Consider the following 72,089-nt stretch of genomic DNA (forward strand, 5'->3'; position numbering starts at 1 on the left):
CTGGCGGCCTGGGGTACAACTGGAAGCATCCGAAGGTCCCGGCAAAGCATGAGTCGACTGGTAACAACGAAACAACTTGTTTATTTTAACATCGCAAAGAGTTGGCGGTCAGGTTTGACCGTAGTAGAGAGACGGGAGAGCACTTCACTCAACAGAAGAAATCGGAGCCCTCCTTTTGGCGTCCGGGGGCAGCTGTTTTTATACTCTCGCAGTTGAGGGCAAGAAGGAACCCCTCAAAAGACGAGCACGTGAATGTACAATGGGCTAATGGTGACGCACACTGTCGTAGCGATGCCGTAGCACCATGTCGAGCACGATCTCGTAGCACCCTGTCGTGGCGCTGCCGGTCGGACACAATGACTGTAATGAGAGGATGGTCCCTGCTTTGGCATCGCCTGTTTCGGGCACAATGACTGGAACGAGATCCCTGCTTTGGCATCGCCTGTTTCGGGCACAATGACTGGAATGAGATCCCTGCTTTGGCATCGCCTGTTTCGGGCACAATGACTGGAATGCGAGGATGATCCCTAGGCGGTCGCATCGCCGCAGTCGCGCCTGGAAACACCTGGCGATGAGTGTTGCGGCGACGACGATCGGGCCAAAATGTCTGCCGCCCCGCCGCAGTCGCGCCGGCAAAACCACGTGTCGCAGGCGAAACGCAACAGACCGCCCCGCCGGGGGAAGGAGATCCCGATGGACAGGGGACTGCATCCGCTGTCCGGAGGGATGTCGCTCGATGATGCTCATAACCGAAGTCGGGCGTCCCTCGACGTTTCTTGAGCGCAGCGCACAGAGAAGGCCTCGTTCTCTCGTTCAGGTTCGCACGGGACACTGCAAAGTGACTTCGGGAGAGTTCACATTTTTGTTCTCGTTCCCGGCAAGCGTTAGAACTACGCTGAAACTCAACCGCTCAGTCAGCAAGCACGGCACAACCCTCACTAAGCCCTGCCAGGCTCTTTTCCCTTGTTATACCACTGCCTAGTTCCTTACAGTAGTCTAGCATCACTCAGAACGCGTCCACAAATTGAAAAATTGCACTAGAAAGCATATCATCACTTTGAAACACTAAACAAAAGCAATATGTTAAAAAAAAATCCTGCCTCAGGAAGAAAACATCAGTAACAAACAATTTTGAGGCTGATTCCTACGTTAGGGGCTTCGACTTAAGCCATCGGCGTTACCGTTGAGACTCCCCTTTTTGTAACGCACCTCAAAGGAATATTGTTGTAAAGCGAGGCTCCAGCGCAGGAGGCGGCCATTTTTGGGAGAGATGGTCTGCAGCCATTGGAGAGGGCAGTGATCCGTCTCAATGATAAACCTCGAGCCGGCTAGATAGCATGACAATTTCTGAACGGCCCACACGAGACATGCACACTCTTTCTCGGTGGCGCTATACGCCTGCTCACGACTGGTCAGCTTACGACTAGCATACAGGACGGGGTGTTCTACTTCTCCATTTTCCCGTTGGCACAGTACAACGCCCATGCCTCGCTCACTAGCATCGCACTGAACAATGAACCCTTTTGTATAGTCTGGCGATCGTAGCACAGGCTGGCTTGTTAGGGCACTCTTTAGGGCGCTAAAAGCTCTTTCCTTGGTCTCGTCCCAGACGACTGTTTGAGGCTCTGTCTTTCTTAGAGCATCCGTCAGGGGAGCCGCGATATCAGAGTACCTAGGGATGTACCTCTGATAGTAGCCGGCGACACCTAAGAACGACCGAATATCGGTCTTTGTGCGCGGTTGCGGAAAGTCTCGCACAGCGGCCACTTTTATTTCAGAGGGGCGGCGACGACCCTGACCAATCACGTGACCGAGGTAGACAACCTCGGCCTGTGCTAACTGGCACTTAGGAGCCTTTACTGTCAAGCCTGCTTCGCGCAGGCGGGTTAGCACTGCCCGCAAGTGTGTCATATGCTCAGACCAGGATGCGGAGAATATCGCTACGTCGTCTAGATACGGTAAAGCGAATTCTTGCTGTCCCCGCAACACTTTATCCATGAGGCTTGAAAAACAGTATGGCGCGTTCTTCAAACCAAAACTCAACACTTTAGGACGGAATGTTCCCATTGGTGAAATGAACGCCGCATACCTACTAGCCTCTTCTGTAAGTGGAACCTGCCAATAACCCCTGACAAGATCTAGGGTGGAAATAAACTGAGCGCTACTAACTTTCTCAAGGCGCTCCTCGATGTTAGGGATCGGATAAATTTGATCCTTAGTGATGGAATTAAGCCTGCGGTAGTCGACGCAAGGACGAGGTTCCTTGCCCGGTACCTCAACTAAAATCAAAGGGGAGGTATAATCACTCTCACCTGCCTCAATAACACCGAGCTGTAGCATTTTCTTTACCTCAGCCTCCATAATATCGCTCTGGCGGGGTGACACCCGATACGCCTTGGATCGTACTGGCTCTGTGGAGGTAAGTTCTATATCATGAGTAAGTACAGAAGTCCTACCAGGCCTCTCAGAGAACAGACCTTGAAACTCTTGTAATAGCTGGTGTAGTTCGGTTTTCTGCTCGGGCGACAGCGGTGCTTTACTGATAAGGTCACTAATGACTTGACCGGTGTCTTCCCTGTTCGTCACTGAGCCTAGTCCCGGAAGCTCGACTGGAAGCTCTTCAGGAACGTTTATCATCATGCACACCACTGCTTCCCGTTGTCTATAAGGTTTGAGCAGATTACAGTGGTAAACTTGCTGTGCTTTCCGCTTTCCTGGCAGACTTACCGCGTAGTTAACGTCCGACAGTTTCTGAACAATTCGTGCTGGGCCCTCCCACTGCACGTCTAGTTTGTTGTTTAGCGACGTGCGCAATATCATGACCTCATCGCCAACCTCAAAACGACGGGCCCTGGCTGTCCGATCATAATAAACCTTGGCCCTCTGCTGGGCCTTTGTCATTGCTTCACCTGACAACTCCTGTGCCCTTCTTAAGCGTTCGAGGAGCTTAAGTACGTACTCCACCACGACTGGGTCGTCGCCCCTACCTTCCCATGATTCTCGAAGCATGCGAAGCGGAGATCGAAGCGAGCGACCGTACACCAGTTCAGCTGGCGAAAACCCCGTAGCCGCATGCGGCGCGGACCTTAAAGAAAACATCACCCCAGGCAGACACAGCTCCCAGTCAGTTCGATGTTCAAAACACAACGCTCTCAACACGCGCTTCATGACGGAGTGGAGCTTCTCAACGGAATTCGACTGTGGGTGGTACACTGAGCTGTGTAGCAGCTTTACCCCACACCTTTCGAGAAAAGTTGTCGTCAAAGCGCTAGTAAACACTGTGCCCTGATCTGATTGGATTTCCGCAGGAAAACCAACTCGCGCAAATATGGACAGTAGTGCATTGACTATCTCAACTGAGCTGAGTTCTTTAAGCGGCACTGCTTCAGGGAACTTTGTCGCTGGGCAGATCACAGTCAAAATGTGTCTGTACCCCGTGGCTGTTACCGGCAGAGGTCCCACTGTATCAATAACGAGCCGTCTAAAAGGCTCCGTTATGATAGGTACCAATTTCAACGGCGCCCTTGATTTGTCCCCTGGTTTGCCCACCCGCTGACAAGTGTCACATGTCCTCACGAAATGGTCTGCGTCCCGAAAACACCCTGGCCAATAGTACTCTTGCAAGAGACGGTCCTTAGTTTTCTTAACTCCTAGGTGTCCGGACCACGAACCCCCATGTGACAAGCGCAACAGATCCTGACGATAGCATTGAGGCACGACCAGCTGATCGAACTCCACTCCTCTGCGGTCTAGATACTTCCGGTACAGGACTCCACCTCTTTCCACAAAACGCGCAGTTTTCCTGGCGATACCTTCTTTGACATTGCAGCGCACGTTTTCCAGGCTGCCATCCTTTTTTTGCTCGGCTATCAAAGCCGTCCGGCTGACTTTTAGCAACCTATCAAGTCCGTCTGACGTAGGCGCGATGAGCAAATCAGTAGATAGCTCTTCTAACTTTCCCGCGTCGGGCGTTTCCTCTCCAGTATCTGGCGCCTTTAACGTTACAGACTCAAGTTTATTCAGTTCGGGCGTGCTCGGAATATCAGCTTGCTGCGCCTCTGACCCTTTTTCGTTGTTTGATAACGTCGGCCCCGCAACTACCGCCTTTGCAGCGAGCTCCCGAACCTTCGATCTGGTTAAGGCCTGAACACTAGCTTCACCAAACAAAAGCCCCTTCTCGCGCAGGAGGTGATCGGACCTGTTTGAAAATAGGTACGGGTACTGGGGTGGCAGCATAGATGACACTGCCGCCTCTGTCTCAAGCGCTCCGAAAGGTCCTTCAATAAGCACTTTTGCTACCGGCAGACACACGCTATGAGCTTCCACGGCTTGCTTGATCCATGCGCACTCGCCCGTGAACATATGGGGTTCTACGTAAGACGGGTGAACTACATCCATCGTAGCTGCGGAATCGCGAAGCACTCGGCACTCTTTCCCGTTCACGAGGAGGTCTCGCATGTAAGGCTCGAGAAGCTTCATGTTCTCGTCAGTGCTGCCTATTGAAAAAAACACAACTTTTGGTGTTGTTTCCGGACACTGCGCCGAAAAGTGACCCGGCTTCTGGCACGTATAACACAAGCGCGCTCGCCTCATCTCGAACCGCTTTCTGCGTTTGGCTGCCGCCGTCTCTTTACGTTTGGTCGGACTGCTTTCGCTCGCATCCTCACTACGCGTGTCCCTCTTTAATCTCATGGGCGTGAACTTCGGCCTCTCAAACTTCGAGCCAAATTCACCCTTTTGACCGTCCTTAGCTCCGCGAGCTCGACGCGTCACAAACTCCTCGGCTAGCTCAGCGGCTTTAGCCACCGTACAAACGTCTGGCCGATCCAAGACCCAGTATCGCACGTTCTCCGGTAACCGACTATAAAACTGTTCTAGCCCGAAGCACTGCAGAACTTTATCGTGGTCACCAAACGCTTTCTCTTCTTTGAGCCACTCCTGCATGTTCGACATAAGCCTATACGCAAACTCTGTATATGACTCACTTCTGCCTTTCTCATTTTCCCGAAACTTCCGACGGAACGCCTCCGCAGACAGCCGGTACTTTTTTAGAAGACTCGATTTCACTGTGTCGAAATCCTCTGCCTCCTCTCTATCCAAGCGAGCGACTACGTCGGCCGCCTCGCCGGGTAACAAAGTGAGCAAGCGCTGTGGCCACGTTTCCCGAGAGAACCCCTGCTTCTCGCACGTTCGCTCAAAGTTAACCAGGAACAAACCAATGTCCTCTCCAAGCTTAAACGGCCGCATCAGGTCAGTCATTTTGAACAATACTCGTTCTCCTGCACCGTGTGCCTGACTTCCATTACGAGCGCGTTCCATCTCTACCTCGAGACGCTTCATTTCCAAAGCGTGTTGACGGTCACGCTCTTGTTGCTCTCGCTCTTTCTGTTCTTTACGTTCACGCTCTTCTTTTTCTTTCTGTTCTTTACGTTCACGCTCTTCTTTTTCTTTCTGTTCTTTAAGTTCGCGCTCTTCTTTTTCTTTTTGCTCTTTAAGTTCGCGCTCCTGTCTTTTTGCAGTCTCTCTCTCTTCAATGGTCTCAAGGCATTCCGACAGCTCGTCATCCTCAGCCTCTAACTCAAGAATAGCCTTTATCAGTTCCGGTTTTCTTAGTTTGTCTGAGACATCCAGACCCAACTCTCTTGCAAGCTCCAACAATTTCGGTTTGCGCAACGACTTCAAATCCATGGCTGCTCTGAATGCTGCTTTCTCTACTGCCTACTATTGTCTTGCCGCAACTAACCCGGCAGCAACGACAACCACAATTACCAGCTCTGTTTCTAACACTAACAAAAGCCTGGCAAAGCTCAGAAGAAGAAAGTACCGCACTCACCAAACCTCGCAGGCAGGAATTCCGCGCAGTCGTTCCGCTGCAGGCAACCAGTCGTCACACAGGGCTCGTTGCACTGCTCCCGGATCGTCGTTGAGCTGCTCAGCATACCGTCAACTGCATCTCTTCGCTGCTGGCCTCCGTTGTCGCGATCTCACCGCTGGCAGACAGTTGTTTGAAGTCGGAGGCGATCTCACCGCTGCCAACCAGATGTTTGGAATCGGACCGCTGGTACGATCGGTTGGGAACTCGGCGCTGACGCCCGTGGTTGTACCTGGGTCGCAAGCCCCAAGGGTAGCGTTGGCCTGGCGGCCTGGGGTACAACTGGAAGCATCCGAAGGTCCCGGCAAAGCATGAGTCGACTGGTAACAACGAAACAACTTGTTTATTTTAACATCGCAAAGAGTTGGCGGTCAGGTTTGACCGTAGTAGAGAGACGGGAGAGCACTTCACTCAACAGAAGAAATCGGAGCCCTCCTTTTGGCGTCCGGGGGCAGCTGTTTTTATACTCTCGCAGTTGAGGGCAAGAAGGAACCCCTCAAAAGACGAGCACGTGAATGTACAATGGGCTAATGGTGACGCACACTGTCGTAGCGATGCCGTAGCACCATGTCGAGCACGATCTCGTAGCACCCTGTCGTGGCGCTGCCGGTCGGACACAATGACTGTAATGAGAGGATGGTCCCTGCTTTGGCATCGCCTGTTTCGGGCACAATGACTGGAACGAGATCCCTGCTTTGGCATCGCCTGTTTCGGGCACAATGACTGGAATGAGATCCCTGCTTTGGCATCGCCTGTTTCGGGCACAATGACTGGAATGCGAGGATGATCCCTAGGCGGTCGCATCGCCGCAGTCGCGCCTGGAAACACCTGGCGATGAGTGTTGCGGCGACGACGATCGGGCCAAAATGTCTGCCGCCCCGCCGCAGTCGCGCCGGCAAAACCACGTGTCGCAGGCGAAACGCAACAGCACAAAGACTGGGAGGAGAAGGTAACCTCGGCTCTCGTAGCGCCTCTGGTCGGGCACAATGACTGGAAGGAGAGGGTGACCCCCTGCTGTCGCATCGCCGCCGGTCGGGCACAATGGCACATACACTCACACACGCACATGAAGACACGTGGCATCGGAACATGCCTGGAAACGCCTGGAAACGCCTGGCGGGGAGCGTTGCGGCGACGCCGAACGGGCCAAAATGTCTGCCGCCCCGCCGCAGTCGCGCCGGCAAAACCGCGCGTGGCAGGCGAAACGCAACAGACCGCCCCGCCGGGGGAAGGAGATCCCGATGGACAGGGGACTGCATCCGCTGTCCGGAGGGATGTCGCTCGATGATGCTCATAACCGAAGTCGGGCGTCCCTCGACGTTTCTTGAGCGCAGCGCACAGAGAAGACCTCGTTCTCTCGTTCAGGTTCGCACAGGACACTGCAAAGTGACTTCGGGAGAGTTCACATTTTTGTTCTCGTTCCCGGCAAGCGTTAGAACTACGCTGAAACTCAACCGCTCAGTCAGCAAGCACGGCACAACCCTCACTAAGCCCTGCCAGGCTCTTTCCCCTTTTATACCACTGCCTAGTTCCTTACAGTAGTCTAGCATCACTCAGAACGCGTCCACAAATTGGAAAATTGCACTAGAAAGCATATCATCACTTTGAAACACTAAACAAAAGCAATATGTTAAAAAAAATCCTGCCTCAGGAAGAAAAACATCAGTAACAAACAATTTTGAGGCTGATTCCTACGTTAGGGGCTTCGACTTAAGCCATCGGCGTTACCGTTGAGACTCCCCTTTTTGTAACGCACCTCAAAGGAATATTGTTGCAAAGCGAGGCTCCAGCACAGGAGGCGGCCATTTTTGGGAGAGATGGTCTGCAGCCATTGGAGAGGGCAGTGATCCGTCTCAATGATAAACCTTGAGCCGGCTAGATAGCATGACAATTTCTGAACGGCCCACACGAGACATGCACACTCTTTCTCGGTGGCGCTATACGCCTGCTCACGACTGGTCAGCTTACGACTAGCATACAGGACGGGGTGTTCTACTTCTCCATTTTCCCGTTGGCACAGTACAACGCCCATGCCTCGCTCACTAGCATCGCATTGAACAACGAACCCTTTTGTAAGTCTGGCGATCGTAGCACCGGCTGGCTTGTTAGGGCACTCTTTAGGGCGCTAAACGCTCTTTCCTTTGTTCTCATGGGTGTGAACTTCGGCCTCTCAAACTTCGAGCCAAATTCACCCTTTTGACCGTCCTTAGCTCCGCGAGCCCGACGCGTCACAAACTCCTCGGCTAGCTCAGCGGCTTTAGCCACCGTACAAACGTCTGGCCTATCCAAGACCCAGTATCGCACGTTCTCCGGTAACCGACTATAAAACTGTTCTAGCCCGAAGCACTGCAGAACTTTATCGTGGTCACCAAACGCTTTCTCTTCTTTGAGCCACTCCTGCATGTTTGACATAAGCCTATACGCAAACTCTGTATATGACTCACTTCTGCCTTTCTCATTTTCCCGAAACTTCCGACGGAACGCCTCCGCAGACAGCCGGTACTTTTTTAGCAGACTCGATTTTACTTTGTCGAAATCCTCTGCCTCCTCTCTATCCAAGCGAGCGACTACGTGGGCCGCCTCGCCGGGTAACAAAGTGAGCAAGCGCTGTGGCCACGTTTCCCGAGAGAACCCCTGCTTCTCGCACGTTCGCTCAAAGTTAACCAGGAACAAACCAATGTCCTCTCCAAGCTTAAACGGCCGCATCAGGTCAGTCATTTTGAACAATACGCGTTCTCCTGCACCGTGTGCCTGACTTCCATTACGAGCGCGTTCCATCTCTATCTCGAGACGCTTCATTTCCAACGCGTGTTGACGGTCGCGCTCTTCTTTTTTCTCTTGTTGCCCTCGCTCTTTCTGTTCTTTACGTTCACGCTCTTCTTTTTCTTTCTGTTCTTTACGTTCACGCTCTTCTTTTTCTTTCTGTTCTTTAAGTTCGCGCTCTTCTTTTTCTTTTTGCTCTTTAAGTTCGCGCTCCTGTCTTTTTGCAGTCTCCCTCTCTTCAATGGTCTCAAGGCATTCCGACAGCTCGTCATCCTCAGCTTCTAACTCAAGAATAGCCTTTAGCAGTTCTGGTTTTCTTAGTTTGTCTGAGACATCCAGACCCAACTCTCTTGCAAGCTCCAACAATTTCGGTTTGCGCAACGACTTCAAATCCATGGCTGCTCTGAATGCTGCTTTCTCTACTGCTTACTATTGTCTTGCCGCAAACTAACCCGGCAGCAACGACAACCACAATTACCAGCTCTGTTTCTGACACTAACAAAAGCCTGGCAAAGCTCAGAAGAAGAAAGTCCCGCACTCACCAAACCTCGCAGCCAAGAGTCCAGCGCAGTCGTTCCGCTGCAGGCAACCAGTCATCACACAGGGCTCGTTGCACTGCTCCCGGATCGTCGTTCAGCTGCTCAGCATACAGTCAACTGCATATCTTCGCTGCTGGCCTCCGTTGTCGCGATCTCACCGCTGGCAGACAGTTGTTTGGATCGCACCGCTGGTACGAGTTGTTGTGGTCGCACCGCTGGTGCGATCGGTTGAGAACTCGGCGCTGACGCCCGTGGTTGTACCTGGGTCGCAAGCTCCAAGGGTAGCGTTGGCCTGGCGGCCTGGGGTACAACTGGAAGCATCCGAAGGTCCCGGCAAAGCATGAGTCGACTGGTAACAACAAAACAACTTGTTTATTTTAACATCGCAAAGAGTTGGCGGTCAGGTTGACCGAAGTAGAGAGACGGGAGAGCACTTTACTCAACAGAAGAAATCGGAGCCCTCTTCTTTTGGCGTCCGGGGCAGCTGTTTTTATACCCTCGCCGTTGAGGGCAAGAAGGAACCCCTCAATAGACGAGCACGTGATTGTACAATGCACACTGTCGTAGCGCCGCCGGTCGGGCACAAAGACTGGGAGGAGAAGGTAACCTCGGCTCTCGTAGCGCCTCTGGTCGGGCACAATGACTGGAAGGAGAGGGTGACCCCCTGCTGTCGCATCGCCGCCGGTCGGGCACAATGGCACATACACTCACACACGCACATGAAGACACGTGGCATCGGAACATGCCTGGAAACGCCTGGAAACGCCTGGAAACGCCTGGCGGGGAGCGTTGCGGTGACGCCGAACGGGCCAAAATGTCTGCCGCCCCGCCGCAGTCGCGCCGGCAAAACCGCGCGTCGCAGGCGAAACGCAACACGGGCGTAACACTCTCCAATCTGCTTGCGCCGCTGGTAGTCGCTCGTTACTAGACCGCCATGTGCGACGACGACGGTGAGCCGTTTACGAGCGCGCGTCAAAGATTCCAGCGTATGTCGACATAGAAATTTTATTTCTGGTATTACACGAGAACGTACACTGCTTGTCTTCTGTCAATAAAGTCGCACGTTCTGTTCACTCACTTGTGGCTTGTTTGTATGGGTGGGCGTTAGTAGAGGCTGTTTGGTCTCCTGGCAATTAGAACGCGCCGGCTAAGCGGCAGCCGAGGCATCGAGGCATGCCGCATAGCCGGCGGGGCGAGTAGGGCGCGTGCGAGCGGATACAAGCGTACGTACACGACCGGCGAAAAGCGGCCATATTGGATAATGCTCTAAAAGAAAGTGCGCATTTCCGCTTCTTGATTTAGCAGCGCCATCTAGCGTCCACCTAGGTAAGTTCCATGCGCTGCCACTGCTTATTTTCGAACCACTGCGGAAGGTACAGTTTCCCTTCTCTAATGTTGTTCTTTATTCTATGATACAGCGATTAGCTGTAATACTGGTACGGCTGTTGCTGAATCCGAAGCTCTTTGAAGTCAGCGGTTATAGCGGCTGCGCGCTGCGATCTCAATGTGCGTTCGTTCTTTGATCTCTAGTACCACGGACATTGGAAAAGAAAACTATATTTGCTTTACGGACAGAGAGTACGTCGCAGGAAATTCGAAGACCTCACACGTGTATGTTTGTAGCGTGTGCGCCCTTGCATCCTACGGTTCCCACTGCGCGTCCGATGCACGAAGGTAGCGTCGTCGCGTGTCGGTGCCTGTCTTATCGCCGGCCGCGCTGCCGCCGTGTCTACTTTTGGGGAACTCCAAATGCGCCTAGTCACCGTGTTTGCAAGTGAATTTCGCGTTCTTCTGCTCCCCGAAACATGCTCATTTTGGATCGTATCAATGGCTATGTCATCTAGTGTGTGTTAAAACGACGATGATATTTGTATACCGGCGAAGAAATAAATCGTTATGAACTTGGGCGGTCATGAATCTTGTCTAACGTTGCAGTTTTTACGTAGCGAAAACGGCTACGAAAGTGCGGCGGTGCCGGAGATAGGCGCTTCAAAGCGCCAGCTGTAACGACAGCACCAGGAGGTGGCACGCCGCGCACGCGCCAAGCATTTCGGAGCTTACTGGCTTTCGAATGAGAGGAGTGAGCGCGCGCTCTTGGCCCATTGGTTAGAGTACCGGGCTCAACGGACGACGTTCGATTCCACACCATCGGTCACACATTATTTTCTTTTAATGAAAGCGAGGCGAAAGAAGAACCTATCTGCCGCAAAGTGAAAGGAATAAGGTTGGAACGCTTCGAAATAAATTTTTGGAATGTCTTCATATGCGAGTCCTAATTATTGTATACTGGACTCAACTGCTACACAACAAAAAACAACAAGAAAAATCAACAGAAATTACCCAATAGATTGTTAATTGAGAACACTCAAGGGTAATATTGTTCTGCAACGGTTGAGTGAACTCAATTGCTCTTGAAAATTTGTTGAAGTGCGTTGTTTCAACAATTGCCCAACAATATATAAATGGTTAATCAACAGTCATTTTTGTACGGGTCGTCTTGGCCAATCCCCCGTGGTGGGCATGTTCCGTATTACAGAGGCCATCGTCGTCATTATCATCCTTATAACACGCGACTAAGGCGACAATGATCTGCGCTGAATAGCAAGTAGACGTTGTTAAGTCATCGCTTTAACAACCAAATTCATAAATTTCCTTTGCTGCGGACAACAACCGGCTTAGGTAAGATTAGAAGAAGAGAAGAACGAGTTACAGAAATTGTTTGTGGGCGTCGCCAACGCCGGCCCGGCAATCGCAGTCTGGGTATGTACGATTTTCACAAAACGTACTCCTGTTATTGGGAGTAACGGCAGGAGTCTTCAGACGCGGTGCCGCATCACACGTCAATCGCGCTACGCATGAAGGGCTAACGTTTGCGGGTAGCGGCTACTTTGGCTTCATGACCGGTGAGCCTGAGCTCTCTGCACGAGAAGGAAGCCAACATTTCTGTTCGTCTGTTTGCTTACAGCTCGGACAAGCCATACCGACGGCTCAAGCACGTCAGAGCGTTATCATTTATTGAGCTAACCTGCTCGCGAATGAACACGCCGTCGTTGCATCTGTACTTACGTATCAGTCATCATACTTATATCAGTCCCTGTTAATTGTGGACGCGCCCGCAGTTAGCCGCGAGATGGATTCACCTTGTAGCTGCGGAAACTGACCTTAGCGTAGATTGCTCCTCGTGTGGTCCGCCAGCCCGTACCGCATCCATTTGCACGTACGGCGCACTTGACAGAGCTTACTGTTCTTGCAACCACGCAAAGATTTACTCTTCTATGGTTGCAGCACACTGATCGTAGCTTTTCTGCCTTTTCTGACGATGAACGAAAGCACGTGAGACTATCTTTGCGCAGTAATACGATCGGCGATCGTCCAAGCAGGGCGTGTTTTGCGTGTTTTCATCACACCCCCTGCTGGCTACAGACAATTCAATTTGTAGCCGCTTATCGGTCGAAGTGGTCAACGAGTGGTGTTTACGGGAGTTTTCACCAAACGAAGTTGTCGCTACATGATGTTCATGAAGCAGTAAAGCCACTTCTCGTCTGCACCGTTTCAAAATTCTGCTATATTTTACACTGCACATCAGTCGAATGAGGCGGCGTTAGAATTGCTCTACGCGGTAAAAATAGTTAAACGTGGAGAACTCCACCGTAATGTATTTTATTTTAGCTATATAATTGCACGAGTGTCGTGTAGTAGTGACCCCATCAGATTGAGCTGTGACCGCTGTTACCGCAGAGATATATTTAATTTATTTAGCTCAAAATTGTCATTTACGCTATGATGGTGACACTGTGGGGGTTCCAACAGGACATAATTTTAACGGATTACCGAGTCCTGAAATAATGAACTGCAGTTGAACAAGGCTGTAGCGACGCTCCATGTTTAACGACTGGTCATCACTGTGGAAGCTGTAATTTCTCTGTGCAAATGACTAGCTAGTGACTACTCTAAACACAACCCCCGAAAGCTCTGAAGAAAAGAAAGCCCTGAAAACGGACGAAACATCTCTTGCGTGAGTGAGTGCGATTTCGCGGTTTCTTAAGAGTTCGCGCTTCTTTCGCACGTGTTCGGAGTTCTTTTTTTTCTAACCTTATGCAACAATCTCATGTTGGAAGATGGCTTATTAGCATTTCACCGCAATCAGGGAGTTTCACTGATGGAATGTCGCCTAATCCATAACACCAAAACTACCGTCGTGCGCGTTGCCGTGAAAGCCAGCAGCCGCGAATCAATACTAAATCACAGACGGTGCTACCCCTTGTACATGTCGACTCAGCGTCGAATAGGGTGAACGGTCGGCGGTAGTGACCTGCCACACAAATTCACCGGATACTAATCGGTGTCCCACAGCTTAGCTTTGGCAGTCGTGCGACGTAGAAAGTAGAATCAGTTAGTTTGCGACGCTTGTCGAAGGAGGGATGTCGTGGTGCTCAAGACAGCCGGTGTGGCATATCATGAAATTTCGACGATCCTAGTGCTTTTCTTTACGCAGAAAAACGAGAAGTACGAAAGGCGCTGGGCGTGGAACAGCTGACGCGATACTGTGTTTGAAAGTAAGACCTACAAATGGTATCGCGTAACTGCTTGAATCATTATATTTAAGCTAGATAGATGAAGGGATGACCCTCTGTTCTGTAGAACCGGCCTGTGCAAAGCGATATTGCTGCAGTATTGGTAGAACTAAAGATGAGCAAAATATGCTACGTTGACAATCTTAAACTGAGGAGGAGGAGGGGGGAGGCACGTACCCAAACGTCACAGTAGGCTCTGAGGGAATCCCTAACGGAGGGCTGCGCATTAACTTTGACCGCTTAGAATTACCGTATAGACTGGTATACACTTTCTTTTTCGCAATTTTGAGGAGGTGCCGCTCTTGCACAGGACCGAACCTTTTGTTCAAAATGGTGCCGGCGCAGTCTTCACTTGTGAAGACCTGAGATCCCCGGATGTACCATTGTATCAGAGGTCAACGCGCAGCTCTCGCCATCTGTTATTGGCATGCGGAAGTACACAGCGCGCGAAAAATCACCGTTGTGTGCGCGCAGCATCGAGGCCCCGAACGCAATTGCATCTCCGTTGGAAATTTTGCAAATTTTGTTCTGCCGTGTGGGGGTGCGGCCCTTACACAAGTCTATACGGCATTCTGCGGGCATCCAAAGCATAACACAGAAGCGTTTGGCATTCCGCCCACATCGGAAAGCGATCGTCGGTAAACGGAATGGCATCCGCGACTTCGTACTCGGAAGAGCAATGTTATAGTAACTCAGTTACTGCGGTGGCCCAGGGCTCTCGTAAAGTGTGCGTATTCCCTTTCGATCTTTACAGCGAGCACATAATGCACATGTTTGTGCAAGCTGATGTTTATTCGTCGTTGACGTGTACTGATATACAAGTGGGCATGTCGGAAACGAAAAGCACGTTAAACAGGTGGCAATGTTAGCTTCGAACAACTGTCTGCTTGTATTCGGTGACACAGAGTCGAACTAGATCATGAATCAGGATAAGAATTATTCTCGTATCGAACACTAGATACTTACCAACCGATGCTCACGCAATTGGCCCATAACGAACTGCACATTCGATGAATTGAAGTAGGGTGCCATCGCCAAAAACGGCGCTTGCATGTCGGAAGACGCAGTGCACGGGGCAGTTATTTTTTGCAGACTACGTACTGCACCGGTACTGTGTCCACACTAGAGAGCTTTAATTTGGTGAGTTTAGCGTTTGTAGCATAATAGCGGACTTAACGGAATAGCGGGATTGAAATGCGCATTTGGAAAACACTAAACGACCTATAGCATTTAGCATACGCACGCTACTTCCCAGATTTAACGTTACCGTCTCCATGTGCTTTAAGCTAAACATGCTAAGCATGGCGGGGGTCCCGGCCGCACGCTACGAACTGAATTTGGCGTTGCTTTTGTACATTTAATGTCGTTCTCGGCAAACGACTGTGTAAACGCCCGTTGCTTAGTCTCAGGCCACAGTATATTCGACGACAGAGTATATTGTGGATGGCCTTGTGGAGTTTTCAAAATGACTTCTAGTTTCGAACGCGTCGTAACCTAACAACAGAAACCTCCCAGGGTGCCTCGATGCCCTCCTCAGCGCCGCTCCGTGAAGGATGGCTGCATTCATTATTGGGTTAGATGCCGTGGATTTTAAGCGCGTCCGCCGTTGAAGTGCCCACGCCTTCGCTCGCGCACGTGCCAAAGCAAGCCTGCACATTGGGTTGGTCTCGGCGCTCTGAAAAAAAAAAAAGCCTCGATGTTGCGTACCCCTGCGCAAGAATAACACCAGGCATGGTAGGGGAACATTTCAATTTGCGAAAGAGTTAAAACGAAAACTTCTCTGGATGGTCAAAATCAAGAGAGAGAAGTAACCGAATAACTACTCGCGTGTATGTAATGCGAGTTCATGAGCGCTGAATTTGGCACTCTTCTCCAGGCCCGTGCGAAGTTACTCGGAAAACTAAAATGAACGTTGTTTTCTTGTTTGCTGCATCTTGCTTGTAGGGATATTTTTTATTAGAACTCGCGCACACGCAGCAGATGGTTCCTAAGGTCAGTTTCCTTTCTAAGTATCCCCCTTGGGTCTGTTGAGCGCCTTCAGTAAGTAATACAACTAATAAATGACATACATCTTAACGGCCCTTTATAGACAAAGCTGAATCCTACTGTGTGGACGGCCTTGTCTGTTTTCGTTCCACTTGCAACTAACTTACGTCAAAGCGTAAAACGTGAGAAGCACGCTCGTGCGACTCGCCAGTTTTAGGCGAACTTTTTAGTGCACTCCGAGACTTAGTACACCTGGTGGAAATACCATCACGTTTTCCTCTGTACACCAAGCAAGCTGATGCATCCGAGCTAAACGATGATCTAGTCCTGCGCTATTTTTTTTTTCGTGTAATTTACCCTGCATTGTTTAGTCGTTAAAGTTTATTTTGATTGGTGTAGCCAGGGCCCCTTGGTGGCTGTAATCTCATAGTTTATTCCTTGAAAAGCTGCAAAACGCGTCTACTCCTACTCTTCTTGGTGAACCTGCGAAGAGTTGAGCAGATAGCTGGCGGTCATCACAACAAAATACACGCAGCTTCAGGAAGTACACAAGGACTAGAAAAAGAAAGTTCGGAAGACCTAGAACAGCTTCACAACTTTCAGGAGGAGTGTCAGGTTGTGTCAAGTTTCTAAATGAAAACCAAATGCAAGCCCTGCCAAGAAACAGCAACCACGTATTCGAAAAAAATTGTGAAATTGTGGTTCAAATTATGCCTTTGTACGTGATCATGCACTGACCATTTACATTAAAATGCATGCATAGCACCAATGTGGCCGACCCGCCACCAAATTACTTGCACTGTGTCTGCCGTATTGCTTTTTCTCCAAAATACTTGATAACAATTGCCGTCTTGTTTGAAAACTCTAGTAGTTTGCAGAATGGAATCATTTGCGGATAATGAGTACCTTCTTCCGCAAGCGGGATAACCGAAAGTGGACGTGGAGGAGCCTGAATGGCGAGACTAGAAATGATATAGACCTCATACTCAGCGCTAACCCTGGCGTCATACAGCATGTGGACGTGCTCCGCAAGGTGCGCTGCAGTGACCATAGGATGGTTAGATATCAAATTAGCCGAGACTTGAGAAGGGAACGGAAGAAACTGGTACATAAGAAGCCGTTCAATGAGTTATAGCGGTAAGAGGGAAAATGGAGGAATTCCGTATCAAGCTACAGAACAGGTGCTTTAACTCAGGAAGAGGACCTTAGTGTTGAAACAATGAAGGACAATATTGTGGGCATCATTAAAGATTGTGCAACAGAAGTCGGTGTTAACTCCGTTAGGATGCCAGTAAGCTATTGCAGTAGACGCAAGATCTGATCAAGAAACGCCAATGTATGAAAGCCTCTAACCCTACAGGTACAAGAGCACTGGCAGAACTTTCCAAGTTAATCAACAAGCGTAGGACAGCTGACATAAGGAAGTATAATATGGATAGAATTGAACATGCTCTGAGGAACGGAGGAAGCCTAAAATCTGTGAAGAAGAAACTAATAGGCAAGAATCGGATGTATGCCTAAATAGACAAAGCTGGCAATATCATTACTAATATGGATAAAATAGTTCAAGTGGCTGAGGAGTTCTATAGAGATTTATACAGTACCAGTGGCACCGACGATGATAATGGAAGAGGGAGTAGTCTAGAGGAATTGGACATCCAACAAGGAACGCCGGAAGAAGTAAAGAAAGCCTTGATAGAGAGAGAGAGAGATAATGCAGAGAAAGGTAGGGAAGTTATTAACCAGAGGTAGTTTCGGTTGGCTACGCTGCGCAGGGGGAAGAGTTAAGGGGGATAAAAAGAGAAACAGAGCGGAAGGGGGAGATACAAAGAAAGAGAGACAAGCACGAACAAAGCGCGTACACTAAATAGCGGTAGGGGGTGGCATTCTTAGAGTCTGTCGTGAAGCCCCGTAGACCGCAGGAACCTTAACGTGAGTAAGGTCTTCAACGAGGATGTTCTTTCGGAGCATTGACTTAAAGCTTTTAGTTCTGATAGTGGACGATTGTACAGCTGATCCAGTACTTTGCACATCACTTGTCTCTGAGCGCTATAACGCGGGCAGACACAGATAATATGTGCGAGCGTCTCGTCGATGTTGCTTGTGTAGCACGTGGGGCTGTTGGCCATTCCAATGCAGAATACATATGAGTTAGTAAAGGCAACGCCTAGCCACAGACGGTAGAGCATGGTCTGTTCACGTCGTGGTAAACCAGGCGGGAGGTGCATCCGTATGTCCGTAGACAACGAACGCAACCGACACACGGTGAAAACATTTGAGTCCCACAGGGGCAACGTACACTCACGGGACATCAATCGCAGCCCAGCCGCGGCGTCTGTTCGCGAAAGCGGAATAAAGACTCGTTGACCACTTTTATGTGCAGATCGGGCGGCTTTGTCGGCGTGCGTCTTCATTCCAGCTGATGTTACAATCTCCTGGAAGCCACTGAAAGATTATGTTGTGTCCCTTGTCATGGCCTTGATTATATATGTGCCGAATTTCTGAGGCCAGCTGTTCACTGGGTCCGTGGCGCACTGGGCTTCCTATGCACTGAAGGGCTGCCTTGGAGTCACTAAAGACTGTCCATTGTTGCGGAGGCTTCTGCTTAATGAAATAAAATGCAGCAGGAAGCGCCGCGAGTTCTGCACCCGTCGACGTGGTCACACATGAAGTTCTTAATTTGATTTCCTCACATTTTGCCGGGAAGATGACTGCAGCAGCAGAGCTGTTGAGTTTTACTGAACCATCTGTGTATACATGTTGCCGGAATCTGTGCACGTTGTGAATGTGCTCCAAAGTAGCTTGTTTCAAAGCTTGCAGTGATGCTCCAGCTTTCTTTCTGATTCCTGGAATTGGCAGTTGCACTGGCGGCCGGTGCAGACACCACAATGGATCTGATAATCGTGTAGCGGGCGTAAATTCTGATGGCAAGTAGGACTGATGTCTTACAATAGTTTTGGCAAAAGTTGTAAGTGGCCTTTCTGCTGGCAAGCAAGCAAGATGGTGGGAAGGAATCCGACTCAGGTGTCGGATGTGTGCTCTCAGGACATCCGTATTCATGTAGACGGTCAAAAGAGCGTCAAAGGAGCTATTCATGCCCTGTATCTCCACTGTCTGTTCACTGTTTTCATTGAATACCATAACACCTGATTTTCTAACACTAAATTTAAAACCTAAATTGCTGCCTTCCTGTCCACAGATATTAGCCAGACGTTGCAAATCACCTTGCTTGTTAGCTAGCAACGCATTGGCATCCGCATAAAATAAACCTGGGAGCTGCTGCTCAACTACTGTACCCGCCTGTTTGTATGACAGATTAAACCCGATATTACTTCCTTCTAGCGCCCTCTCCATCCTCACCATGTACATCATAAACAGCAGCGGGGATAAAGGGCACCCTTGTCTCAGTCCCTTGTTGGCATGAACTTTCTCCTCGCTTCTCATCCCTTCCCATTCAACGAAAACGGTATTTTCTAGGTAAATCTCTCCCAAAAGTTGTAGACAATCGTCACCTAAGCCTTCCCCTTTCAGAGTATCCTACAATATGTTGCGGTCTACGTTGTCATTGGCGCCTGTAATGTCTAAAAAGGCCACAATAACGGTCTGCTTTCTACTTTTGATATTTCAATACATTGAGTAAGAACAAATAAGTTATCTAAACGCCTACCTATTCTGAAGCCATTCTGAAGTTCACCCAAAATGCCATTATTCTCTGCCCAAGTTTGAAGCTTTAATTTGATTGCCTGCATTGGTAGTCTGTATATTACCAATGTAATGGTCAACGGTCTATACGAGTGAATTCTGTCTTTCTCCCCCTTGCTTTTATAAATTAAATTCATTCTACTTTGTCACCAACTGTCTGGTATTCGTCTATCGTTTGAAGTTTGTTCCACTGCTTTCACCAGAGCTTCCTTACTTTTTGGTCCTAGTTCATTAATCAGCCTAACAGGAACCTCGTCTAGCCCTGTGGCTGTGCGCTTAGAAATTTTCTCTTCCGCCTTCTTCCAGTTGAAATTTGTCAGCACGAGCTCCTTTTCCACTTGGGTCTGTTTCATGCTCCTTTTTTCTTCAAATACAATCTCGTCATTGCCTTGGAAAGATTAGGTTGTTATTTTTCGGATGTAATTTATTGCCGCTTCTCCTTCCAGTCTGTTTTCATCTTCGTCTAGGATATGTTGTTGTATTGTTGTTGACTTCCTGCCTAATAATTTTATGTGGTTCCAAAATATTCTAGGTGCGGCCTTCTTTTTCTCACGTATTTCTGACAACCAATGTTCACTTTCACCTTCTAATTTTGCTTGCACCAGTATTTGAACCATAGACTTTTTCTCCCTGTATATTTCCCATTTTTCTGGTTACTTCATCCTGCGGTACCTGCGCCTTCTTTGCCTGCCTGTGCTCTTTAGATGCTTTCTGTCGTTCTCGTATCTCCCTGTTCCACCAGCTTTTCGGTTTCTTTTTTCCTTTCCAACGAACATGTTGTTTCTCTTTCCGTATTTCTATCGTTATTACCCTTAGAAGCTCATCATATTCCAACTCTTTACTTGGCCATTTGCCAATTTCTTCCTCGACTCTAGTGACTATATTTGCTATTTGTTCAGCCTTCAGATTTGGACTCGCCATTTTTCGCTCCTTGCTCTCTTTCCCAACTACATGTCCCATTTTTAAAATGATGCGTTTATGGTCACTCCCTATGCTGCTATACCGTTCCTCATCAATGACCATTTCACTCAACTTATCATGAATTCCTTCTGTCATCAGAGAATAATCAATTGTCGATTGCCGATTTCCCACTTCCCACGTGATCTGCCCGTCACACTTAGGCCCTGTATTCACGATAACAAGGTTATGTTGCACACAAAGTTCTACCATTGACTTCCCTTTGTTGTCGGTATAGCCATCTAAATCCTGTATGTGGGCATTCATGTCACCTAATAGGACAATTTCAGCACCATTATAGAATTACCTAAATTCAAAATTGCAGCACCACCTCGCGGTGAAGTAGGGAGATAGGTTCGACGACGGCACGTGGCCTCTGAGAACGGAATTCGGAGCCTATGGTACACAGCCTGTATTGCTTATACTGACCTCTAAATACAACGGGCTAGTGGCTACCACCGTGCTGCGTCTCGCACTTTTTGCAAGGTAAATATACCTGGTAGCGAAGCTTCCATAGGAGCCCATACGTTCAAAACATGGCGGTCCATCGGCGGTTCATAGAGTTACTGTATATGCTACCGCAGGTAGCAGAGTTGCGCGTCTGTTTTATCACGCCGCTAGCGCTTCTATTGGCAGAGCGTCATCACGTACGTGGTAGTCAAGCAACTGTGCATTGCGGAGAAGCAGATGCTCGGGCCAATTTTTGTATTTCCCGACGCCGCCGCTGCAGCGAACTGGATTGACACAAGTTATCGCCAGTCAAATTGAAAGCGAATCCGGCCGACCTTGGCGTTCGCTGTTCGCGTGCGGGCTAGCTGCGGAGAGCTAGCTATATAGCTATGTAGCTATGTCAATCCTGTGAGAGAAAAACCTTCACTACACTCCCACAGAAGGTTACTTTTGGAATCCCTGCAGTGAAAAGGCACATAATGAAGTGGTACTTGCAGGTGTGGCTGATATCCAGTGTGGCTGATATCCAGTGCCTGCTAGTAGGTGGGTACGTTTCTACAGCGCGTCTAATGGGGTACCAGTGTCGAAATACTAATGGCTGGTCGTTGATTCACCAGTAATGTTTTAGACTGCCTACACGTTGAGAGCTTTGGCACATAAGCAGGTATCTCAAATGCAAAACCGAGTTCCCATTATCCAGTGTTCAGCACAGCGCCGGATTATCCGCCCAGTGCCGCGCGCTGGATGCTGGGCCGGCGCGGCGTACTCAGAGGCACTGGGTACTGGTGCGAAAAATAACTCTGGCGCGGTAAATACGCGGTGCCTGGACACCGTATATATTTTGTTGGAATACAAAAAGCAACAGAGAGCGATTTGGTGCAATAAAATAATAAAAAAAGCTCCGACCAGGTTGCGATCGTCGGACCTACAGATCCCAAGCCCGGTACTTTACCACTGCGCCACGCACGCCAGGAGGAGAACATGAGTGGATAATATGGCATGTCAAGGATCGAGACGCAGTTTTAGTTTCAGAGATGTCTCGCTCAGTCATGGTAGGTGCGCTATCGCCCTGCATATAAAACTCACGCCTGTACCACAAAGAAAATTTTCTTGTCCGTATTCAGTAGCATGTTAGGAAGTGCCACAACATCTATTTTCACTTGCGACTGGCATTTTACCTTTGAAAAAAGTCCTAAGTGAACCGCCGACCCGAGACGCTGTATGGGCTGTTACTACTGATTTGGATAGCTGTTTCTTGTTCTTCACGCGAAGGATATGCAACGTTTTCTTAGTTCAGTGATGCCTTTCAGTCGACACGTCTGTCTAGTCATATCTTCGTCAGAGAAGCGCAGGCTAGTGCCGAGAGCCTTCCGCGACAGCACATATATACCTGTGTTTATGACGCGTCACATCGGCGCTCATCGCTACTTGTGCTGGCACTGTAAACATGAAAAAATGGTTTATTTAAGAACACCGATGCGAAAGCTGAAATACAGAGTGATTTATCCGTGTTAGACTTGTTGATTCCTGAGCCTAGGCGCGCCGATAGCGTGCAGACGAACTCGGCGGATACGCTAGGCCGAAGCTTCGGTGGCGACCGATCTCGGTGCCTTTTTCTTGACGATCTTATGCAGTCAGCTGTTTCGATGCGCTTTATTTGCGATTAGGCGGACAAGCAGTCCAAAAGCGATGCAAAACCACCACCGGTCGATCGACGATACGGTAGGCATGCCGCCTGCAAAAACGGAGTGCGGCTTCGCCGCATAGATTTGGTTGCTTCCCAGGCAAGATGGCGGACCTACACGCAACTCTGCTACCTGTGGTAGCATATGCAGTAACTCTAGCGGTTCATGGGGCTTAGCGCCATCTGTATCTGGTGGGAACACTTCCGGCGGAAGAAAAAATAATGTGACGCCGTGTCCGTTAAAAGCAGAGGTGACGTCATGTTGTTTTCGAAGGCGCGAAATTTGTTTTGTTGTCCTGCCTTTGGAGCTATATATTCAAATGCCCCGCCATTGGACTTGATGGGCGTTTCGAGCTTTCAGCGCGGAAAGCGATGCAGGAAAAGCCAGCCGTACGGTTGTCGAAATCGCACCCCTGCAAAGAACATACTTTCTTTGGAGGCCGACGAAAGCTTTAGGTGTAGAGTGCTGATCCTATTGTCGGATGCCAAGCCCGTCGGCCAGCGCAGTCGCGCGACAACTACACAATTATCTGGCGGTCGTTACTCACTACGTTTGACTGAACAGATTAAGAAGCGATGAAGCTACCCGCGTCACCAAATTCAGACAAACTTTGACAAGCAAGAAAGCACAAACTGTGAGGGGGGCGTATTTCAACAGGCGAACTTCACGAGGGCGCCTTTCTGCCCATTTCAAGATGTGCATTGCATTGCGAGTGATAGTGGCGTCAACGCCCCCTGTAGCGATAGGCGCTGAAAAGAAATGCATTCATTAATAATAATGAAATTAAATAAACTTGTATTTTCTTAACTCTTCACGAATATATAAAATTGACTAGGAATTTTATTTTCGTTGAATCAATCTAACTACGTCTCGCTTGAATTAAAAAAACGCGTTTTTCTTTCCCAATGTTTGTTCGCTCCAAACATAGTCGCGCTTCAATCGCTGCTCCCATAACCCCCCATGCTGATGTCGGTGACAATCTGTACTGAACCGCTTTTCGCCCGAAGCTTCGCGACCTATATGAATCGACCTTGCTTTTTGCACGCCCACACAAAGCTTGGGGAATAGATACATTCATTCAGGTGGCACTATGCTAGCGAAATTCAAGGCGTGACCAAATAGCGTCCCACACGTAAACTACACCATTACCCTTTACTAAAACTCGCATTCAGCAAAGTTCGTTTGAGGAATGGTAACGCTATTTCGCTTAGCCCCTCTGTTGCGCCAAAGTTAAATTGTCTACTGACTGAAGTGACTGAAAGACGCGTACACAATAACGCGCATCGAGAGTGCCGTTCATAGTGAGGCAACGAAACAGTTGGAGGCATCGGCGAATACGTTTGCCTACTACGCGCGATTTTGTCTCCACCTAGTTAATTACGTGCTGGCGTCTTTCCACTTAATGTCAATATTACGTAAAGTTATCGGGACAGATTACTGCTCGAGAATATCTAAAGCGTCAATATTATCGTGAACAGAGCACTAATAATCGAGAAATAGAGGCAAATGCAGGATGTGATTAGAGGCTCCCCCAGGGCATTCAAGTACTTGCCGGATGACGAAAACGCTCCCCAGTAAAATTATGTCACTAGTACTGAACCACACGCTACAAAACACATATTTGCATTGTATTATAAGACGAAATAAAATGCTTCTTGTCCACTTCTATTTCATCTTTAGAAACGAAGAACAAAAATTGAAATTACCCTTTACAACGACGTGGGTGGTCGAAAGGTTTTTTTCTCGCTCGTCTCCGCGTCGGCCCCGCTTTCACGTTTCAGCAGTTTCATTATGGCGTAGTTTGGCGCTTGTTTTGCTGGATCGCGAAACTCGCACAATCTGCAAGTAGCAGAGCATTCAATTCCCACGTGACGTCACGGGACGCCCGAACGGTCTACGCTACTTGACCAAAAAGCAGCCGTAGCGGCGTATCCGCCGCTCTCTCTTTGCTAGGTGCAGCCGTCTGTCGGGCGCCATTTTATTCCCCGACGGCAGCAAAGGGTGGTGATTGTGTGTGCAACGTCGTCATTTCCCCGGTTAGGTGGCGGGAGAGTTCATTTTTCAAAAAAGGTATTCGGACCCTTCAGGTGCAATTTTCTCGTAAACTAAGCCTTTTCCTGGCCCGAAACAAGCGTTTCGAGGTTTCTGGAATGGTTTTTAAACAGTCCACGTCGACTTAGTATTTGCTTTAGTGTCCCTTGAATAGAGATAAAAAAATAAATTATGGTGTTTTAGGTGCCAAAACTACTTTCTTATTATGAGGCACGCCGTAGTGGAGGACTCCGGAAATTTCGACCACCTGGGGTTCTTTAACGTGCACCTAAATCTAAGTACCACAGGTGTTTTCACATTTCGCCCCCATCGAAATGCGGCCGCCGTGGCCGGGATTCGATCCCGCGACCTCGTGCTCAGCAGCCTAACAGCACAGCCACTGAGCAACCACGGCGGGGTAATAGAGATAGCAAATCAGTATATATACAGTAGCCATCATTGACGCTTGTTTAGGTTCGTTATAAGCGAGCTTGGGTATGTCGAAGTACTTGATATATCGAACTTATACTTAGGGCATAAACCTACCGGTTCGTTATAACTACATTATATTGCGTATGCAGCTGTAAACGTTTCCTCGCAGCTTGAGCAACCCTTCCAGTGGCAACGACGAGTCTAACTGCATGAAGAAGGACGGCGCGAGCAAGCATCACCGCGGGCACTCGGCCGGGCCTCCGACTCCCTGCCCTTCGCCGATTGTACAGGGAGCTCCACGGCGCCTGAAGCCACCGCGCGAGCCAGGAGGTCCAGGTGTGTCTAAGTGGGATAGGGCGAACTGACAGCTTATCGTTAACATTGAAATGAAAAGTGCACAACCATACCATTCAACTGGTACTAACATACGAAGCAGAAATTTCAGTATTGACAAGGAAGCTGCAGAATAGGTTAAAGACCGCGCAAGGAGGGACGGGACAAAAACGTTAGGCGTTCTGTTAAAACATAGGATGACAGCGGTGTACATCAGAGTGCAAATAAGCGTACCCGATATTCAATTTGATATTAGATGGACGAAATGGAGTTGGTTAGGCCAAGAATGAGTAGAGTGGATAACCAATGGTCGATTAGAGTTCCAAAATGGGTGCCAAGAAGAAGGAAGTACAGTCGAGGTGTGCAGATAGTAAGACGATGTGAAGAAATTGGAAAATTTGCGAGAAAAAAAAGGAGTCAGTTCAGTTGAGTTCAGTTCAGTTCAGTTCAGTCAGTTGAGGACAAACAGTGGTAATTGTATATCGCTAATAGAGGCCTTCGTCCTCCAGAAAGCCGTAGAGAGGGGCGCTTTCGCCTATGAATTATTGTGTCAAGTCGTCGGCAGAATTCCCAAGCCTTATCAGTTTTTTTGGCTAAGACACTGAGTCGTCGTAACTTCCGCAAGCAATGGTTTTGGATTTATCTGAGCGCGTAGGGCAAAATGGACAATTAGTCAAGATTACCACCCAGTGGTGTACCTTAACATTTATATTGAGATAAGTTCTGAGCTATGTAAGCTGTTAATGTTCTTTTTCTGTTACCATCTCAAATTGACGCTAATTACGCTTCAGAAGCATATTCAGGAGCATGGTTAAATGTGCTCACTTTGCCCTCTTAGCTTTCCTTTCAATGTCGCGAAAATTTGCCCCCGAGTATAGTTCGTATGCATTTCTTTTGAAAGCTCAACACTGCTTACGGACGAAGGCAAAGAAAGGTAGAAATTTACACGAGCGCCGTGTAAACGTGTCCATTTCTTTGCCTTTATCTAGAAGCGGACTAAATTTTCAACCACGTAAGTCTCTTCTCCTCAAGGAGGAAGAGACGCTCCGATGTATGAATGACACCGGCCAGCGCTATTAGATACCACGCTGAAATGGGCACTGAGACGCAGCCTGAATTATGCATGTGATACGGGCATTCCCTTTCAAAGGCCGTGGAGGACCTTCGTACTTAAAGTCCCTGAATGTACATCAGTGTCGTCCATCGCGTTTTCGTTTCTCGGTTTTGAGCAGCTTTGGATTGCACGTACGAGCCACCCATGGCCGTTTCTACATCGCAATAACATTCGATCCTCTGAAAACGCGTAGGAAAAAAAAAGCCGTAGTTTTGCCCGAAAGGCGAAACAATCGTTTGCAATAGCAAATGAGCAGACAGCCATACACGCGAACACAGAAAAATATTGAGTGGCGCCATTTTCAAAGCGCGGTGGCGCCACCTGATGCTGCAATGGCTCCGAGCTGCCAAGCGAGGCAACCGCAGGTAGACGCAGTGCTTGCGCTTTGCAATTTCTTTGAAGTGCTCACAAAGGACGGGATGGGGGATTTTAGCTAGCGAATTTAGTTAGTGAACTTTAGCTTCTCGGCAAGATTTTGCTGCGAATCGGAATGGCTGTGGCAAGCGCAGCGTCCGCAAGCGGAGCAGATCTTTCGGGTAAGTCCGTGTTACCTTTGCATGCGGAAACGTTGGTTCTGCGGCTATTACGCTTTTATTTGCACGTCTGACAATAGGTAATGAACTAGTAAAAGCCTTGCAGTACGCGATATACTTTACCTCCGCGTTGTAGTGCCTGGAAAAATTTCGCGACCCGCACCTTGAAAAGAGGCGGCATGCCGTAGGTTCGAGTAAGCGTAGCGCACGCGCGCGGATGCCCATATGTGTCCGTTTTTTGTCCCGGGAGGACGGAAGAATGAATTAGCATTAGTTCAGCCGTGTCGGATCTACTGTGCAACGTATGCATACTTTTTAACATCACCGCTCTTGCCCTCTGACCCGTAGTTACGATAAGGAACACAATCCAGATTTCAAATTTAAAGGTTACGAAGAGCTGCTGAAAGATATTGCGAAATTTCGGGGCCACTAACGTAAGTCTACGGAATTATATCTGTTACGCATGAGTTCGACTATAATGAGCGCCAGAACTTTGTAGCGGTGCGAACACTTTCGCGGCATTTTCTTGTGAATCAGGTGCGGAGTTCTATGTGGCAAGAGCCGCTGTACGAAGCTCACCTCAGGCCTTTGTGTGATGGAGGCCCGTAGACAGACACATACACATAGAGAGACATGCACACATACACTCACACAGATACAAAAGGACATGCACGGCTGAATATGCCACTGCAGCACAGCTCTCGACGTATATCGTGTTCGTCGCAAACGGTGCTCTGCAATCTGCTTCGCTTTCGCTGGTTCTTTGCACATCCATATATGACGGAGTGACGCCCCGATGATGTTCTGTACTTGGATGTAGCTGGCACAGACATATTTACATGTTGAACACCCCGTAACACACACACGCTACATGCACGCGAACGCGTCTTGGCAGCTCAGGGAAGATGGCGGCCGGTCGCTGGGTTCAGAAGTATGCGCTCAGCCCATCCGGTTCGAGACTATCGTGTTCTGGTCTATACAAAGTAAGGATAGTACTTTTATCGCCGTATAAAATTTCAAATATTCGCTTGCTAACTAAATGAACAAGCATGGTGTCAGGGCGCATAGGCAAAAATGAACAAATCACACTCGATGATAGCGAACACTCACTGGCGAAATGCTGGCGTGAGGAAAAACGGCAGCAGCAGCAAACTAAGAGACATTTCCTGCTGTCTATCGTTTCAGTGCAGATTGAGCGACGAAAACGCAGCAAGCACAGTGGTATGAGCCGTCGGCGCCCGTAGAATGCCTTGACCCTGCACCCAACGCATGTCGCTTTGATGAAAGGGCGCGCGTGGCGGCGCAATATACGGTTGCTGCCGGAGCACAACGCCGCCCCCATTACTCCCCTCTCCTATCCCTGGTTCGAGTGCGACGGAAGACGGCGTGCTTTCTCCCCGCTTTCCTTCCTTGCGCGCCCCATACTGCACCGCGATCGTTGGCTCCCCTCGCACGCTCTCACTCGCACATACAGCCCACGGCGTGCGGCGATGGTGTTATCGTCCTTGGACTTTGCACGGGCTATAACGGCGACGGTGACGGCGATGACAAAAAAATGCACCTGTAGTGTCCATATAGTTGCTATCGCAACAAAAATAATCCGGAAGAAGCGCAGCATTCTCACACAACACCCGAGGGCTAACGTTTGTGATACAATGGTGGTCATGCCTCAACATTTTTTTTTTGGCGATCCGCAGCGCAATGTTTGCCCAACCTGGCGGATGCTCGTATTTTCCGCACGTCATCTTCTTTGAGGAACACTCGCCGTAGTGGCGTATTAACTTTGGCGCGGCACTCAGGCCGAGGGCTCGCGATGAAATACCAGCTGCGGCAGCCGCATTTCGATGAGGGCAACATGCAAGATTGCCGTGTGCCGAGCACTGTGGACATCTCAAAGAAACCGAAGTAGTCAAAATTAATCCAGCGTATCCCACTACGGCGTGCCTCATAATCATATTGTGCATTTGGTACGTAAAATTTTATGTTTAGGATATTTCTTCGTGAAACCTCTTGAGAAAGTGTTCATGCTGCGGCAGTAAGCGTTCGTGATGCCCGTGCCAGCAAAATTCTAAACTTTGCGCCCAATAACAGGTAGGCGGAATCCGAGATTATGCTTTCCGTTCGGCTTTATTTTGTAAAAGTGTTTTTCCACAAAACATTTCCACAACACCTGAACAGCAACACAACTATACTCGCAGAGGGATTGTGAAGAGGAGGAGGTGCTATTATCTTCAACCCTTTCGGGAGTATGACTCGAGAGCTACATAATTACGGACACTGAAATACGCTGTTAGCGTGACCGTTCACTTCGTTGTCTAGTGCATCTAACCACTCTAGGAAGACCATGGCGTAGGGGAACAGGTTGAAGCGCGGAAGACCTATGCTAACGAATATGATTCGTTGGAGACTCTAAAGAAGTTTTAGCTATACTTAGCTTTTTTAAAGAACAAACACATAGAAGGACTTTTGTGCATCGAGCTGATTTGGGTGCGGAAGCGCTATACAGGAAAAACAACTACACTTCGAGAAAGGGAGATAGGAAAAAAATTGCGATGAAGCCATCGACGATCATTAGGGAAGTAAGAGAATTATTCACAGACACGCACACACGCACGCACGAACGACCGACCGAACGAACGACCGACCGACCGAACTACCGACCAAACAAACGACCGACCAAACAAACGACCGAACGACCAACCAAACAAACGAACGAACGGACAAGCGAACGAACGAACGAACGAACGAACGAACGAACGAACGAACGAACGAACGAACGAACGAACGAACGAACGAACGAACGAACGAACGAACGAACGAACGGACGGACGGACGGACGGACGGACGAAAGAAAGAAAGAAAGAAAGAAAGAAAGAACGAACGGACGGACGGACGGATGGACGCTCGAACGAACGAATGAACGAACGAACGGACGGACGGACGGATGGACGCTCGAACGAACGAACGAACGAACGAACGAACGAACGAACGAACGAACGAACGAAAATTTTCCGCGCGAAGTTTGAGCACTAAGCGCTGACCATCCACAGAATGGGCGAAGAAGACAAAGAAAGCCAGTCGCTTAAAAAAAAAAAGACACCCTGAAATACCGCTGCGAATTGTCTAAGATTGCGCAAGAATTGTGCTACTTGCTCATCTCCACGCAGCATGGTGTCATTATGAATGTTATGAAACTGGATCGGACCACTATAAGTGAGAGCGGTGCAGCGACACGAACCACAGCGGATGGCGGCGTCAGGTGAATTGATAAGGCGAGCAAACTCCTGTAGCTGGTGGCCAGGGGCGTAGCTAGGGGGTGGGTGGACTTATGAAGCTTCAGTCCCCCCCCCCCCCATCCCAATTTTATCTTACTGTGGGACTTTCTCACCTACCAAAACAACCCACGAAGCCGGAAATCATGCTGGATTTTGTCTAGAATGTCCTTTTCACTCTCGAAAAGATATTTCAGCGCGAACATTGCGAAATCGGGCTAGATTTCGCGGCAACGCGCATGCACCGGGAGTCACATATCTAGGAGCCCCAACTAAGCACGAAGTTGCAAGGGCGTTTTGATGGTGAGCGGGCTCGTCGTGGCACCTCGCGAAAGCCGCGGAATCTACGGAGCGCATGCATTTCAATTCCGAAACTTTATGGATATAAAGTTCTCACGAACTCTTGATGCGAAAGGTGCATTGGCATTTCCAAAGTTGTGCTTTAGATTTTCAACTTCGGAACTTTGTGGGTTTAATGTTGTTACACATACGAAAAATACACTGACTTTTCTAAAGTCGTACATTGGACCATACAACGAGACAAGCCAAATCAAGACACTATCAGACAAGGTGACAAAGCACGCACCGAGGTCCGATGAGACGAAGCGTTGTGGCGGTTTATTTGTGCCGATATGCCACAGAAAAGAATAGCAACATATTTTTTCACTTGCCCCAAAGCATCCATGTCAAGACGCTAAAGCCACCAAAGGTAACAACGCTCTTATTTATTTTTCTACATTTACATTTACATTTTTCTACATTTACATTTTACATTTATTCGCGAGCACACAGTCAGCCTTCTCAATTTTTTTTTTGTTCTCGCTACCCGTTGGCTGTTGGAATCAACCAGAGCGCGTGCGTTTTTCTAGTGTTGGCCCGGCCATCACGCGGCGTACTTCAATGCGCATTCGCTCGCATAGTTTTGGGTGCTTTCTGGCTAGCATACGAGAAAAAGAAACAATGCATGGTCGCTCGCCGCCATCACTGCGGGGACTCGACGGATTGCAACGCTTGAGCGCAGCCTCTCAAGAAAATTTTGTCTCGCTGGTGTAGAATACCGAGCAGTATGCCTATGGTTCACCGTGCACCAAGCGTTTCACACTTTCTTCGATATTCCTTCGGCAGCCACATTAGGTGCCCGTAGTACGCATTTGATTATGGCCAACATACTTTCCTTGCGGTTTTTTTTTCATTTCCGTGCCCCCGTGCCACAAAAGAAAGAAAGATTGCTGCGGCGCAGCGAATCGTTGGATGGTGAAAGTTTACTTTTGTTGTTTCTTCTTTTGCGGAAAGTAATGGGCCACGGGACGCTTCAGTTGCTGGACATTTTAATATATTATTCCGATAGCAATTATATGGACACTCCAGGTACATTCCTGCCGTCGCCGTCACCCTAATTTCCCGTACAAAGTCCAAGGGCGATAACATCGTCACCGCGCGTAGCACGCTGTATGTGCGAGTGAAAGCGTAAGGGGGCGGGGGTGGCATGGGTGAGTCGACGATGGTGGCTCAGTCTTTTGTGCGCAAGGCAGAAAAGCGGGGAGGAAGCGCGCCGCCTGCTTTCGCACGTGATACATCAGGGGAGTGGATTGAAGGGGGGGGGGGGCTGTGATCTGTGAATTTGTTGTTGCGCAAGATGTTTATTTGCCTTGTTTGACGCATTATATGCAGTGACTTTTTCATAGATACGTAGATAGATTGGAGACTTATACGTATATTTAAATACCTTGTTGCAAGGTTTTATGTATACCCGCAGTGAACTTTGTTTCCAGTGACACTTTTTTGCCCTTTATTAAGCTGTATCTTCGAATTTATAATGCCCGAGGGCGAGTCAAATGAAAGTGAGTCACCGCCACCCCCCTCCCCGTTGAATAATAATTCCGTTCATTATGTGCGAGGCAGGTGCGTAGCACCGAGCCATCTCTCATTTACATAAGTGACACGCAGGTGTGAGGATAAAGGTTCTGTAATGCTCTTGTACACCGGGTTGAACTTGGTTTCATGGCATAATGGACACCCCAAAAGTTTAACAGCGTGGTGTCGTGAGGTTTTTGACAGATGAAGATGCCTCCCAAAAAGAAATTAGGCGCCGTGTGGCTGCTGTGTAGGATGAACATTGCATTTCATTGGCCTCTGTGAAACGTTGAAGAAAACGGTTCAAAGCCTCCGAACGTTGCAAAGACGATCCAAGACCGGGCCAACGCCACCGTGCAATCACCCCAACACTATGGCAAACGCTCATTAGACAAGAACTGAGAATACGCGTCAATGAATTGGCAGGGCGTGTGAACATCAGTCACGGTTCAGGTCACACCATAATCATGAACACCTCGGATATCGTCTGTTGTGTGCACAATGGGCGCCCAAGATTTTGAACCACCACCAGAAGACGGAGAGGTTCTGCGGTCCTTTGACTCATATAATCTGGTATCACAATGAAGGTGACGTCTTTTTGTCTGCAATTGTTACCGGGGACGAATCATTGTGCCACTACTACGAGCCTGAAACACGATGGCAAAGCTTACAGTGGAAACATCTGAATTCACCAACCCCAAGGAAAGCAAAGGCTGTCATTTGCTCTGGAATGGTGTTGACTTTTTTTCGATTGTCAGCGGCCATGATTGACAGAATTTGCTAAACCTGGAGAGACTATCAATCATTTCTAATATTGTAAAGCGTCGTATGTGCTGCGTGTGCCAATCAATAACAAACGACGTGGAAAATTGAGGAATGGGGCATCTTGCTCCACGACAATGCCCGTCATCACGTCGCTGATGCGGGTAACGCAAAACTGGCAAATTCAAGTGGGAAACGCTACAACATCAGCCATACAGCCCAGACCTGTCGCCTTCTGACTTCCACACTTCGGAGCACTTAAAAGGAGCTCAAGCGAACCAACTTCGTGTCGAGCGATGACGTGAAAGAGTTAATTACAGACTTTTTGAAACAGCATCCCAAGGAGTTTAATCAGACGGGAATCACGCGTCTCGTTAGCCAGTAGGGCAAATGTGTAAGTGCTCATGGATACTACTTTTAAATAAAGTACGCCGTTAGTCATGTATTCGCATTGGCTCACTTTCATTTCCCTTGCCCTGCAATATTTGGCAGAACTCCTGCTTTTTATATGGGCTCTCTGTTGCGACCATAGTTTTGTTGCAATTGCTCACAATACACTACCGATGACAGCTCCTCCTGCGCAATACATTCTAACAAAGGACAGCGTCATTGAGGTTTTTCCCTGGTCCTTGCATATGTACTAAAATGTAAAAAAGGTTCTTGAATGACAGAGAGAGAGAGAGAGAGATGCAAATGAGAGAAAGGCAGGGAGGTTAACAAAGTTACACTGAAATATTGGTCCTCAAGTTATTCATTTCATGGCCTTTGCATTCTTCATATCAGCGGCATGCACTGCTTTGCTGGCTTCAAACTGATATAGTTGTGAGGTTCGTGTGATATATTCTTTACGTATCAAATAGACAGAAAACACAGAAGAATTGATATAAGGTACTTCGAGCACACTTTTTGAGACATACGAGTACATCCTTTTATGAAAAAATACATATTTTACTTGTCTTGACGGCGCGTAGCGTCCAAGAATTCGTTTGCAGCATCTTCGGCAATGACAATGCAGTTATTCATGTATTTGATCCCTCGATCAATTCTATGAGGAGGAGGACAAGCCGCAACGTGAGCCTCCCCCGAACTACATTTCTGGCTACGCCACCAGTGGCGACACCAGAATGGCTGATGACGTTCCGATCATTCTAAGCCGATATCACTTTTTAGCGCCTTATTCATCCTCCTCGAACCATTATCAACCTTTATCAACCGTACTCTGGCTGCGGCTGCGCATGCCGGGCCCTACATTGAAAGCGAACTGCGACGCGGACAGAGTGCGCCGAGTGCCGATAGGTCCGTGCGCATTGTGTTCTGGCCGCTTAACTTAATAATAATAATATTTGGGGTTTTACGTGCCAAAACCACTTTCTGATTATGAGGCACGCCGTAGTGGAGGACTCCGGAAATTTTGACCACCTGAGGTCCTTTAACGTGCACCTAAATCTAAGTACACGGGTGTTTTCGCATTTCGCCCCCATCGAAATGCGGCCGCCGTGGCCGGGATTCGATCCCGCGACCTCGTGCTCAGCAGCCCAACACCATAGCCGCTGAGCAACCACGGCGGGTGGCCGCTTAACTTAAGATGAAGCGATACGTGCGGGCCTTGAAAGAAATCGTCCTATGTGACGGGCGGACGAGTTTCCGCCTTGAGCACCTCGCGAGGCGCATTCGCTTAAAGGCTTTGTGGACGGGCCCCGGGGGAAGAGGAGCGTATTTCGTGACGACATACGAATAATTTTCTGTACAGGTGGCGTTGTGTGGAGAGCGCTGCAAGCACAGAGTTCGTGTACTCAACTCTATTTCAAAGCGCCGGGTGATTAATTCATGGAGTTCAACTTCGCGAAGCTAAAGTCAGGCTCACAAAACAAAGGGCCCCGGATTATTTCCACTTCCTTTGGTTTTTAACGTGAACCTCTGTCGAAGTATACAAGGGTCTCTGCATCTCGCCCCTGTAAATAAATGCAGCTACGGTGGCCGAAAATAGAACCCCTGATTTCTTCCTCAAAAGGACAACGCCATAGCGACTAAATCACTGCGGTGGCAAAAGCGGCTGATGTCTCAATAGAGAGGCTGCGGCCAAATGCGCCTTCAAGGCTGTGCACTTTCGCGCCGGGCCTCAGTTGCCGAGGTGCACAAATTTACGTAGTAGGAGGTGCTTTCGCCGACGCTTGCAGAACAAATTTATTTATTTATTTATTCAAAAGAACCTTACAGGCCCTATGGAAGGGCATAAAGTAAGGGGGGCACATTGAACAGTAAGAGGTATAAAAAGTACAAATTTCTAATAGGAACAGTGCTATAAAAAGATTACCATGTTACACAATATTGAAGGCACTAGGAATACAAAGCAATATCTGAAGGCACACGAACACTTGTTACTGTTAACAGAGCAAAGGAATACCGTTTATGAAAATGATATACAACATGGCAAAAATGCACGATAACATACACTAGATTGGTCACTCGTGAACGGTATTAAATGGGAAAAGCATGAGTAACTGAGAGCGGAACGTGTCGGGATTAGATATGGAGGCTATGTTATCAGGGAGGTCATTCCAGAGACGGATGGCACGTGGTAGTGCCGATGAATTAAATGCATTTGTTTTACCGTATATGCGCATGAAACTGAACTGATTATGTAATCTGCGTGAAAAAGAGTGGGGTATTTGTAGTTGCAACCGGGTTCGTTTATTAGTGTAAATATATTTGTGGAATAAGCACAGAAGAGCGATGTTACGGCGGATATCTAATGGCGGCAACAGTAGGTCTAGTTTAATTTGTGTAATGCTCGAGTTTATACTGTAGTTACGCGATATGAACCGGGCTGCTCTGTTTTGTATCATTTCCGTCATATTTATTAGGTAATTTTGATGAGGGGACCAAATTGGGGAGGCGAATTCTAACTGTGGCAAAATGAATGTTTGGAAAGCGAGTTTTCGAATGTTTGGCGGGGCATTTCGCAAATTGCGTTGTAGATAGCCCAGAGAACGTGATGCTTTGGCGCATGTAGAAGTGATGTGTGGGGCCCATGAAAGATTCTCTGTAAGAACAACACCAAGGTACTTATATGATGAAGTGTGGGAAAGCATAGTGTTATTAAGATGATACGAATATTTAGAATTTACACATTTTCGGCTGAAGCACATCACCTCGCACTTTGTAAAGTTTAGTGTCATGAGCCATTTGTTACACCAGTTAGCGATAAGGTTAAGATCTGCTTGAAGTTTCAAGTGATCGTCAGTCGTGTGAATAGGACGGTAGATTATACAGTCATCGGCAAAAAGGCGCATGCAGGAAGTAATCTGGGTGTGTAAGTCGTTAATGTAGATTAAGAAGAGCAAGGGGCCGAGGACGCTGCCTTGTGGCACACCAGAGCTAACAGAAGAAGGCGGGGAAGAGAAATTGTTAACAACAGTAAACTGTTCTCGAAAAGAAAGAAAATTACGAATCCAGGATAATGTTAAAGAGTCAAGTCGTAAGGCAGATAATTTAGAAATGCAGGCTGATACTGCAATAGGTGGTGTATAAAAGTATAAAACATAGTGGTCACTACGTTTTTTTTTCTCAGCTCAGTAATCACTTTTGGCGCTGCCGCCCACAATATCACAGCATTTAAGATTTGTTTGTTTCTCGGAGGCAACCGTCGCTGGGTCCCGGATTCAGACATCGGCTATAGCTCGTTCTAAGAACGACGTGGAAGACGTTTAATGCCGCCGTCGTGCGGCATACTACATGAAGTACTACAGCCTATGGTGTACTACAGTCTACGGGAAAGCTATCTTATACAGAAATCAAGAATGATGCAACAAGCTCTCGACAACACTGCAGACTTTCTTGGTCAGTCTGGCCTCTCGCTTTCTGATAAGTCAGCTTACATCAACGTGGGAAAGAAGACTAGAATCAAGAACTACCCCAGATTGCACGTTGTGCTCCACATAGCTGGACAAACATACCCGCAAGTCGACATCCACAAATCCTCAGCTAGTGTAAGACTATGGCGGCAGAGCCAGCAAATAGGCAAACAATTAGGCCATGCCTGGACGCAAATTCTACACCTGACGAAAATAATAATCTTGAAATCATGGGGGGTGGACGAGTGGATACTATAGAAAATCGCAGATGCTGTGCTTGTGTCCAAGCTATTGTACGGTATGAATTACCAGCAGCGCACTAAAAAGGCAACTCATCGAATAAGGCATCAGGTAATAACAGGTCCTTCTGACTTTACCATGCTTGAATACCTCTATGAGAAAGCGCAAACGAAGAAGCACCTAGACAGATTAGAGTTGCAGCCTTCAGCACAAATTCTTTGCCTCAATACCTCAGAGCCTGATTCCAAGATACTATGCCAGCTAGCATATGAGATGCAAAGACGACTACCCCTCCATTCAGAAACAACCTCGGGAACACATGAACTTGAAACACAACAAGCCAATTCCGTGCAATATGGGGGCGAACAATTAGGACAGGAGGCTATATGCAAATGCCGAACACACAGGGGAGGTTGCTAATCATGAAGATGCAAGCAAACATCAGGCGCATATACTAAACTGATGTGGCAGTAGTAGCGTAACAGTAGTAAGACACTACATAAAATTAACCCTCATATTAGTGAGTACCATTCTAGGTAATCCTACACCTAGAAAAGCTGAACTGAAAGCAATCAAAGTAGCACTTGTAGTGCAAATTACAGCTTGCAACAACACCCTGCACACCAGATTGCACCACACCCAGTTTCTGAATAACCAGTAACTGTCTGGGCCTGCACATCACAAGAGATTGTTAGGAAAATCAGAGGAGTGACACGCGACTTGCAAGCACATGGCCTAGAATTAAATTACTGGATACATAGCTATGCAGATATTCCAGGACACAAGCGGGCTTATGAGCCCGACATAAGAGCTGAAAACTGGACGAGTCGGTGTGTATTCATTATCAACTAAAGCGGAACAGATAGACAACGGACAAGAACAAAGCGCTCTGTGTGTTCACTTCGTTCTTGTCGATCGTACTTCTGTTGCACTATAGTTAATGAATTCATGAGGCTGCACAGGAGAAGAATGATACCAAGGGCCCGATTTCACATCCAAATCTATGCGTACACACACACGCACACACACCCACACATACAAACACACACACACACACACACACACACACACACACACACACACACACACACACACACACGCGCACACACACACACACACACACACACACACACACACACACACACACACACACACACACACACACACACACACACACACACACACACACACACACACACACACACACACACACACACACACACACACACACACACACACACACACACACACACACACACACACACACACACACACAAAACTTGCAAGGGTGCACAGCATGAAGCAGTATCAACAGGATGACACTAGAGATGGATGAGGACTAACTTTGAGCTAAGGTTCATTGTAACAATGTGGCGAATTATACAACTTACCAGAAATAACGAAGACATCTTTAAAGGCTAGATAAAAATTGGTGCTTGATGCAGCGAAACATAAATAAAAATGCTGCAGAAAGAAAATACAGAAAAAAAAGAGTTTCTTGGGGATTGACTTCGTGATCACAATGTTTCTTTTCCTGGACTTGCATATTTATGTGTATTTTCTCCCTTTACCGTTTTCACGTTTGGTTTCATCAAGCACTAGTTTTTATCAGGTTGTATTGCTGTACTACTTCTTGGTAACCTATATATATCACTAAATTTTCACAATAAACCTCTTAATTAAAACTTAGCGTACGCTTCTCTTACAGCTTCATACTATACATTCTTGCTAGATTGACCAAATAAAATATTTTATAAGCTACACAGAAGCATCATAAGGGCCAGTAAAGTGACTAGTTGCAGTCTAAAAAAATAAATAAAGAATAGCATGTCTGAAAGCGGCACCAGAGAACATATAGGACCAACAAGAAAACAGAGATAATCAAATAGCCAAGAGTTTAATGTACTCACCGAGTAAGTGCTGGCTGACAAGCAATAAACCGAACATACACAAAAAGGAGAAGCAAAAATTAATGTGTGTTTCCTGACAGGGAATGCATCCATTTATAACGGAAGCCAAGCTCACAACATTGTCTCAGTATTTTTAGATCTACAGCTTCCATAATTTCTCTAGGCAGCCAATCTGCATAGAATACTAGCTTCTTCGTCTACAAAACATGCTCAGATGCTGAGAGTGCATTGTAGAGGAAGAAGCTAGCATACTGTGGAGATCGCCAGCCTAGGGAAATTATGGAAGCTGTAGATGCAAAGACACTGGGAGAATCTCGTGTCAGCATGGCCTCTGTTACACTTTCAGTGATGGATGCGTTCCCGGCTGGGATCTGTATGGCAAGACATCAGTTTTTGCTTCTGCTTTTTGTGTAACTTCGAGTTATTGCTTGTCAACCAGCATTTACTCGGCATGTTCAATAAACTTACATTTGTTAGTACGCCTCATGATCGTCTTGGTCTCAAGCAGACAGGTGTTCATCCTTTTTACAGTGAAGTTGTAAATGCCTAGGCGAAACACTCGTGGTCCGATCACAATAACCTTAGTGTAGGGGTTTGAGCCAGTGTTTAGGGGGAGGGAGCCCTTGCATTTGTTTTACATGATGGACGGAGAAATTTCTTGTCGGGTATACATAGAAATCCTTATGCATATAACACGTATACATTATATACATTTTATACATGTACGTATTATTGCAGGGAAGAGACACAGAGGGGGACGGGGTTAACAGGATCATGATGTCATAATTATCTTGCAGCAAAGGTGTGGTGGGCCATTGGCTACACCGATAGTGACGTCGTTTCTCTCTCGCAGCAGAGCGCCCGTGCAGCAGTCTCTCTCCGGCTTCCCAACAGGTTGAAAAATGTGTCCCTGTATATAATTAAATGACATGTGCAGCCCCGGTGTGTCACTTGGTAATTGCAGTGCATAACCGAGTCATAAATAGTATGATTAATGCATTACAAAACACAAATGCGTAACATAATTCAGAAAGACTTTGATTGACCCGCTGGATTAGCATAATGAACCACTTATTGAGCTTTCCATGGGCCTTATGACGTAAAACTATCCCAATATGTTTTAATTCCAATCTCCTGACGTCAAAACTGCGTAACCGTCGACGCAAGCATCAGGCGGTCACCCACAGGGTTGTCTCAACAGGCCAATGAGACGCTCTCCTCGTTCATAGGAGGTCACTTTTCTTTGCTGGAAAAACGAATAACGTTGCGTACACTGAGCAGCTTGTCTTATCTAATTGGCTCACGAGAGGCGAGGAGCACGCTAAAGTAGAGAGGGATTCCATGGGGCCGAGCCACTGCACTGAAAATTGATAACCGGATGAAGAGGGTGGTGTTGGCGTCTATGATTTGTCCGTCTTCCCTTACTTAGCTTACGGTGGCTCGTCGGCCATCGCGGCGGCGTGAAACGGAAGCTTAAAAATGACGCTAAAACGGATTTTCAGCAAAGAAGAGTTGGCAGAACGAGGTTGTAAACGTGCCGAAAGTGTTCGAAAATGTTACACGGCCGCACAAAAAAGTTTTATTACACGTAAATAAACTCATGCTCTCCGCAGGTGCGAGTAGCCAGTGCCTGAACGATCGGCGGCAGCCATCTTTCCTTCCTTCGGGAACGGGGCAGCCTGCGGGTATTCAGAAGAAAATTCAGCTGTGTTCGGCATAATAATGCATCTTTAACGCGTACACGTCACTTTGACGCGGTGAGTTTTTGTGGTTTTGTGACGTCGTGTGACAGGCAGGCGAATTAGGTGCAGCACAAATACTTTTGACCAATAGCCTGGGGCTAACTGCGAAAAGGCAGTCGAATAACATATAACTATTTTTCTTTTGTTCGGTCAAATCATGCATAATCATTGCGTACACGTCATATCAGATGGGGAGCTATCGCGCTTTTTGTGACGTCGCCTGACAGACAGGTGAAGTGGGGGTGGTCCAAAAATGTTTTTCACCAATTGCGAAGGGCTGATTGCAGAATTGGAATAAAAAAGTTTAGAATGGGGGGGCTTTACGGTATAGCGCCCCATGATGGTGACCTTGCGAAGTGCGATGTGTGGCATTCAAAGAAAAGAATATGGTAAAGTCAAGGCAAACGTCTGCGTAACCGCATTAAGAAACACAGACATAAACAATAATATAGGAAGACATGAATAAACCGTCGGTAGTGTGTTGCTTGCCGGCGCAAGCAACACAGTTCAGTGTTATCACTATTGGCAATAAGTCGTCGCGTTTCCAACAAGCGTGAGTACCGAAAAAAGGAATATGTTGTTGTGGCGCTATAAAAAACAATGCGTGGCTCTGCTATCGCAAACACCAGAGACCAGCGGAGCTAGGAAAAAGCCAGTAAAGCAGTGCAAAACCTTACGCAAGGCACACGAGTGCCGGCAACGTGCCGTTACGTCGTCCGTCAAATGCGTCTACTACGACATCCGCGAATCACGGCGCCCGCCGCGCCGCTATTCGCGTGGCGGACGCCGTAGTTTAGACGCCGCGGTTGTCTCCGCTCTGTGCGGAGCGGCGGACGAGGAGGACATCGAACTGCAATGGCAGCCGCTGGAGAAGAACGCCCCTCCTCCTTCGCTTGACTCCCTTGCTTCGCGCGCCATAGGAGAGGGCATGCATCCGGGCCGCGCTCCTCGCTAGCGTGCGCACCGCTCCTTCTCCCCCGCTAGGCTCCAACCACCCTTGCCGCGTCGCTATGCTGCCCGGTGCTATTTTAGTACTCTGCTTTCACGCTGCCTCAGCTCGCTCTGCCCCAGCTCAGCGAAGCTGCGGACTCAAAGAGAAACCCAGCGTGGGTCTAACAGCTCCACTGTAAAACGTCACAAACTTGTGCCACGAAGATTCAGTACACGCCAAACTAAGTTTGTCGGAGCGGCCCAGCTGCTTTTCGCGAACTGCGTCACGACACACGCGGCGAGCGTGCCTCAAAATTATCACAAAAAGTGACTAAATTAATTACAACCATGTCAGGGGTCAGAGAAGGCGTCACGAATTTGTTCCAGTAAGATTATGTACGCTCCAAACTAGGTGCGTCACACGGCTGAGCTGCTTTTCGCTAACTACGTCACAACGCCAGGCATGGCGAGCGTACCTCACAAGTTTCCCAAGAACCAACGAAATTAATTACAATAATGCTCGGGATCGGAGAAAGTGCCAAAACATATTCCACTAAATTTTAGTTCACGTGAAACTGCGTCACACGGTCGAGCTGCTTTTATGGCGTCGCAACCTCGGGCACGACCATTATCCTTCAAAAGTACCCCCCCTCCCCCCAAAAAAAGAATTGAATTACCATAATGTTTGGGTTCAGAGAAAGTGCGATAACTCGTCTCAATAAGATCCAGTACGCGCGAAACTAACTACGTCACGCGACCGAGCTGTTTTTCGCTAAAGCATACAGCGCCAGGCGCAGCGAACGCTCCCAAGATTTAACGAAAGTAGTTGCAATACTGTGGGAGCCATAAAAAGCGTCGCAAACATTTCGCAGTATGAGTCAAGTTAACAGCGCCAGGACAGCCGAGCTTGTTTCGCTAACTACAGCCGCGTCCACGTCTGTGTAGAGCACGCGAGCAGACGGCCTTGCTCTGCGGGGCGACAACATGCGGCAGTTGCGGGATCTGACGCACTGTGCCCAGGAGCATTTGCGGCCTAATCTACATGCAGACCTGCATTGCACTAGCGGCAAAACGTTGAAAAGGGCCGTTGTTTAACCCAGTATGCACGCTTCCTCAGGGCGCTCTAGGTATCTGCATGCCAGGAGATTACGCGTTTCAGCTGATAACACGCGCCCGACTCACAACAAAATATGCGCGCATTGTGGCCGTTCCGATTAGGCACTGATACGAAAAAATGATAACGCCAACAACGGCCTAAAAAGCAAATCGAGGCGTTAATTTTTTGATGCCGTCTTCTGCATGCCTTTGGCGCTTATAGATAATGCATTATTTTACATTTATTGTCAACGCTATTTATTGCAGGACGTGGCGTGTTCAGCCATTGCCGAAGAAGAGAAGCTTCGGCCTACGGACAACGTTTCCACAAGGGGCCTTGTGATTAAAACTTTCCCTCCGTCCTGAGGTTCCCCTTTGCTGAAGCTTCTCTTCTTCACATATATATATATATATATATATATATATATATATATTACTATGTATATATAGCCTATTACTTGAATTCGTAGTCTTTACTAATATAGCCTTATAATGCCGAACGTACCAGATATCCTCCACTGCTCTCATACCCAATTTTGATTCAGGTACATTAATGTATACGCACAGCTTATAGTGGTCCCTTACAAAGTCATGACGAGGTAATGCTTTTGATAATGTGGAGTTAAGCAAATGAACTACTAAATCAGTGATTACTGCGGTAATGAAGTTGTAGCTGAATAAATATTTCATAATATCTCGTGTTTTAGTTTTGGGACAAATGTACTCTACATAGCCAGGAATAAAGGCGAATAAGATACAATTTTTCTTGACGTGGTACATCATTCGGGCATTAAAAGGATATGCGATTAACGCAGTGCTGCTGGGTTTTATTGAACGTGGTTGCAAGCTGCTTGGAAATCCAACGTTTTGTCCAACGTAGTGGGTCGGGAACTTTTATGGTTTCACTGTACGCTTTTATGAAATGCATTTCACCTTCTCAGATTTGGTCAGTTACTGAAATCTAGGGTATGACAAAAGCTTGTCTAGTCTGGAATCATGACACAGTTTAATAAAACTGTGCTAAGATCGTTATCCAGTTATCAATGTGAACACGGCTGCCGTTAGCAAGCCGAACCGTGTCTTTTTCTTATAAACTTCTTGTGCTGCATGTGGTCGGTGTCGATGTTTTTTGCGCAACTTTGCCTCAGTTGGTGATTGCAACCGACAACATTTAACATGCTGTATGCAACGCACCTCGTCAAAATTTTCCTCTGCACCCACAGCACGAGGCGGCGCCTCCGCAGTGCCGGGTAGTCCGCAAGCGCAGAACCCGGGGCAGAGAACTCGGTCGATCCAGGGACCACGCGGTGTGTGGATGACGCCCGTCGACGACTGTAACAATGTGGGGCGCTTGGCGCTCTCGCTGCTGGCCGTGATGCTCCTCTTCGCGATGGTCTTCGGGATCGCGTTCATCCTCGAGACGCGCCGAGAGCGCCACGCGGAAGCGCTGCGCACGGCGCGTCTGCATCCGTCGAAGGCCACACCGTCTGTGCTCGCGACGAACGCCCCCGGGTATGAAAGGTATGACGCACGTTTTGTATTCTGTGTGTTTTTTTCTGGAATGAAAGCAGCGCAGAAGAAACAATTATGAAACAAGTGGCGTGCTCCACGAGCACAACATCATTCTTTAACAGTGCGGCGATATGCCGAACTCGGCGCCTAACTTCCATATGTCAGTGCTTATGGGATTGTGCCGCTGAGCTTGAGAAGGCGGGTTCAATCCTGGATTGTATTGGAATCAATCCTGGAACTGCATTGTAATAGAGACGGACTACGAAAACGCTTATGCACTGTGCTTTCTTTGGACGCTAAGGTGCCCCATGGTCAAATTTATTTCGGAACTCTCTAATATGGCGTCCCAAATAAGTCAGTGTGCAGCTACGGCACATCAAAGCCCAGGATCTAATGAAAAGAGGCAACTTTAATTGAGCGCTCCGAAAATGTGTTACAATTTGGAGATGGTAGTTCGCTATCTTTGTGAGGGGAAAGAAAACGAAAAGCATCATGGGCCCCAAAGAGGAAATTAAGTGGAAGCACCCTGAACAGAAACTGTCCAAGATATGCATTGCATTCTATGCCGGTAGGCATGGTGCTCAATTTGTTATGCGTGGTAATGCATGTGGCGGGGGAGGGGAGAGTTAAGCTGATTTTGTATGCGTTATTAACGCGAAAGCATTATATGACTGGTGATGCGAATATTATTGTGGCGTGACCGGGGCAGAGAGCATAAACTTCATTCCAGGTTTCTTTGGCTGGAGCCCAAAAGTTGGTGGCCTCCTCAGTTCAAGTAGCCATGGCTCACTGCCGCCGCCCATGTCCCGTTCACCAACCGTAACTCGTCTTCAGGGTCATGTCTGACCAGCAGAGCCTCGTATTGGTCTTCCGATTCTTGTTTTTGTTCCGCTTCTTTCTGCTCGGATCCGCCTGGTGGCGGTGACGACAGCGGTACGTCTGGGCTATTCCTGCACCCCTACACCGTGTGGCGCAGTGTGTTGGGCGAGTCCGGCGGGCAGAACTTGCAGTCCCGCTCGTAGCTCCCCGTATACATGGCGTGAAGCAGTGCACCATGCGGGTTGGTTCCAGCCTGGAGTCTTCTCTAGGTGACCGCTTCTTCACAACTCTACTGTGCGGGCGAGCAGCAACTCCTGTTTCCTGCAGTGTGCGAAGATATTGATTTATTTACGTTACCTTCATGGTACAGAGTATATTTCCGAGGGGAAGGGCAATTCGCAACAATGAAAAAGAACACAAAGCATTTTTCATACATGAGTATAAAACAGTAGAGGAAAAAGAAAGATTTAAAATCTTAACAATTATCTTACGACTTTCCGAGTACCCTTAGATATCGGTTCCTACTCTTTGTGACAGCCGTTGGTACAAGTGCTCTGTGTGTCGGAGATGGCTCGGCGTGCATGATCTCCTGATGGGGCGTGCGCTGGCGGTGTGGCCGAAGATAGTACAAGAAGCCCCGTGGTAACATAGATGCGCTCGTGCCATTGCTTGTGCGCTCGTCGTCGCCTTGTTCCACAGCTCGCTCCGATGCCGCTCATCATGCCAGCGTTCTCATACGGCCCCACCGTCTGCAAGACACTGACGGCCCAGGTGCACTGCCACTCAGTGTGGTGATTTGGGCGAGTTCTTTCGTGTGCTCCGATGGACGAACCTTCGACTTCTACTTCGCAGTCAGTAGCTCCGCTCGGCTCCTTCGGACGTCCACGCAAGCATGCGGATGAGGTCCGAGCAAGTAAAATGATAAAATGATAAAAAGCAACGTGAAAACAATACCATTACGTTTCATAAAATGAGTGGTCCTCGGGAAGACGTCACAATGCTTTCGATTTAATCCGCGTAGGAAATTCCAAGTGCCCTTGGCTTTTTTGTTTACACATGCGTGAGGAGTTCGACCATAGATATGCATGTATGTACATTGCCGCACATATACAATCCGCACAAGGCTAACCGCCATAAAATGCCGTACATTTCTTCGACAGTTACCGTTCGGAGAGGTTCCGCTTAATTTGTGTTAGCGGTGCCCGGCACGACATTACCCACGCGCCAATGCGTCATCGGGAGCGGAGCGGGGATGGGTGCACGTGTATGGCCCAATTAATGCACTGCTGGCGCATTCTCGGATTTTGGGTTCCCTTTATTCACATTCTATCCTCAATGGTCGGGCCTTCAACAGGGCATTCCGTACTGCTTGCTGGCCGCCTTGTAGAATAGATTTAGGCATTCCTGGTTTAGGTTCAACTCCCCCTTTTCAGCATAAAACCTATGGAGAACGGCGGAAGGGAACGGGCTCGTGGGTAGTCTTGCGCCGGCGTGCCTATTGTTATCGCCGACGTGGTCACGGTTATTGTCGTTTGTCTCAAAGTACTCCGGGCTGCAGCTATCAACCGCACGCAATGTGGGCGCAAACTGCGCATTCTCGCTCTGTGTTTGGAAAGGAGTTTTCATGCTTCACACGGTATAGGAGAGTAGTAAGTGGACGCTACGCGTCCACGGCTGCCACGAAGTAATTCCGGGATGGCGAGAGAAGTCCCCAAGGGAAAGGGTGCATGCTATCCGGTAACCAAGTAGCGAGAGTGAGCGGCAAAGAGGTGGGGGGGGGGGGGCGGTCACCTCGCTCGCTAGTTCGTTCGTTCGTTCGTTCGTTCGTTCGTTCGTTATTTCAAGCATTTCGCTTGCATTGAAAATCATCGTCAATCATTTCTGCATAACTTTATGGGCGGGTGGCTTCTCTTCAATGTTCATTAATGGTTGTGCTTCAAGAGCAAAAGAACAGCAACAGCTGGGAAGGACTTCATGAGTGTTCTTATCGTACTCAAGCTTGGACAGCTATCTTGCGTCATGGCCATATTTGTTGCTTTAATATAGTTGGACTGCAATATAGCATTCAAGGAAAGAGAGACTGACTGTGAAATTGCGTTCTCTTTGGAGTGTTATTTTATGGAGGGCACGCATGCATGTAAGTGTTGTGTACGAGTTAAAACGTAAGGAATTATTTGCTCATCACAGTTTTGCATATCTTAACTGAACATGCCCCGCTGTTACAACCAAGTGTTGTTAATGTTCGCAGACCATGCACAACCCCAGCTCTTGGCCATGCTGCGAGACCATTCGCGCCAAAGCAGCGCAGGCAGCGCAACGTGCTTCAAAAGGCTCGTCGCACTAGAGCAGCTACGACCACTTTGGACGAGGAAAGTACAACCAGCGATGCCACGTCGTAGCTGAGCACAGCGCATGAAGGCACAGCGTTCGATTCTTTGGGCATAGCCACAGAACACTCTTAGTCGCTAAACGTGGCTGGCAATTTCGCATCCAGTCGCGCCGATAAAGTTGTCTATCCATGGAGTTTGCTGACTTATATTGATGGGTAATCAAAAGCCACGTGTAGTTTGATGACGTGCTCCTCATTTAGCAATAAACAATTGTGTAGAAAAGGCTATCTGCTCCTGTGACTATACAATTAAATTTAACGAATATTTACGTTCACCTTTTTTTCTAAAGTTACAGTGGTATCAAGTGGGCTATGTACGATGCGTTTTTATTTTGAACTTCATCTAGAAGTTTCCATCCCGTCTGCAATATTACCCGTACATTGGGATTTCCATGTTTCTTACAGTGCCCCCTTTTCTTGGTATTTCTCGCTGTTTGCTCTGTCGGATATAGCACTCCAGTTTCTACAACAACGGACAAACGGCTCCTCGAATCGTTTCGGCAGCCGTTGTTCTACAGATTTCCGAATCCAGCCGGATATCGCCACACCTGGTCCGTGCACAAGTCCGTGCACAGGTTTCCCGTGTAAATCCCAGCTGATTGTCCCGAGTTAGCTTGGTGCAATATCCCATTTAAACTTGGGCAGTGGCTGACGGTTAGGTCCTTTTACCGTTACCCCGCTTCCACATCGCCTGAGGCCTTCACATCCCTCTCCGAGTTTCTCTCTACAATAAATAATGACTTCCTTACTGGTGGTGATTTCAATATGCCTGACGGGAGGTGGGCTGGCAATAAACCTCTCCTTGTTAATTCATCCGCTCTTTCGATGGCATTCCCCGAAGCAATCGTTACCAATGATATTTATCAGTTTGTTATTCAATCTATTAGGTATGGTCCGAATAGCTCTTCTGTATTAGATCTGCTTTTTTCAAACCAGCCATTGCTTGTGTCTGACAATGCCGTAATTCCCGGTATTAGTGAACATGACTGCATTTAGCGCATACTCAGATCGTCCCCTTCTCATGTGCACACGATCCCTCAAGGAAGGTATATTTTTTTGAGAAAGGCAATTATGTTTCATTATCTAATGAGCTTGCCATATTCCTGCAGGAATTCAGTCACTTAGCTCAGTCCGCGGATAACAATACCCTATGGGATACATTTTGCTCCACACCAAAGCAGCTGGTTGTGACACACATGTTCCATACAAACAGTTCTCTGCAAAGAAAAAGAAACGTCGTGATATGCCTTGGGTTACATGGGAGGTCAAGCGATTGATGAATAAGATACGTAGTCTCCTGAATGCTTATAGAAAACAGCGTAACCCTTGTGCATTTGTAATGCTAAAGTCCATTGGAAAATATATAAAAGTAAAAAAAAGAAGGTTTCTAAGGAAAAATACTTAGCATGGCGCCCAAAGTTACAAAATAAGCCGAAAGAAATTTGAAACTGTTTCAAAACAATTAGCAGAGAATAAGTTGGCATCCCGAGCTTAAACAACGGCAGTGTACTTCTTACTGGTGACTTCGATAAAGTTTCTTGCTTCAATCTTTATTTCCAGTCTTCTTTCCCAACTCCCTGTCATAATGAATTACAGCGCATTCCCGACAATGTGTTTGAACCTATGCCGGAACTGGTCGTGATACACGGTGGTATACTTAAGTTACTTGGCAATATAAATGCTTCTTCTGCAAGTGGTCCGGATGGTATACCATCCTATGTGCTAAGGGCTTGTGCTGACATAATCACCCACTACCTAGTTATAATGTTTGAGAAATCGTTAAGTGCTTGTTTACCTAAGGAGCGGAAAGTTGCAGATGTGATACCGATCCATAAAAGTGGCCGAAAAAATATTTTCTCGAACTAAAGTCCAATTTCACTAACGAGTCTGTGTAGTAAAACGCTACAGCACGCAGTGTACAGCGCCGTAATAAAACATCTTGAAAACAATATTTTTTTACCGAATATCAGCATGGTTTTAAGTCACGTCGTTTTCGTTCGACAAAGCTCATAGAATTCAGCGACGATATTTTTCATTCATTCTATCTCGGTGTACAGTCTGACTGTATATTCCTAGATATTAAACAAGCTATTTGATTCTGTTCCCTATATTTTGCTGTTACATAAGCTGTCATACGTCGGTATATCTCCGTCATTGCTTGATTGGATGAAGTGTTATCTACATGAACGCGTGCAACGTGTTCTAATTAACTGCTCACAATCTGATTACGTTGCTGTTATTTCGGTAGTTCCCCAGGGATCTGTTTTGAGGATATTGCTGTTTATGGTATACATCAATGACATTGCTAAGGTTGTGCCATGCAAACTGCGTCTGTGTGCGGATGATTGTGTGATTGATCGATTGATTGATTGGTTGATTGATTGATCACTGCATTAGGTCTTCCACTGACCCCGAGTACTTACAACGCAATGTGGACTGTAAAACACGCTGGTGTGTTAGGTGGTAAATGTCTTTGAACCCCAATAAGTGTCAATAAGTCTCCTTTACACGTAAACACAATCCATACCTGTTTGATTATGCACTACACAATGTGCAGCTATCGTAAGTAACTGATCGTGATATCTTGGTCTTTGCTTCTCCTCGAATATAACTTGGGACTAAGCCCGTTGAATATGTTACACCGAAAGTCTGTAAAATGCTAAATTTTTTTAAACGCAACTTCCGGTTAGCTCCTTCCAAAATTAAAGAACTACTTTAGTTTTCCAACGCAAGAGCCATATTAGAGCATGCCTGTATGGCCTGGGATCCACAAACCAAAACTCTGTCGAATATACTCGAGCATGTACTAAACGGCGCAGACTGTTTTACCTATAGTAATTATGACTTTACTTCTAGTAATACAGCACTTGAGGATAGCTAGGGGTGAGTATTATTAAGGGCACGCAGAAAAAAACATGAAATTAGAAATGCTTATTAAAGTTTCAGTCGGCATGGTTAAAGTACATAAAGAAAGTCACTTTTTACCTTCTCATTTCTTATCTCACAGATGTGACCACTATTTAATACAAAGAGAAAGTATTTGTGGAACAGATGTCTTCCAGCACTCGTGGTTCCCACACACAATATCCCAGTGGGATCAGCTACCGCAGGAAATTACAGATTGTCGCTCTGAAGCATCGTTCAGAGCATTACTGTTGAATTTATAGCAGCGTGAACCTTTGTTATTGTGTTATTTATTTTTTGATCAGCTATGTATCTTATCCGACGTTATGTAACCATGGGTATTTCCCCCTGCAATAATGTGTCCGGGCTCTGCAGGTACTTGAAATAAATAAACTGAAGTAAAGAAATCTAATATAATTCGGGCACAGGACATGCCACGATCAATGTTGACATTAATGCGACTGGCATTGAGGCAATGTAGCGACGCAGCATATTTGCAACGTCAGAACGCGTTATGCGCGAGACCTGCGTGTAGCCAAGCTCGGCTCTCGTGTATCTCTCTGGGCACGCGGCGTCACCTAGCAGAGCCAGCATGAAATTTGGGGGTCAGGTGTTTGAATATATATTCAGTCAAGATTATTTGTATGTATATGACTATTAAAATCTTTTTTCGTAATTCATAAGTCGCGAATACCTAGAGACCAAAGTTGGCAGCGCTGGCTCAAGTTTTCAAAATAGGTTCATTGAAATGCGGCCCATGCCATAACCCAAGTTGGCATCAAAGAACTTCGTTGAAGAACAATGCCTACCCAGTGATCCAAGTTGGTGCTATAGAGGTTCAATAAAGAGTGGCACATACCGAGGTGCGCATAGTCAGTTACCCATGTTGGTCCTATAGCTAGTTTCGTTACGCGGTTTCCTTTGCACAGCAACCTGAAGTTTGCCTATTAGACTGCGGACCATGCAATGACCCAAGTTTTCCGCGAAACAGGTTAGAAGCAGACACGCCGACAGACGTACCCCAAAAAGCTGAAGTTAGCAAAATATGGCAATCGGTTTGAAATTGCAGAGATCCCGCGTATTATGGGAATCGTCGTTAAGCGAAATACTTCGCAGGTAACTAGCTATCCAGCATTGTTTGCAGTTCCGCAAAGCGTTACCAGGTGGACCAACGCGTTTCTTTAAATAGATCCTACGTGTGTGTGTGTCGACAGCAGCAAGGCGACGACAACGGTTACGACGATGGCATTACGGCAACTGTGTAATTCCGAATGCGTTCGTTCGACCGGATTTTATAGGGTATGCTGTACGTTGGTTTTTGCACAGGTATTTAACCGGCGTGAGGGACAGATACAGGGATTGTGAACTGACCTACGACTAAATGTTACACAATCGTACATACCTATGTCTATGTGATGTGGGCTATGTGAAAACTTGCATGTTATTTTCACTCCAACGAAGAAATGGTAAAATGTGATAAACTTGCATCGATCGCCAAGGCGGTACAACATCGCACATATTCTACGTAGTGTTAGCAGGTACGAGGACAGTACTGGGCAATGTCGGCCAATTCCAAAGATGGCGCAGGCAAACCCAGCGTGTCAAAGCGTTACATGTCACCAGAAAACAGCACGAGAAGCTGTCACCATACACATGCGCCAAACATCACGAAGTGCTGGTCTACTTTTCTTGGTGTAAAAGATCTTGGTTTAGTCGCTTGAGAATCGGTGTGCAGTGCTTGAAGTGTGAGCTTCAATTCCAATTTCCCTTAGCACTTTCTTTTTATTGCACAAGTCCGAAGTGAAGGAATACAGAAACATACTTAGCTACCTACCGAAAAGTGGTTGAAATGACGGAAAGAGTGCTTCGCAATAAATGTGCGGACGTATTCCGCGTGACGGAGTTGCCGGCTTCCTTCGTCCCTTTATAGTCGTGCTGCAGTTCAGCAGGGAACACCATCTCGCGCATATTACAATAGCGCATGCTCATGTCCATGGATTCACCTTTGCAGCAGGTTCTCTGTGACGCTTGGTATCTGCCTTGTACACCCATTTCGCACATAGATTTGGGTACACAAAATTTATTTCTGCAAATGTGTCTTTGCTGTCCTGAAAGCCTTTGCATGAGAACCTGTGGCGAAATATTTTTTTTCTGCTGCTTAAACTATGTGAAAGTTGTCGCGTTTGAGGCGTTTTTTAGGTAATTCATCGAAAGGCAGCGACATGCTGAGAAAAATACTCAACGTGCTGTGAAGACTTTGCGCTGATAGCTCATCAAATGAGAAAGACGAAGGATGCCTAAAATTATGTGTGCTAAGTTGCCAGTGCAACTATCATAAAAACTTGCGTGTACGTATCAACGCGCTATAGAATTGCCAAATTCAGTATCCACGGCCGGATACATGGAAGCATAGTGCGTGTTATTTTTGATGGCATTATGCGATTTGTTGACAGCATGGCTGATATACAGGGTGGTTCACGTAACTCGAACCAAAGATTTAAAACACATGGTTAACTGCAATTGAATTAAATCAACGACATAAGGTCTGTCAATATGTGGCACCCGCCGTGGTTGCTCAGTGGCTATGGTGCTGGGCTGCTGAGCACGAGGTCGCGGGATCAAATTCCGGCCACGGTGGCCGCATTTAGATGGGGGCGAAAACACCCTTGTACTTCAATTTAGTTCCACCTTAAAGAACCCCAGGTGGTCGAAATTTCCGAAGTACTCACTACGGCGTGCCTCATAATCAGAAAGGGGTTTTGGCGCGTAAAACCGCATAATTTTTTAATATGTGGCGCTCCTTAGGGCATTTATTATATTGCGCTATATTAGTTAATTAACAAAGATCATTTATGAGTTTTTTTAATATTCACTTTAGGGCCAAGTGCTTTTCGTTACGTTGTAGAGGGCCTTCGAAAACGACCGACACAATTTTTGGTGGCAATGTACATGTTGCGTGGCGATGTTTTTTGGCGTTTAAGGAAAGACCAACAAATATAAAATAAAACCACGTGACAGCGCTCATGCGCTACCGTATTGCAGTGCTCTTAACGGCGCTTCATGCGAAAGAACCGTGCACGCGAACCGTGGCGAAGTGAGCGGCCGCGGCGGCTTTAGGCATCGGCTTCAGAGTGCGTCAGAATCTTTGACGGTGGCATACGCGAAGGAAGTACGGTTGTTCTTGATAAGCGATAGGCTCAACACACGGTTGAGCGCGCTTCACTACCACAGCGCACGAGCGGTGTTACGTGTTTTATTTCTTATTTCGCGGGATTTCTTTACACGGCCGAGAAAAATCACCACGCTGCATGTACACTGCCCAAAAAATTGGATCGGCCGTTTTTAAATTCCCTGTACACCTTAACCAAACGTACTTGGCCCTAAAGGAAATATTAAAAATGTTACATAATTGATCCTAATTAATTAAGCGCAATATAAATGTATCCTTAGGAGCGCGACATGACGGTCAACCATATGTTGTTGGTTTCATTCAGCTGAGGTTAACCGCTTACTTTTTAAATCTTTCGTTCAAGTTACAAAAAACACCGCGCATAAGGCGAAATTACGCTGAAGGGCGTCGTTTTTCCTGTCGCTGAGTTTCCTCTGCAGTAGTTAGAGCCGGCATTTGAGGGCTTGTCATAGTCATATCTGAAACCTCAGAAAGATTGTTGAACAGACTGTATCTGTGTATGTCTTGTGTCTAGGCACACAAGACATAAACAATGACGAGAAGAAAACACACTTGTGAAGTCAAACCAAAATACACAACGCAACTTCGGGTATAGGTAATCTGCTGGTTAACCTAATGTTGCGCTAGCCGAGTGAGAACATTAAGACAGTATACTTTTCCACGAATCATCAAATAAAATTCATCGTCAAGTAAACAACCTAATTCTCATTATAACTGTGTCTGAGATGTCTCTGCATCAGCGTTGCCGCTATAGCGTAGGATGGAGCTGGTTGAGAGTTGACTTCGGTGAAGGCGACGTTCTCCCCTCAGCGTAAGACGGGGCCGGTCTCATCCAAGCAAGCCTTTGACGGAGACTACGATGGACAGCTGCGGAACGTCGAGGATGAAACTAGACAAGCACGGTGCCGCTGGTGTCCCCATGTGGCTCAGGTCTTTGGCGCCGACGCCACAAGTGTGCCTCTTCCCCCCAAGTGCTCGAGCGCCCCTCTTGCCTCCTCCAAGGCCACTTCAACTCCGCTTCTTCTTCGCTCTCCATGTTCGTGGGACGCGATAATTTTTTAATTATTTAAATGATGGAATTTTACGCGCCAGAACCATGATGTAATTACGAGGCATGCGGTAGGGGGGGGGGGACAACGGAAATGTGGACCACCTGGGTTTCCTTACCGTGCACTTCAATGCCAATTTCTTCGTCGTCTACACGCGCTGGTAGCGCTGTCCGTGCCAATTCCCATTGTGTTTTGTGTTCTTTTGGGCCAATCACCTGTTATTCCTTTAACTCATGACAGCAACATATAAATCTCGCCCGCGAGAATACAAAAAGCTACTGATGCTTCCTGACTACAAAGTTTTCGCGTAGGTGTTGCAGCCTGCCGAGGTTAACTGCCACGATATATAAACAACCCCAACAAAACTAAAGTAGGCTAGAAAAAACCTGAGTAGATCTAAGCAGTATCTATGAGTTGTGAATGCGAAAGCAATAATGCTCTATTGAACTCCGCTGAGTGGTACTTCTAGTTATGAACTCCTGGCGGGCGAGCGAACGCGTTTCGATTTAACGTCACCGAGGTGCAGTTAGAATGCAGGCGAGAGCTTGCGTGGAGACAGTACGCGCGGATAGCGCAGGCTTCCGAGAAAAGAGCGAGGGTGATTTGGCGTCGCGACGATGTCGTCTACCCTCGCGCAACACCTGGGGCGCTACTGAATCCAGCACGTGTGCCCTTTCACCCGCTCTGCTCCGTCGACGCGCGTCAGTGCCGTGGCGTCACAGCCAGTAGAAATTTAGATGCTGTTTCGCTGCTAGACACCGGACGCCGGATTTCTCGTTCAAGGAGCCATTTAACGCTTTCGCATCATTATGGGACTCGCTCCTTGGTTTTTATTAAGTGTACACTTTATCAAGTGATCGAGACTGATATGCGAGTTGTAAGGCCATGTTCGAAAAGAGAAATTGTCAACTTCATTTGAGATTGAGTTTTTTGTATATAGGCAATTATTGTTGACGTGACAAGAATGTCAGGAGATATATTTGCTGCTTCTTGTTAGAGCTACGTGCGGTGAAAGAAAGCGGAACCCATCGCCTTTAAAACGCATATTGCTAGGAAGTATTCATCCTTGTTAGAATATTGTATTTGGTCAAGTTTACTAGTGTTGCCACTACTGCTTTGTAGAATCTTATTTGTCTAAACAACACATCGTGATTTCTGTTTCAATGTAGGAATTTATTTTGTGCTAATGTGCAGTTAGCAAAATTGATTACAGATGTATAGCTTCCTAGATTCAACTGGTGGTGTAGTGATCCGAAGGAACCACGCACCCTTATTATGCCAACGATGATTAAGGAATCCTGCAAGAGATAATCAATAAAAAAAACATGCTCAACCCATATAACGATGCCTGTCGGTGGAAATACGTTTAGCATTCAATCAATATAGCGAAACAACGTATTGCCACCGTTGTCACATGACGCGCATAGTGCACCGGGACTCTTCTTTCGTGCTTCCTTAAGAACGTTGGGCGCCATCCACTGGCGCGGCCACTAAGCCTGCGCATTGTCTGCGAAATGCATGAGAAACGCGCCCCGCAGTAGCCGGGATCCTCTATCGCGGTTCTTTTTAAACCCGCTGCGCCACCTAGTGGCGCAGCCGAAATGCACGCGCGTGGCCTCCGAGAGTACAAGTGTGGTGCACCGGTGCGTCCGAGCTCTGAGGATTCTTCTCGCGCTCGCCGCACACCCAGTGACACATACACAGTGATCCAATTTAGTTGGCGAAATGTTTATTGGAGAGCAGCACATACTCAGTGTCTGCCAACGCGTTAGCGTGAAAGGTCTTCAGCGGAAAGCGACACAGACTGTCTGGCTCTCTCTTTCTAGCAGTGTGATTGGTAAGTTTTCAAATGATTTCCAGATTCTACGATACCGGTTTTAGCTAACGAAATGAAAATATCAGAAGAGCATTCCGATTTGTAAAGAGGTACGTGCATTAAAGCTGTTCATGAAAGGAGGCACTGCCTAATAGCCTTGCATAACCTCACCCACGCGTGATCGAACACGAAGTTCAAACAGATAGATGGTTGTATGTTGCTCCTCGGTCGATCCTGTCTTTATGAGCGGGGACGTAGGTGTGGCTTCACGTAATCCATTGAAAAAGCGAATCACTGCACCGGAAGCAGGAGCTTTACGGCTTGTTCAGCAAGTAATGGTTGCTTTGGTCTTACGCAGATAAAAATTTCTGGATGAAGTCCTGTTGTTCGGCAAAAATAAAACAAGTGTCGCTGACTAAATCTTGATCTTTTACCTTCCTAAGATTCTATGAAGCAATAAATGTACCTGAAACCTTATAAGTAGACTTCATCGGCCACATGTTTTATGCTGGGCTAGTTATTATTTTTGCGAATAAATAATTAGCGTGACTGAGTTCTTACATTAAACAAACAAATAAAACACAGATTACGTAGTTCATATATGTAAAAATGTAGCAACCTACTTCTACCTTGATAGTGATCGCACAACCTTGGCTCTATGAGAGCCCATCTGCGTTAACCTCATTTTGAAGATAATGAAACACCTTTTGAGCATTGCTATTAGAGCGCACCCATCTCAGACACTCGCACAACTGTAGTTACAGGCGATGGACTTGTCTGATAAATGGTCACAAAGAGACTGAAGCTTTTGCAAATGTTTAGATGAAGCATCATAAAACACTTGTAATTACGAAGTTGCAATGCACAATATGCGGCAAAAGGCATGTTCTGTAATAAGTAGCAAGTTATACTGTCTGCACACAGCGCCGAGTGTCTTGAGGTACTTACAGGACTGCCACAAGTTGTGAGATGTGGAGTTTTGTTGAGGCGCTTCACCTCTGTTGTGCCATTTTATTTTATTTAGGTATACTCCTGTGAAAATATCACAATATTATGCAAATTTGCAGCGGGTAATCTGTTTTTAGTACGAAATTTTTTTTCTTGCGAAGAATGTGCCTCTAAGAATGTGACTATACAGCGCTAAAATGTTATATGATTCTGTAGGACAGACGCTGTTACATACGAATTGTCGTTTCAAGCATGTATAGATTAACAGTTTATTGCACCTGAATGACAACTCTCTAAACGATGGGAGTACTATCTCACTGGTTTATTGCTACTGCTTAAGCGAGCAGTGCCACCACTGTACGTTGAAAGGCTATTTTTTATTCAAGGACGCTTTCCAGCATTGCAAAGAGAAATTTGAACATAGAAACTAGTCCTTAAAATTTTTAACGAAATACGCCACATCGGAAAAGCTTAGTTAAAAAATTGCTAGCGGTATGTGAATATCTGATGATTCGTATGCGAATAGTAATGGGTTACAATATTCTTGTAGCACTCGAAAATAAGGTATTCGGTATATTCCGGTAGTCTTAACCAGTCAAATATTTCACAACTGACTGTTTAAACCTAGTTACTGTTCTGCACTTGCTATACAAAAGAAAGCTAATGAACAGAAGTGCGACAACGACAAAAGAATTCGAATAAATGATGAAATACAATGGCTGAAAGAAGCATTGCTTTCAGGGGCGCAGTCGAGGCCTTCATGGCCACTAGTCACGTTTCTGGACGTTTCCTATTCTTGGAAGTCTATTTGTGTTGAAGTTTATCTTTTACGCTAAAGCCAGGGATGTGTCTCTTGTAAAAAGCAGCCTGCGTCTATGGGGTAGAAGAGCCGTTCCGCAGCTTTTCATTGCTTTTTCCGGAAGTTATAGCATTTTTTGGGCAACCATATTTTAGACCTGTAGGAAAACTTGTCATAAAATAACTATTTGTCCTTGGATAATTTTTTTGAGCGGAGGGAGCCTAAAAGCAGTGGGGAAGAAACTAGAGGCAGGCAAGAATCAGATGTATGCGTTAAGAGGCAAAGCCGGCAATATCATTACTAATATGGATGAGTTAGTTCAAGTGGCTGAACAGGTCTATAGAGATTTATACAGTATCAGTGGCACCTACGAAGATAATGCAAGAGATAATAATCTAGAGGAAGTCGAAATCCCATAAGTAACGCCGGAAGAAGTAAAGAAAGCCTTGGGAGCAATGCAAAGGGGGAAGGCAGCTGGGGAGCATCAGGTAACAGCAGATTTGTTGAAGGATGGTGGGCAGATTGTTCTAAAAAAATGGCCACCCTGTATACGCAATGCCTCATTACCTCAAGCGTACCGGAATCTTCGAAGAACGCTAAAATAATCCTAATTCATAAGAAAGGGGAGGCCAAAGACTTGAAAAATTATAGACCGATCACCTTACTGTCCGTTGCCTACAAAGTATTTACTAAGGCAATGGCAAATAGAATCAGGAACACCTTAGGCTTGTGTCAACCAAAGGACCAGGCAGGATTCCATAAAGGCTACTGAACAATAGACCATATTCACACTATCCATTATGTGATAGTGTAATGTGCGGAATATAACCAACCCTTATATATAGCTTTCATTGATTATGAGAAACCGTTTGATTCAGTCGAAACCTCAGGAGTCACGGAGGCAATACGGAATCAGTGTGTAGACGAGCCGCATATAAAGATACTGAAATATATCTATAGCGGCTCCGCAGCCACCGTAGTCTTCCATAAAGAAAGCAACAAAGTCCCACTGAAGAAAGGCGTCAGGCAGGGAGATACGATCTCTCCAGTGCTATTCACAGCGTGTTTACAGGAGGTATTGAGAGACCTGCATTGGGAAGAATTGGGGATAAGAGTTAATGGAGAATACCTTAGTAACTTGCGATTCGCTGATGATATTGCCTTGATTAGTAACTCAGGGCAACAATTTCAAAGCATGATCACTGACCTGGAGAGGCAAAGCAGAAGGGGGGGTCTAAAATTTATTCTGCAGAAGACTAAAGTAATGTTTAACAGTCTCGGAAGAGAACAGCAGTTTACGATAGGTAGCGAAGCACTGGAAGTGGTAAGGGAATACATATACTTAGGAAAGGTAGTGACCGCGGATCCGGATCATGAGACTGAAATAATCAGAAGAACAAGAATGGGCTGGAGTGCGTTTGGCAGCCATTCTTAGATTATGAACAGCAGGTTGCCATTATCACTTAAGAGAAAAATGTATAACAGCTGTGTCTTACCAATACTCACGTACGGGGCAGAAACCTGGAGGCTTACGAAAAGGGTTCTACTCAAATTGAGGACGACGCAACGAGATATGGCAAGAAGAATGATGGGTGTAGCATTAACAGATAAGAAAAGAGCAGATATGGTGAGGGAAGAAACGCGGGTTAATGACAACTTAGTCGAAACCAAGAAACAGAAATGGGCATGGGCGGGACATGTAATGAGGAGGGAAGATAACCGATGGTCATTAAGGGTTACGGACTAGATTCAAAGGGAAGAGGACCGCAGTATGGGGCGGCAGAAAGTTAGGTGGGCGGATGAGATTAAAAAGTTTGCAGGGACAACATGACCACAATTAGTATATAACCAGGGTAGTTGGAGAAGTATGGGAGAGGCCTTTGCACTGCAGTGGGCGTAACCAGGCTGATGATGATGATCATTTTTTTTGAAAACAGGCTCTATTGTCGTGGATAGGCTAATCATGCAGTTCTCTATGTCATAATAGATGGTCCTGGATATAAAACTAATTGTTTGTTTTGCTGGTCTTTTCGGACTAGTCAGTACAGGCATGGTGTCTTATTACGAAATCGATATTCCTGCTGTAAACATGTACGTCTGCTTCCAACTATTCGATATTCGATTCGATACTTATAGTTCGTACTAACTCGCATTCGAAAGAAAATGCTATCAGTCTTTTAGAATTGCCTAAAATCATGATGAGTAAACAAACTCTCCAACTCACCGAATTGAAATGGGAAGAAGGGTCACCCTGGAAGGAAAATTAAGTATGTGCTGTTCAAGCTATTATAAAATCACAGTTAAACGTGAGTAAAAAATTATTTGCGCTCTCATGGTCTTATATATTTTAACGTTACTTCAAACAAAGAACTAAACACCTTATATGAAGCTTTCAATGCAGTCCCAGCTTTACACGCTCCTTGTCACTGCGTCGACCAGATGAATCTGGAAATCTCCAGTCATTTCAACGTTCATTGCAGTGATCTGTCGTGCAGGTATGTAAAGTTCGTTCACCACGGCGGAAATTTGTTATTTCTTCAAAAATTCTGTAGAAATAGCCATTGGCTTCCTGATTCTTACACAAACTGTTCCATATATTAGCTCCACACACGTCTTTCATAGTATACTAGAAATTGAGATAAGAAACAGTTTTTTCAGGGGCATGCTGTAGTTTTATTATTTTACGCGTTAAAATGAGCGCTGCTGTTATAAGCAAGAATGAAGCCTGATGGTGGAGACACGCATAACACAATGTGCAGGATTTACAACATTTTACACCACCAAAATGTGACAGTTTTCACTCCCTTTTCTCTAATCTGTGAATGCTACAGACCTAGATATGCATGTCTATAATGGATGAGATTCGACATTCACGGAGTGATCGAGCACGCCACTACTCCCAAATAAAAAGAAATATTTGCAGCGAGATTCTCGGTTACAAATTTTGAGACCAAAGGAATGAAAATGGAAAACATTTCTTGTGCGTGGTCGCCAAAAAAGTGACCTTTGCGGTGGAATTCTCACCAAGCCCTGGGAATCACTTAGCTACGCACTTTAAGGAATCTGGCTTTGTACCACAGTTTGTATGATGCGGCGTCAGAATAAAATGGAGGGAGCAAAACGAAATAATAATACGGAAAGCATACCCAATTTCAAAAGGGGAGATGAAACTCTGTGCGTGCCATCGCGAAACCTGCACGAAAGTGTTGTCGCATTCTTCACCTTAAAGTATTGACCATTTGCATATTGCCGAAAAACCTGCGGGCGCATTAGTGATCGCCCATCGTCGTAAAGGATGGACGTGCGTAAGAGCGCAGGCCGTGCATAGGAAATTCCTGGGGGCGGGGGGGGGGGGGGGGGGTAGGGGGCTCTGCTTCAAGTCTCACGGACTTTTCTGTGGTCTTCTAACATAGAGTCTTCACCGAAGGGTATTGCCCTGATAACGCGAGCTTCGGTCCGCGCAACGACAAAAGTGGAATATATTTGGTCAATGGTCCCGCGTCTTTTTGACAAACGCGTTGTTGCAGGAAAGGCTTCGGTATCGGGAGCTACAAGTTTTGCCGTGCCTTTTGTCATTCCTGATTCTATCACAGCAATCTACAGGCAAAAGCATGAAATAAACCTAGAAACTCGGCATGATCCAATCGCTTATGTGCTTCTGCTAAGTCTTTAAATAAATAATATTTTGAAATATCAATCTTGAAAAAGAAAGGTCTGTTCTTTCGGAGACATGCCATCAGTGGTGGCGACCACAAGGTAGAGGGGTAGCAGCCATCGGCAATTACACCGCCGATGGCCGCGAGTGGTTGCTAGTAGTACCCCATAGTCTGCTTTCTGAAATATGCGCGTCATTACTCCGTTCCACACTGTGTCCACTCGGGAGTATCCAAACTTACAAGCGCATTGGACAGCGGTACTACTGGCGCGGGATGCACAGCTACATTCAGAAGTTCGTGCGCTCGTTCCCCGATTGTAAGCGCCAGAAATCTTCACCGCGCCTCTCGCCAGCCGGTCTGCAATCGCTACCTTGCCGTACCTGGCCGTTTGGGTGCATCGGCATCGATTTGTATGAGCCATTTCACCTGACATCTGCTGTTCACCGCTGGACCGTCGTCGTTCTTCACCAGCCCACGCGATGCACCAAAACTGCTGCTTTCCCAGCGGCTACAGCGCGCGATGTTGCCTGCTTCCTGCTTCGCCGATTCATACTGGGTCATTGTCCACCACAGGAGTTGCTCAGCGATCGCGGGCGTGTCTTCTTTTCGGAAGTCGTTGAAGGCATCGTCAGAGTGCCACGTTATGCACCGCACAACTACTGCAATACATCCGCAGACCAATGGGTTCACAGACCGTTTTAAGCGTACGCTTGGCGACGTGCTCGCAATGTAGGTAGCTTGCGGCCTCACAATTTCGGATGTCATTCTGCCCTTTGCAACTTACGCGAACAATACCACCCCTCAGAGCACCACAGGCTTTGCACCCTTTTTCTTTCGTACGGGCTGCACCCACCGCACGCAATCGGCACAGTCCTTCCGTACAAGCCGGATGCGTCTGAATGTGCGTCTATTTCTGCCACAGCCGCACATGCCAAAGAGTGTCCGGATCTCGCGCAGGCCTTTACTTCAAATGGCGAAGAGGGCCAGAGGAGCGTTCGCGATGACACCACTTCTGCGCTTACGTTCCTCGTCGGAGCGCTTGTTGGGCTCTCGGCCCCTTCCACTGCACCTGGGCTCTCGTCGAAACTGCTGCCCAAGTATGAAGGCCCCTACCGCTTGGTAGAACGCACATCTCCGGTCAACTACGTGATCGAGCTCGTTGAAAGGTCTTCGGACATACGCCGACGTGGACGAGATATTGTCAACGTCGACCGCCTCAAGATCTACTATGACCCAGTCATAGTGGGAACCTGTTACGTCACCGGGTGGCTTCCTTTTTGTTTCCGGGGGTAATGGTAAAGAAGGATTGCAACAATATAGTGGGTCGTCCTCTTCAGCGCTTTTCCTCCTCAATGCTGCTTGTGCGCAGAGTCCGCGCCCTGCGCTAACGGCCAGTCACCAGCGCCGGTGACTATACACGCCTCTACACAAATAAATAAATAAATAAATAACTAAATAAATAAATAAATAAATAAATAAACTGTCCGTTCCAAGCACAGCACTGTTCTATAAAAGCCTTATGAACGAGCATTCGTAAATAAGCAGCAAACTAATTTCAAACCTTCCAAACTTACCACAGAAACAGTTACAACCGTTACTTGGATGGTAGCACTGGAGATATGCCCCGAGATTACACCTTGATCTGAGCAAAGGCGCACAAGCGTCTGTTGTATCGACTGAAAAAAAAAATACGTCAAAGTGATTTGAACGAATAGGGTAGCACACCCCGACCAAGTCATTCGTTCTATACTAACAGGCAAATTTTCTTCTTAATGAAGAGAAGGCTAGGGAATAAAAGCGCACTGCACTTCAGGCGCTGCTGCTGAAAGTAATTGCGCCATTTTGTTCATGTTTTGTTACGTGGAAAACGGAGAACATAATATTTTGTTTTTCACAGTACGTAATTTGAAATAATACGTAACAATCACCAGTAGACTAGCAATATTTTATTGTATATTTCAGTTTACTCTTTCGAGTTCTCACAGTTGCGAGACCGTCGCACTACTTATGTATTGCTGAAAGGGTGCCTGCGTCTTACAGTAAGTTTTCTGCACTTGCTGCCTCGCATGTAAGCTCTCCTCATATACTGTCGGCCAACTTCAGCAAGGAATGGCTGTCGAAGCACACAAAAAAATGTTTCGAAACCAAGCAAAACCATCCGAGAATCACAACCATAGGCGTATAAATGCGAATCAGCAAGCACATATAGACCGACGTGCATGTTTTGCTTAAGATGTTCCAAAATAGATTTGCGCTTACTTTTGCCTTGTTTTTGTACAAATATTGAAGGAATATTGCAGTTTGAAGTCTATATCAATCAGTGTAACACTTGCCACAGCTACTTGCCTTGTTTCTGTGAAGACAAAACACAAGGCTGCCATCATTTATAGAAATAGAAAGTGCTGCCGAGAGGGCGCTAGGATAAACTTGTCTCGCGGCCTGCGGGAAGTTCCAAACAGAAGTAGTTGTGGGAGAGTTGGCGCATGTTCCACAGGAGTGGGAAACGCGCGGCCACCCTCCCTGCACGACTAATTGAGCACGAAAAGTGCAGGAGTAAGCATACAATCTTTGTTTCGAATATTTTAGGTGCATTATGCACGTCCTGGTATGCTGCCCGATCTTTACCAATGGCGGCGTTGGTGCTGCTTTCTCACTGACGCTGAGGTCATAGGCCGTCTACGGCGTACCGACGTAAGCTGCGCTGCTCGCAGTTTACAATTCTACACATATTTGGATGTCCGTCAATGTCAATTAGCTTCAGAAATTAACACCCAGTAAACTGTGTATGTCTTTACTAAAAACTTTACTAAAGTGAACTTTACTAACTTTACTAAACTTTACTAAAAAACTGAAACGAAGACAGGTACGAAACTCGCCCGGATTATATAGCGTACGAATACATTAGCAGAACGTCTGCCACGTAGCTGTTGCTTCATAGCCAAGAAAAGGTGCCTGCGAATATAGCGTGTGGGCTACCAGGGCGCCTGTCAATGTAAGGCGAAATCAATCGAGGACCGAAATCGCTGGAAGCGTGAAACAAAGTACGTCGAAGTTCTCAAGCATAAATTTGAGAAGTCCTGTGTCGTGGAATCCAATTGCTATAGAAACAATTGCAACACAGCTGAGACTGCGTTTCCTTATATATCTGCGGACCTCACTGAGAGTTCACGGTATCAAGGTTTAAAGCATAAATTCCCATCGAAATACCCGATTTGCCTCGATGAAAAGGCTCTATGTACGCTTTAAATTTCGCAGTTTGGCCCATATTTTCGTACAAGGCTGTGTTAGTTTTTTCAGGTGCATATTTCCTTTTGTTTAGAGGGTGAATTACTAGCCTAAAGCTTCTTCCAGTGCCCACAACACGTGATTATAGGTAATTTATACAGTTCATCGAAACCAACCTTGCTTTTATAAATTGTAATTGAGAGCTTGGAAATTATCACAAATGATGCGCTGTTGATATCACTCATGAACGCGTTCCTCCTCTACTATGATGGACTTTCTAGATAAAGCGGAACCTTTACTGGGTCTTAGAAAGCGGTAAATCACAAGATTCGAGGTGTTTGATTTTGTCCAATTATGTATAAATGGGTCTCAACGCCACAGTATGATGAGAGACGCGAAGCAAATTTCGTGGAAGAACGCGTACCCTAAACTTTTCTTCACCGTCAGCGAGAAGATGCGCATGCTCCCTTCATATTAGTTGTTGATTTGTGATGCGAGTGGCACGCCAAGCGTTTCAAGCAATACGGTGCACCAGGAAAATTATTACAGTATTTAATTCAGACTTGCAAGCGTTCGTCCATGGTCAAATGGCTAAAGCATCAGGCTTCTACAGTGGAGGTGCCGGATTCAAACCCGTATATCGGCGATTTCACATAACGCTAAGTATTCTGACCAAGTTCGCGTCAGTTGTCTGGAACGACAATCTCGCTGTTTTCATGAGCCGATGCCAAATATAGTGAAGGTTTGCATTGTGGGCCGCTCCCGTGGGTGCGTATCACAAAGGGGTATGTCATACCAGAAGCGAGCAAACACTGACACCAAAGACAACATAAGAAAATTACTTGTGCTTAAGAAATGAATTAAGGAAACGATAAATTAATGGAAATGAAAGTGGATGAAAAAACAAGTTGCGGCAGGTGGGGAACGATCCCACAACCTTCGCATTTCGCGTGCGATGCTCTACCAATTCAGCTACTGCGGCGTGTTTCACCGTCCACTTTCTTGGGTATTTATGTTTCCTTGCAGAACCCTGAGACTGTTAGCCAGCGCCACCACTCACAGACCGTGGCGGAGGACGTGGAACATCCTTTCTGCCGCATGTAGAGCACCGCACGCGAAATACAAAGGATGTGGGATCGTTCCCCACCTGCTGCAAGTTGTTTTTTCATCCACTTTCGTTTCCTATCATGTTTCGTTTCTTTATTTCATTTCTTAAGCACAAGTAATTTCCTCTGTGTTGCCCTGGGTGTCAGCGTTTGTTGGCTTCTGATGATATTGCTGATAAAAATTGGACCCCTCGGTTAACCCCCTTTCTTCTCATTTATTACATAACGAGGGTGTCGAATCCGGCAACATTGATGCCTTCAGGTAGCATGTGTGGTTTTATTGACCGGTTGCCTTCACCCAAAAATATTGCGTTCTCGTGACGCCTGCGGCAGAAAGGATGTTCCACGTACTCCGCCAAGGTCTGTGAGTGGTGGCGCTGGCTAACACTCAAATGGTTTTACAAGGAAGAATAAATACCCAACAAAGTGGACGGGGAAACGGCGCCGCGGTTGCTCAATCGGTAGAGCATCGCACGCGAAAGGCGAAGGTTGTTGGATCGTTCCCCACCTGCAGCAAGTTGTTTTTTCATCCACTTTCACTTCGAATAATTTATCACTGCTTTATTTCATTTTTCAAGCACAAGTAATTTCTCCTATGTTATCCTTGGTGTCAGTGTTTGTTGGCTTCTTATGGTATGACTAATAAAAATCGGGCGACTCGGTTAACCCTCCTCTTTCTCTTTTACAAAGGGGTATGTGCCCCTCTTCAGCGAGCCTCGCTGACACCCATTTCACTCATTGAGCGTCACTACAACAACAAACACCGCCTACGCAGTGAGATACACGTAATGATCTGCAATACCTAAGTAAAAACTACAGTTGTTTCTGTATTTGTATATCATCATCAGCCTATCTTAAGTCCACTGCACAACGAAGGACACTTCTCTGCTGTCTCCAATTACCCCTTTCCTGCGCCAACCAATTCCAGCTAGCGCCTGCGAATTTCTGAATTTCATTCCCCCCCTAGTCCTCTACCATCCTCGACTGCGCTACCTTCTCTCGGCACCCATTGTGTAACCCTAATGGTCCACCGGTTACACACACACACACACACACACACACACACACACACACACACACACATATATATATATATATATATATATATATATATATATATATATATATATATATATATATATATCAACGAGAAGAAAGGGGGTTAACCGAGGGGCCCGATTTTTTTGTCATATCATAAGAAGCGAACAAACACGGACACCAAGGACAACATAGGGGAAATTACTTGTGCGTAATAAATAAAATAACGAAATGATAATTTAATGGAAATTAAAGTGGGTGAAAAAACAACTTGCGACAGGTGGGAACCGAACCCACAACCTTCGCATTTCGCATGAGTGGTGGCGCTGGCTGGCACTCCCAGGGTTCTACTAGGACACCCCAAGAAAGTGGATGGGAAAACGGTGCCGCGGTAGCTGAACTGGGAGAGCATCACTCGCGAAATGCGAAGGTTGTGGGTTCGGTTCCCACCTGCGGCAAGTTGTTTTCTCATCCACTTTAATTTCCAATAAATTATCATTTCTTTATTTCGTTTATTACGCACAAGTAATTTCCTCTATGTTGTCCTTGGTGTCAGTATTTGTTCGCTTCTTATGATATGAATATATATATATATATATATATATATATATGTTAAGGGAAGATGAGACTCCTAGCAATTCCTACAATGAAAACCGATATGGGTTCTTCAAGAGAAGCCTCGCAGTAGAAGAAAAATTCATCCTCGTCCGGTTCTCGAACCCTGGTCATCCGCCTTTCCGGGCCATCCGCTTTAAGACTTGAGCTAACCAGGCGGCTAGTAGATGGCAGGGCGCAGTCGAATTTGTCGACAACTCGAAGAAAAGGCAAGAGTTAGACGTAAAACACACAATATATATATATATATATATATATATATATATATATATATATATATATATATATATATATATATATATATATACTCTAAGAACAGTTTACACCCTTTGGCTTGCCCCTTCTGCCACACAAAAATATTCGTCATCTGCCTTGATGCGTTTCCTTTCTTTATCGCTGCGAGCCCAGAACTTTCCAGTAACGAATGGCACGCGCGTTATCAGCATAGAACAGTTTACACCCTTTGGAGTGCCCCTTCTGATAACGCACGTGCCGTTCGTCACTGGAAAGTTCCGGGCTTGCAGCGATAAAGAAAGGAAACGCATCAAGGCAGATGACGATTATTTTTGTGTGGCAGAAGGGGCAAGCCAAAGGGTGTAAACTGTTCTTAGAGTGTATTGGCTTGAGATTTTGTGGCAAATGAACGTGTTTTTATAAGCTCCGTGGCAGCCACGAAATCATAACTTTTTGTGCATGCTTAGAGCTTGCTTCTGTTTTTGATTTGCTGATTATTTTAGTCTTTAAATAGTAATCGTACGGTTTCTTTCTTTATCACTCTCTATTCTCGTGGGCGCGCGTGGGTTTCGTGTACATTTGGTTTTTGGTTTCGCAGCATGGTTAGAGCGTCTGTGCGGGCCACGTGCTTCAACACATGCAGCCGGCTGTGACGTTGGGTCTTTGCAGCCTTCAAATGGCAGCTTGGAGCTGGCAAGACTGATAGCTATTAGTGGTTTTAGTGTGTGTGTTTTGGTAGGAAAGTGAGAGCGCGGCCGCGTGGCTGCGCGTGTGCGAGAGCGTGTCGTACCTTGGGTCCCGTGGCATTGATTGCTCTTGAAGTAATGGAGTCAGTTGCTTTGCGACATATTGAGGATTTGGATCCTGTCCGTATCCGTTTTTGCCAGAAGGCACAGGCACGTGCTCTGCATTATTGCAGTTTTATAGCATTATAGTATTTGTATTAGAAAAAGCCGTACAATACACGGCAACAAAGCCGGGAAAGCGAGCAGTGTCCCTCAAGGCAGGTGAGGGGACGGATGAGAATGTAGAGAGAATCGAGTAAACTGGCACACAATGTGATGGCAATACTAGGCTGAAGAATATGGAGGCTTTCCAGCTAGAGCTTGTCAAAGAGTTTGAAGAGCTCAATAATGAGCTAAATAGGAAGGGTGATGCATGGAAGGTAGTGGAAGAAAGACTCGAAGCAGCCGTGGAAAAGCAGAACAGGGCCGCCATTGTGAACTAGAATGGTCGTGACAATGAAACGCAGCCCCCCAACGTCTCAGCAGAGGGTGTGCTAACAAAGTACGTGGAATGCATGCAACGTGGTGAAGGCTTAGCTGGAAAGAGCGGCACCTACCTTCAGGTCGGCACGCGAAAAAGCAGGAGCCCAGGGGTCAAAGCCCCTTGCCGAGTCCGAATCAGGCGGAAAACGACAAAGGGAAGCAGTGAAAGGTGGGAGAGAGTGAAATGGTGATTATCGCCGGCGACTCAAACCTGGCTAGGTGCTCAGAAGCAATTGTGGAGAGGGTAAAAGGCGATATAAGAGTGGCGGTAGGGACATTTCTAGTGCAGACACTGGGTTCTGTCATGGAGCGTCCAAAAGCAAAGCCCGGGGAAAATGCCCACGTGCGCAACCTTGTCATAGTAGCAGGTGGGCGAAATACCGTCCTATACAGGAAAGGGACAAGACTAGACCAGCGCTTGGCGAAGGGGGTGGACGACTTGCGCGAGCTATCCGCTCAGGTGCAGATCGTGGTGTGCACGGTGTCGGAGGTGCCTGTACGTGACAGTCACGTACAAAGAGCAGTGGAGGCTGCTAATGAGGCGATATGGAAAATGAGGCGATAGAAAGGCTTCGAGTTTGTTGAACTAAACAGGGAAGTGAGACGGTGCGATGGTTTTGAACGAGACGGGATCCACTTCAATTATAGTTTTGGACGAGAAGTGGGCTGGCGATTTGTTGGTCACGCTGTTGCTTCGTTAGAGGGCCCACGGGCGCTCGGTAGGCCAGAGTAGTTATTAATGAAAAAGGTCCCCTAAGCGAACCTCAGAATAGCACCGCCATCACTAACAGAAAAAGGAGGAAAGTAAGAAAGAGCTCGCTATGCAATAGGCTACATAAACTTGTACGCAGCAGAAGAAAGCAAAATTGAACAGATATTGAGGAGCAGTTAAAAAGAGAACAAATAGGGGTGTATTCGGTTACAGAAACGCACCTTATAGACTCGGAGGAGGCGCGAGAGAATGAAAATTATGTATGTGAAGGGTGCAACGAAACTAACTTGGAAAGAAAGGGATGGGAGTCGGAATTCTCATCCATCAGGGAACGAAATGGAAAACAGTAAATTCAAAGTTTCAAGGGCATCTTTGGCTATCAGGTACAATGAGTGAAAAAAAAAACTTCGCTGGGCGTTACTTATTTGTGTACCGTAAATATTTGCACAGCGAAGAATAAAGGGTTAGTGGAATGCATAAGTGGTGTTATCGAGGGTTTCGGGAATGATGCTGAAATTATCCTATTAGTTGACGTGAATGTTAACATACAGGATTTAGATGGCTATATCGACAACAACGGGAAGTCAATGCTAGCAGCATTACCTCGTTATTGTGAATGCAGGGCTTAAGTGTGAAGGGCAGATCACGTGGGAATAGTAAAACCGGCAATCAACCTTTGATTACTCTCTGATGACAGAAGGAATTCATGATAAGTTGAAAGAAATGGTCATTGTTGAGGGAGCGTACGAGAGCATAGGGAATGACCATAAGCGCACAACTTTGAAAATAGGATATGTAGGTGGGATAGAGAGCACGGAGTGCAAAATTGGCAGTGAGAATTTGAACGCTGAACAAATAACAAATATAGTCAGTAGGGTCGAGGAAGAACTTTGCAAAGGGCCAAGTAAAGAGTGAGAATACAGTGAGCTCCTGAGTGTAATAACGACAAAAATACGGAAAGAGAAACAACATGTTCGTTGGAATGGAAAAAAGAAAGTTAAAAGTCGATGGAACAGGGAGATACGAGAAGCGATCGCAGAACGACATAGAGCATCCCGAGAACACAGGCACGCAAAGAAGGCGCAGTTAGAACAGGAAGAAGTAGCCAGTAAATGGGAAATACAACGGGAGAAAAATCTCTGGTTCAAATACTGGTGCAAGCCAAGATAAAAGGCGAAAGTGAACGTTGGTTGTCCGAAATACGTTAAAGAAAGAAGGCCGTATCTAGAATGATTTGGAACCACCTAAAATTATTTGGCAGGAAGTCAGAAACAATACAACATATCGAGACGAAAAGGGAAACAAACTGGAAGGGGAAGCCGAATCTCTCTAAGGCAATGACTGAGCTGTTTTTGAAGAAAGAAAAGAGTATGAAAGAACCAGTTGGAAAAGAAGCTGGTGCTGACAAACTTGAACTAGAAGAAAGCCGAAGAGAAAATTCCTAAGGGCACAGCGACAAGGTTAGACGAGGTTCCCGTTAGGCTGAATATTGAACTAGGATCAAAAAGTAAGGAAGGCGTGGTGAAAAGAGTAAAAAAAAATCTTTAACATATAGACCAATACCAGACAATTGGCGACAAAGTAGAATTAATTTAATTTATACAGGTAAGGAGAGAAAGGATACACTCGTACAGTCCGTTGACCATTACATCGGTAATATACAGGCTAGCAATGCAGGTAATCAAATGAAAGCTGCAAGCATGGGCAGAGAATAATGCCATTTTCGGAGAACATCAGGATGGCTTCAGGATAGGTAGGCGTTTAGATGATAAAGTATGTGTTCTTACTCAGTGTAATGAAATATCAAGAGTAGAAAGCAGACCGTTATGTGTGACATTTTTAGACAATACAGGAGCGTATCACAACGTAGACGGCAACATTTGTGGGACATTTTGGAAGCGTAGGGCTTAGGTGACGATTGTCTACAGCTTTTGAGAGAGATTTACCTAAAAAATACTGTTTGTGTTGAATGGGACGGGATGAGGGCTGAGGAGAACGTTTATATCAACAGTGGACTGAGGCAGGGTTGCACTTCATCCCTACTGCAGTTTATGATGTACATGGTGAGGAGGGAGAGGGCACTAGAAGAAAATATTATCGGCTTTAATCTCTTATACAAACAGGGGGGCACGGTAGTAGAGCAAAAGCTTCCTGGTTTATTTTATGCGGACGACCTTGT

At 46.7% G+C, this 72,089-nt stretch overlaps 1 protein-coding gene across 1 annotated transcript; it reads left to right on the plus strand.

Annotated features, from left to right (window-relative positions):
• Positions 1 to 25,200: 25,200 nt before the first annotated feature.
• On the plus strand, positions 25,201 to 45,164 carry LOC142588610 (uncharacterized). Its single transcript, XM_075700445.1, has 3 exons — positions 25,201 to 25,327; positions 43,854 to 44,151; positions 45,119 to 45,164. The coding sequence occupies exons 1-3, from the start codon at positions 25,201 to 25,203 to the stop codon at positions 45,162 to 45,164; spliced, it is 471 nt and encodes a 156-aa protein (XP_075556560.1).
• The last annotated feature ends 26,925 nt before the right edge of the window (positions 45,165 to 72,089 follow it).

This window comes from Dermacentor variabilis, chromosome 7 (assembly GCF_050947875.1).
Source record: "Dermacentor variabilis isolate Ectoservices chromosome 7, ASM5094787v1, whole genome shotgun sequence".
Lineage (NCBI taxonomy): Eukaryota > Metazoa > Arthropoda > Arachnida > Ixodida > Ixodidae > Dermacentor > Dermacentor variabilis.

Bases quoted from the DNA above. Each gene is read 5' to 3' on its own strand.
- LOC142588610 (XM_075700445.1), top strand. From the start codon at position 25,201: ATGAAGAAGGACGGCGCGAGCAAGCATCACCGCGGGCACTCGGCCGGG. The intron at 25,328-43,853 runs GTGTGTCTAAGT...CTGCACCCACAG, and splicing joins GCGCGAGCCAGGAGGTCCAG to CACGAGGCGGCGCCTCCGCA. The intron at 44,152-45,118 runs GTATGACGCACG...CGTGTGGCGCAG, and splicing joins AACGCCCCCGGGTATGAAAG to TGTGTTGGGCGAGTCCGGCG.